Source organism: Ricinus communis, chromosome 8, assembly GCF_019578655.1.
Source record: "Ricinus communis isolate WT05 ecotype wild-type chromosome 8, ASM1957865v1, whole genome shotgun sequence".
Classification (NCBI taxonomy): domain Eukaryota; kingdom Viridiplantae; phylum Streptophyta; class Magnoliopsida; order Malpighiales; family Euphorbiaceae; genus Ricinus; species Ricinus communis.
The window spans coordinates 28,488,455-28,560,543 of NC_063263.1; the positions used below are offsets into that span (position 1 = coordinate 28,488,455).

Consider the following 72,089-nt stretch of genomic DNA (forward strand, 5'->3'; position numbering starts at 1 on the left):
TGAACCCATATGATTCATTAGATTTGAAATCTAGGAACATGAAAGTTATCTGATTCAAAATCCAACAAGCATGCATATTACAAAATCAACTAAATCATGCCAAGAACCATTCCTAAACAGTCTTAGCATTTAAAAAATCCAAACATAGTAGATCATGTTATTCCTAACATGTTTCTAACAATTAAAATAGCAAAACTATAAAAAGAATAAAAAAACAGAAATAATGATGATACAAGTTTTAGAACCCTCAAGTTATCACCATATTGAGCAAATCTTTGAGTTCCAAGAGTAAACTGAGAGTAGATCAACACTTGTTGTAGCTAGATTCTTATTCATCATGTATTTTCTTTTCTTTCCTATTACAGGTTAGTGATACATATACAAATGTACATGAGAGTGTATGATATGCATGCTATGTATGACATATAATGCATTTCTAAAAATCATCCTTTAGTTTGGACAGAGGCATTTTGATACCCATTAGCATCAACACTTTGAGAGTTTAATCGCTTGCTCTTCGGCACATGGCATGGACCATAATGGTCAATGTTGTAATTGGTTCAAATCAAATATCTGAGATTCATGGTGACGACATGAGATGCAGATCTAGAGATAACTCAAGCATGTGAGGACTAAATAATTTTGAGGGCTGTACTGATACTTGTGCAATGAAAAATGGCTTTGCCACGATCTCATATAGATAGCAAAACAAATCTCTTTCTTTTCTTACTTTTACGCCTTAAATTTTACCTAAACCGCCTTTTCAAATTTTCAACTGAGCAGGCTAATGTCTTAACCGCCCTTTCGGGTTTTCAACTTAGTAGACTCTATTTTTGTCTAAGCCACCTTTTTAGATTTTCCACTTAGTATTTTCTTTTGTTTATACTTTTCTTTATTTACTCTTTTTTCTTATTTTCTGTTTTAGCAGATTTGGTTGTTTGAGAAGTGTGAACTGAAACACCCCTAGTCCTTTTTGTTAATGCTTGTAGATGATTCTACTAATTTTTAGGACTTCTCCTGAGACAAGATTAGCTATACTGATTCATTGAGCGTGATGTCATGATTGATGAAGATGAGTGCTACAAATTCTTGGATTTTCCCATAAGAATAAAAATTAAAGAAAAATGATCTTACTTCTATTTAGATCTTATAAATTCTGCTTCTTATTTTATTTTTTCTTTCTCTTAAAGCGATTTAAATCAGACTAAGTGATATTTTTCAATATGAGAATAAAAACCTACATATCTTTAGGCCTAAGGCTTTATATCACATGTATTGGGCAAAGGTTCGAGGTGAATGTCTCTTTTCTGTAGGAGATTTCTATTGTCATTACCATGGGAGGAGTTTTAAGTAAGAATAAAAAGGCTCCCACAAGTAAAAAATATCCTTCCTTTGCTCGTCTCCTCACTCAAGGGTCCATACAATGAAAGAAATTTACTTATCACTTACCAGTGATGGTGAGCTAGTGTCGTAATTCGAAGGTTCAATAGAGCTAAAGAACTACTAACTAATGCCATTTGGAATATAAGGACCAAAGTGCACAATGTATGAAAATGGTGTAGTGATACAAGAATGGACTATTAAATGATAAAATTAAAAATAAATATACACTAAAATCAGCTTTTCTTATCATCAACGGAGTTGCCACTTATTTATATATTCTCATTTTTAATTTTATTGTTTAACGAGTTATTCCCTATAAGCAAAACAATTATAACTTTACAATTTATCACTACAACATTTGAGGTCCACCTAAGTCTAGCCCATTTTAGTTAGGCTTAATTTCCATTTATTTTTTTAGCTTAGTTTTACTATTTAATTATGCATGAAGCCCACCTAGTCTAGCTTAATTACAGATTATGCTTTGATTACCAAGTTTTTAACCTAAGTGGACCATTCATTTACATACCAAGGCCCAATTAGGTCTTCATATTCTAAGTGAGTCCATTAATTGGTTTTACTTAGCATATATAGCTGTATACCTATTTAGGAATTATAGTTGTAATATTTCTCTATTTATTTCCTGTAATTATTCCTATATAGTTAACTTACCTTTCTTGTAATTATTCTTATATAGTTGACTTACCTTTCCTGTAATTATTCCTATATAGTTGACTACCTTAAATAGGTCTAGGTATCTTGTATAAATACCTTGAGATATATGGAATAAACATAAGAGTGTTTTTTAATCAATTGTTATTTTGGTATCAGAGCAAAAGAAAAAAAATTTCGCTGCCTTCTTTTGTTCAAACCCTAACCGTCATCTAACTGCAGTCTTTTTTCCGCTGCCTTCTTTTGTTCAAACCCTAGCCGTCATCTAGCTGCAATGTCTACTAAAACTAACAACAAAGAGATTCCTGATAGTAAGAAACTCTCGACGGTAACCATTCATGAGACCTCTTCTCCAATCCATATTAAATTGGATGGTTCTAATTATCGTGTTTGGTCAAAGATTTTAGAGATACATATTGCTGGCAGGAAGAAGAAGGGTTATATTACTGGAAGAAAGGTTGCATCTACAGAAGATGATCCGGGCTATAATGAATGGGAAGCTGAAGATGCCCTTGTCAAGTCTTGGCTTATTAATTCCATGACTGATAATCTGATGTCGCACTTTGTTCAGTGTGGGACATCTAAAGAAGTTTGGGATGCGGCTAAGAGGAGCTATCTTGATGTTTCTGACTCTTCCCAAGTATATGAACTGATGAAGAGGTCATTTCAATTGCGTCAGGGTGGTCGACCTCTCCCAGAATATTTCAATGAGTTAAATTCAATTTTCATGGAGCTTGATTATCGTAGGCCCAATGACATGACATGTGCTGCTGATATTGAAAAACAAAGGAAGCATATTGCAGAGGATCGCATCTATATGTTTCTTGCAGGTCTTGATCATAGTTTGGATCAAGTTAGCAGTCGTGTTTTGGCTACCTCCCCTTTACCAAGCTTGGAAAAAGCCTACTCTTTAGCTCGTCGTGAAGTGCAAAGACAAGTCACCATGGGAACAGAAAATCATTCTGAGGCTTCAGCTCTAATGATCCAAAAGAGCACCTCTCAGGTGACTCCTTCTGTTCCTGTGAATTCTACTGCTTCCAATTCTCGCTTCTGCACTCATTGCAATAGTACCAGGCATACAATAGATGTTTGTTGGAAGAAGCATGGCTATCCGGAGTGGTATAAACTTAAACAAGCTGAGAAGAAAAATAAGAAATATACTCAGATTGTTGTTCCTGACACTTCTCCACCTTCTGCTTCTCATGTCTCTCAAGTGTCTCCTCAACAAGGTAATTCTAGTCTGACATATGTTTCTACTGCTTCTAACACTTGGGTTATTGATTCAGGGGCTACTGACCATATGACTAGTAATTCTTCTATACTTTCCTCTCTAATGTCTTCACCTGTTAAGTCTGTACAGGTTGCTAATGGGACTTCTATACCAATTACAGGAGTTGGAAATGTCTCAATTTCTCCTACATTCTCAATGTCATCTGTCTTACTTGCCTCTGATCTTTCTAATAATCTTCTTTCCATTAGTAAGATTACTAAAAGTCTTAATTGTTCTGCAATATTTGATTCTACTCATTGTGTCTTTTAGGACAAACGTACGAAGATGACGATTGGCATTGGTAAGGAAAGAGGAGGTCTTTATTACTTAGAGGGGGCTACGGAATTTAAATCTGAACCTAGCCATGGTTCTCAAGTAGAAAGAGAGTCGTTTGATAGAGAGAAGATTCTTTTATGGCATTGTCGTTTGGGGCATCTATCTTTTCCTTATTTAGAGCGTTTATTTCCTAAATTGTTTCACAATGTTGCTATCTCTAGTCTAAGATGTGAACAATGCATTTATGCTAAAAACCATCGTGTTCCTTTCAAAACCAGTTTCAATAAGAGTTCTATTCCTTTTTCATGTGTTTATACTGATGTGTGGGGTCCTTTTTCTACTCCATCTGCCTCAGGCCATAAATACTTTGTGTCTTTTATTGATGACTGCACTAGAGTGAGCTGGGTATATTTGATGAAATCTAAAAGTGATGTTATACAGGTGATTCCTCAATTTTACAAAATGATTGTCACACATTTTCATACTCAGGTCCAAGTTTTTCATTCTGATAATGGTCGTGAGTTTGTAAATCAGTCTCTTACCAATTTCTTCCTAGAACATGGCATCCTACACCAAACAACTTGTGCCTACACACCACAACAAAATGGTGTAGCAGAGCGTAAGAATCGTCATATCCTTGAGGTTGCTCGGGCTTTAAGCTTTACTATGCATGTTCCTAAACGTTTTTGGGCTGAGGCTATCATGACTGCTGTCTTTCTTATTAATCGAATGCCTGCTCGTATCATTAATTTTTAAACCCCTTTAAGGATGTTATCACAATGTCACTCTATTCCTTCTGCTCTAAATATTTGTCCTAAGGTTTTTGGTTGTGTATGTTATGTTCATGTACACTCTATATATAGGGATAAGCTTGATCCACGTGCTCTTAAATGTGTTTTTCTTGGTTACTCTAATTCTCAAAAAGGCTATAAATGTTTTCATCCTCCTACAGGTAAATATTATGTTTCCATGGATGTTCAGTTTTGTGAACAAGTATCTTATTTTTTTGGGGATGTATCTATGATTCCTCTTCAGGGGGAGATTAGTAGTAAGGAAGAGGAACGGTTATGGTTAGAAGAGAAGAAGTTGTGGATGTCGAGTAAGGGGGAGAATTCAGCTATTATGGAGAATAATGAATCTTTAGATAATACTTGTTCTGTTGAGTTTGAGTCTGAATTTAAGGAGAAAAATGATGAAAGACCAGCTAGGTTATACCAAAACGGTTATACAAGAAGAAAGCAGAATGCCACTGTTATGCCTTCTCCTGACTTTAGTGCCCCTCTTGATGATACTACCATGCCATCGGATGACTCTTCTACTATTAATCCTGAGGTATGTGTTCCCTCTCCTACAACTTCAACTTTAGAGAAAGATTCTAGTCCTGTAACATTAGAAAATGCTATTTTGAATCCACAAGTTATGGATCACGATCATGGTAGGAGATATGCCCCTCGTGAACGTAGAGAACCTGATAGGTTGGGTTTTTCCAAGTCATCTTTTAATGTCACTTATCCTATTTCTGATTTTATCTCTTATCATCGTCTGTCTAAGGCTCATCTAGCTTTTGCTCTTCAGTTATCTTCTGTGTCTATTCCTAGTCATTTTTAGGAAGCACTTGGAGATCCTAAGTGGAAGGTTGCTATGGAAAAGGAAATGAAGGCTCTCCAAAAAAATTCTACTTGGGAGATGGTTGAGTTGCCACAGGAAAAGAAGATAGTAGGATGCAAGTGGGTGTTTACAGTGAAATACAGATCAGATGAGACAGTTGAAAGGTACAAGGCTAGACTGGTGGCCAAAGGTTACACTCAAACCTATGGGATTGACTATCAAGAGACTTTTGCTCCTGTGGCTAAGATGAACACCGTTCGAGTCATCCTATCTCTTGCAGCTAATCTAGACTGGCCTTTACGCCAGTTTGATGTAAAAAATGCTTTTCTCCATGGTGATTTGATAGAGGAGGTGTATATGGATCCTCCTCCAGGATTTACACTAGGAGGAGGTAAGGTGTGCAAGCTGAAAAAGGCATTGTATGGGTTGAAACAATCGCCAAGGGCATGGTTTGGCAAGTTGAGCTACTCAATGAAGGAGTATGGTTTTAAGCAAGCTTTGGCAGATCATACTCTGTTTTATAAGAGGGAGCATGATGATATAACCTTGCTTATTGTTTATGTTGATGACATGATTGTTACATGTAGTAATGCTAGTGAGATAGAGAAACTTCAAAGCTACTTGGCCAAGGAGTTTGAGATGAAGGACTTGGGGGTTCTAAAATACTTCTTAGGTGTTGAAGTATCTCGGTCCAAGCAAGGACTTTTTCTCTCCCAACGGAAGTATATTTTAGATCTCTTAGCTGAAACTGGTAATTCTGCTTGTGAACCTGTAAATACTCCTATTGAGGTGAATCATGGTCTATCTATCTATCCTGATCAGGTTCCGACTAATAAGGAGAGATATCAGAGACTAGTGGGAAAGTTGATTTATCTAACTCATACTAGGCCTGATTTATCATATACAGTTAGTGTTGTCAGTCAGTTTATGCACAATCCAAGTGATCGACACATGAATGCAGTGAATCGTATTTTGGCTTATCTGAAGTCCTCTCCAGGTAAAGGTATTATGTTCTCCAAACACGGGCACTTGGATATTATGGGTTATACAGACTCTGACTTTGCTGGCTCTAAATTGGATAAAAAGTCTACTTCAGGCTATGTGTCATTCGTTGGAGGTAATCTGGTGACTTGGAGGAGTAAGAAACAGAATGTAGTGTCATCGGGCTCTTCATCATGCAACCACAGAGCTTGCTTGGTTAAAAATTCTCTTAAAAGAACTCAGGTTTGGTCCAAAGAAACCTATGGTACTTTATTGTGATAACACTGCAGCTATTGAGATAGCTAACAATCCGGTTCAACATGATCGAACTAAGCACATTGAAGTTGACAGGAATTATATCAAGGATAACCTAGATTCTGGTATGATAGAGGTTCCTTACATTAAGAGTGCAGATTTTTAACCCATTTGATGATGTGGCATATTACAATAAATTAAAAATTAAATTCTTTAATATGCAGCATCCACATCATCATTTTGGTGGTTTTTAAACGAAAAACGATAAAAGGAACTTTTGTGATATCGAAATTGAAGTTTAGATGTTTTAGTGTTACAAATTAAAATTTAAAGATTTTGCTGATACTAGTCTCAAAATTTAGGGACAATGAAGATAATTTAGCCTGCCTTATGCTTTATTAACCAATTTTTTATACCAAAAGCTTACATTTTAGTTTATTATATTCAATAGTAAAAGAATAAAGAAGCATGCGCATATGAACAGTGTCGGCCACAATAGTTTCAAATCAAATTTGAGGGGTAAATGAGTAACTTTCCATACCAAGTCCTAAGTGTTTTTTTCTATTTTATCCTACACTCGATGACTAAGTAAAGAAAGGACACTGTTTGCTTGGGCTATTACTGTTGTTTTAAGCACGCATCTAAAGACTATCATGCCCATCTCCTCACATGCTTAAATTGCAAAACTATGCCGTTTAATTGGGTAAAAAGAAAAAAATGTTGTTCTCTCACTTTTCTGGCCACCGCTCTCAAAGGAACCTTAAAACCTCATCTTTCTTTTGCATTTTTCTTTATGTCTCTTCTCTCTCTCTCATTGACATTGGAGCATCATACTAGCGTTCTTCTCTTGTATTTCTCTTTTGAATCCATATATTAAAATTTTCGTATGAATTATAATTATTCAATTTATGAAATACTTTAGCATATGTATTATCTTCTGGAATCTTCATTAATCTTTATTAGTTTACTTATAACAGCTTCTGATAATTGGGCATGGTTAATTGTTTGCATTTTGTTTTGTAGTTCATTGTTACGGTCGTAGAAGTATAGTTGGAAATACCTTAGGGTCTACCGGATAGAAATAATTCTGGTAATCCATGGTAAATTTGCTTGAGCCTTAAATATATAAAATCCATTTTTATTTGACGTGAGGTCTATACCAAGTCAACTCCAAGAGACATGAATGCAAAAAAGGATATTATAAAGCAAAAAGGTTAAATCAACAAGTCTAATAGTTCTTTTTGTATGCATGTTGAAGGTAGCTTGACCTTCTTATTTTGACAATAAAAGGATGGAGGCTCATTGTGGGCGCGGCTTTTTAAGGCCAGCACCAAGCGATATGCGACCACGTTACCGTGTCGAAAGTTTTCTCGTTTGTACTAAGCCTAATTCGAAGTAAGCTGTCTGTGAGAAGCCTTAAGAGATCACGACAACCACGTTGACCATAAATTATCATAGAAGATTAGGAGTCACCACCCGAAAAGATAAATGGGACAATTAAGAGGGCTGAAGGATGGCGGCTCGGTCCTTATGGAGAGCCTAACTTTCCCCCTCTCCAAATTAGAGATTTGGGTTCCAAAGTTAGGTATGTGTTGGAAAGGGGTTTGACACCCCAACATGCCCGGATAGAGAGTATGGCCTCCACTAGACTGTAAGACTAATTTTCCTAATCATCCTAACCTAGCTTGGTTACTACCCATTTTATTATGAGGACATTTTATTATCTTTACTTAGACATGTATAAAGTGAGGGAAAGAAGATAGTAACCTAACATTCATCTACCTAAATGGAAGGCCCATTAGTGCCACTAATCCATGGAGGTACATTGGTACCTTAGATTTTATCTGACATATGAAGGTGACCAAGTAAAATTCAGTTTTAATTTTGCATGTGGGTGCCAAGCTCCTTTTATCTTAGGTTAATTAGATGAGTGTAAGATGGAAGGTAGAAATTCACATTAGTGAAATCTCATTAGCTGATCAATTAATCTAATTTGATTTACCTTTAACATGTGAGGTGAAATCTCAATATACCAAGCTTAAATTCAATCCAAGGACGAGGAAGGAAGAAATTAATGGGATACAAAACAGATTAACAATTATAAAAGGGTGGAGACTAGCATCCTAATTAATATTAATTACACATTTAAGCATATAGACACATAAATATATAATTAACCTTAAATCAAATCTAGACATAGGGAACTCCCATTAGAAAGGATTAAGCCAACTCCAAAGGTCCAAATCTGTAATATGAAGATAAAAAAAATTAGTTTAATACTCAACACAAGTGATTAAAGCAATAAACGATCAAGACAACAACTTTAATGTGTAATATGCCTTCCGAACATGGCAATAAGACAAAACTTATATATAAAACCTAACAACCAAATTATTTCTAAACAAAAGAGAAAATAAATATAACCATTTAGCCTTAAACACATTTCTAATCACGCAAATCATGCGTATAAAACAAGATTAAATTAGATAGTCAACCTAAACAAATTAATATAAGAATTAACCTAAAATATGCTTATAAACTTTAAATCAAACCTAAAACATGTTAAACATTAGGTTTACATGCTTAATAACATTATTGGACATGCAAACATATTGCAAAAGGCCCCAAATATAAAAAATGCTAAAAATGGAAGCTTTGGAGCTTCTATGGACGTACCCTGCGTGGGCTAAGCCACAGTCCACGTAGGCCGAATGAAAGCCCATGTAAGGGCTCACGTAAGCTTCAAAGCTTCTTATTTTTTGATACTTTCTGATGCTAAACACCCCCAAAATCAATTAAATACCAGGAATAAGATCAAAATGAAATCAAATATGACTAGAAGCAAGTTAGACTCCAAATTTTTGACCCTCTGGGTATACATTTTGATGATTTCCAAAGAAAAACTGACTTTGGTTTGGTAAGGAAGACTCATAAAGCTCATAGGCACCAAATGAATACCTCAAAGCCTTCGGACACTGTCAAGTACCTATAAGATAGAAACTTTCAGCACATCAAACGGGTTATTTCTTTGGTCTCTATTGGAGTTGATTTGGTTTGAAAAATGGGTATAAAAGTAGCTTTTTTAATTTTATAAAAAAATAGAAAGATGGAGCTTTGGGTTTTAATTAAATATATAACTTTATATTTGGTAAAAGAAATGTATTAAAAAAAAGATAGTATAAATCTTTAAAAAAAAAAAATCACTCAAACTGAATTAGAAGACATCATAGACCAATTTAAAAATCAGGATCAGAAGTTATCTAAGTAAGACACAACCAAACTAACAGCAAAAGATGAAATTACAGAAGCAGTAATAGTGACTCATCGGTCGTCCAAATTTAGACAATTCTACAACTTTAGCTCTCCGTTGTCCAGGGTAACCTAAATATGAAATAGTAGTGAAAAACTTACAGGTAAATAATAACGAATTGCTAGTAACATTAAATCATGTCATCACACGAATAAGGTCATTGAAATATTTGGATAGAAGTAAATGATTTATTTTACTGGACTAAGCAAACCCTGAAAGATATTAGCATATTACTGTGAATGTTTAGGAATCCTATAGAACACATGGTACAGTAATTTGCCTAAGAGTAATCGAGATCACTATTCTTATATTATGAAGAACGATCACAAGCATCCATGTAATAGTGCAGGAAATTAGGAAAAACTTCAAACCCTTGCTTATTCTCCATGCCAACTTGAACCAAGACAATTCACTAGGAGGATGGTGATTGGTGCAAACATGCATTCGAACTTGAAACCCCGCTTTGTCGCTGCATTGACAGATACATGGTTTATGTGTTTTTGCTTCATTAAAATTTCATACAATTTACCAGATAGTTCAGAGATGTTGAAGAATTACCTGCATAAATAATAAATAATAAGACCATCAACAGCCACCCTTGCCAACTCTAGAAGAGTCCTGTTCAGGTATATAAGTAAACTGTTATCCAATTATTGCAGGTAATGTATATATATATATGAGCAAGAGATTGCTGGAATATAGTAGTTGGACGATGGTTAAGATTATCATTTCTCTTCTTATTAGGATTGTAAGGAACATATAACTATTATATTGATTAGAATCTGTATCCGAATCAAATTGAATCACAAAGAAGATGTAAAACATGATGTGCCAGTTTACTTTTCTTCTTTCAAAAACAAACAAAAATTTCAACTGATGTCTGATTAAGAGTTTACTATGATAGACAATAAGCTGTTGAATTTAGCTATTATGACAACAGGTTGGTTTTTTAGGCAACGCCTATTGATTTTATCAAAATGACATCAAATAACTTGGATAGAGATCATTTTTGTTCCCTGTTGAAATCCCAGTAAGGGGAAAAGCACCTATATGAATGAGCAACCCCTGCAATTTAGGAACGTCACCCTAAAATTAGCATTCCCCGGATACAAAATTGTATGCCTGCCAAATATGCAATAGTTCTATGCTAAACATTTTGAGTAAGTTCATAGCCAAAGTGTTGGCCATGGACTGCCAGGCTTGAATTGAGTTTGACACAACACGCATAAGTTGCACTTCTAGCATTTATTCCATGACAACATAGCTGATTTTTGGCCTAATTTAAAGAAATTTGCTGATTTTCTCTGATAGCCATCATCTGAATTAATATTATTAATTCTGAGAAATTTTTCGTCTCCTTCATAGTTAGAAAAATATAAGCAAAAATTAATATTATATAATCAGTTTAAAAATAAACATCAGAATTAATATTATTAGAATAAAAAATATTTATATATTATAACGATAAGTATTTACTATATTTATATTATATTAAACGTTAATTATATATATTAATTTTTTTGATTTATGAATGATTGATTTGTAGAAAGAAACATTTCGAAACTCTAATATACATTTAGATCCAACCGGCTTCATTATAATTATATTCAATAAATTAATTATTTTATTAATTAATAAATTCTTAATTATTATTTATGGGAATTTAAGAAGTTCATGCATAATTATGTTTTGAAAATGTATGAAATTGACAATAAAATGGTATCTAAATTGTCAACTACTGCCATTGTAAAATAGTATCCGAATTGATAACAATTGTCATTGTTTCTACGTATCCATTATTATTGGAAAAAGGATCAAATACTTATCGAATTTGAACCTCACGGCTAAATAAGTTCAACTTCAATTATTTTAATAAATAAATCCGTAACTTCTATATAAAGGTCACATAGATTTAAATTTTGACTAAACTAATGAAATTGATAGTAACCGTGTTGACGATGGTTTAGAAAAGTCGACAATAGTAGTAAAATAGAGACAACAAATACTAATTTTGATTATTTCAATAAAACAAAAAAAAATGATTTTTAATATAGAAAAGATATAGTTTTCAATATTAAGAATTAATATTTTTTTGAATCTTATTTTATTTGATTAATTTAAATAAAAAGTATGATAGATAGATTTATAATTTTTTTATAATATGGATCTATTTGGCCTTTAAATAAAAATTTTGAATCTATTTATTAAAATAGCTAAAAGTAGACTTATTTAATTTTGAACCGCAAATTTAGAAAGATATTTGACCCTTTATCCCATTATTATTAATCCATTGCCCAGAGGTGGCAAATGGATAGTTATGGATGGATATGGATTGAAGAATAAACAACCTATTTATCCATATAAACCCATTTAAAATTTATATAAGTACCTAGACTTATAATTATATAACCCTTACCCACTCATTAATCCAATTAGTGTTAATTTAATTATTTTTAATAAAAAATTATTTTAAATATAAATATTTTATTATTATTATTATTATTATTATTATTATTATTATAGACCTTAGCTTTTTGTATTATTATTAGTACTCAAATTTGGTAGATTATTTTAATTTCCTTATTCTTATTATTATAAATAAATTTAACTCACACAATTTTTTCTTTTCTTTTTTATTTCTCTCACTTTTGTCTATATAATTTTATTAGCATTACTTTCTCTCTAGTGAAGTTCTTTATATAGCTTCTTGATGTATTTGTTAGCAGATATTACTCCTTGATATTTGGAAGACTATATTCAAAGTTACTTCTATGTCTGTTAATATTCTTACTATATTAGTTATATTATTTAGCTAGTTTGGTTACAACTTAGTTAGTTTAGCTAAATTTGTTACACATCATTTATATAAATTGCTACATTTTGGATCAATAAAATAGTAACTCATCCTTCTAATATTAAGATTTTTTCATGGTATCAGAGCATTAAAGTTTTTCTTCCCCTTCTTTTATTCTTGTCTTTCCTTATTTTCTGCTCATGCCCAACTCATGGTTAACAATCATAATCTAAATACCGCCATACGAAAATAAATGAACCTCATAATACACTTATATCTATCAATGTCGCTGCTCAAGCCCCATTAAAACTCATTATCTAGCCTGAAAATTACAGTTCCACACCTTATTCGTTGGATATGATCTTTTTGGTTATATTGATAGGTCCAAACCATGTCCTCCTATAACAATACAAATTAATGATTAACCAACACCAAATCCAACCTACACTCTTTGGGTTCGTCGGGATCAATTGATCTTGAATGCAATTGTAGCTCCATCTCCTCTACAATTATTCCATTTGTTGCTAATAACAAAACATTATAGCAAGCCTGGACCATCTTAGCCAACACCTACGCAAAACCGTCTCGAGGACGGATTAAGCAAATCAAACACCAGCTCAAACAGATGACTAAAAGATCTGACACTGTGACTGAATTTCTTCAAAAAGCCAAAGCACAAGCTGATCAACTTGCTCTATTGGGATCACCCTACGATGAAGAAGATCTCAGAGATTTAATTTTAGAATGACTTGGGGATGATTATAAAGAGTTACCAGAGCAGTGCAAGCAAGAGACCCTTCCATCTCATTTGAAGAACTACACGAAAAGTTGCTCAATTATGAAGCCACATTGGAAAAATCAAAGCTGGAGACAGCCTTCCCTATCACTGCCAAATTGCAACTCAATCAAATGGTACAGGGAATTGGCGTTCTACCACCCACCCAAACAACAACTCCATGCCTTCCCGCAATATTGGGTTGTCACCAAATAACACCACCAACCGCACTCAAAGCCTTACCTTGGTTACTGTCAATTGTGTCGAATTCAAGGACACACTGCAAAGAGATGCCCATCTTACAAGCTCCAACCTATTTCATCAAATACAAGACCACCATGGCAACCAAAAGCTCACTATGCAGCCACTTCCTCACCAAATCAGAATTGACTTTTAGACAGTGGTGCTTCTCATCATGTCACAGCTGACCTTGAAAATATTAATTTAATTGGGATGATTTAAAATAGAATTTTAATGCTAGATAAAAATAAGAGAGTTATTTTTCTATATCTAATTAGTTTGATTTTCAAAAAATTAATTAAGTAAATTTCTTGAGATATAAATTATGTTTTTGGTCACTTAATCTTCTCCCCATATGAGTATATGAATTAAATTCTATATTTGAAAGTTATGAAAGAGTTGGTAAATAATATTTTTATAAAAAGAATTTATTGGGGAATAGCAAATTTTAATTAGCTAATGGTGTTGATTTTAATTGAAAAATAGTTAGTAAATTAATTAATTAAGTTAATTAAGTGTTAGAATTAAATTGAAAATTAATTTTGGAATAAGGATTAAAAATATAATGGCTTTAATTTTGGATTTTAAATGAAATTTGTATGGTTGGTGTTTTTGTAATTAAATATGTGAGTAAGGGCATTTTGATAATTTTACTTTTAAAAGCAAGGGTAAATAAGTAATTTTATATTTTCAATCATTTTAATTTGGCCCAAATTAAATAGTTAGGGGCTTAATTGAAAAGCTAAAGTAAAGTTGGAGGATTAACCGGAAATTTTGCAGGGCGAAATTGTTAGAAATTAAGAAAGTTGAGAGACTAAATGATGAACAAGCAAAGTTGGAGGACCAACTTGCGATAGAAAAAAGAAAGAAAAGAAAGAGAACGAAGAAGAAGAAGAAGAAGAAGAAGAGAGAGAGAGAGAGAGGAAGCTATGTCAGCTTCAATGGTGGATGGGTGGTGGAGGCTCGTTCGTGTGGCTAGAAGCAACGGCAAGCGATGGAAAATGGCTAGAAATGGCAGTTGTTTCTTGCTGCCGATCGTGGAGTTTCCGGCGACCATTTGTGGCATTATTAGGCTCAAAATGATCAACAACTTCTGGGCTTTCTTTTCCGACCATCGCCACCCTTGAGGCTACCGGAATTGCAAGATCCAGCGAGGTGAAAAGAATAGGGGCGGTTTTAATTTTTTACTTTTTTGGTAAGTTTCAGTGAGCTTTGGCTGATCCGAGGATATATCCGGACTCCCCTCAGCTCAAGCTTTCCAATGGTACCTGTTTCGTGGCGATCAGACTCTATTTGAAAATCGACGGTCGAGATCGTTCATAAATTTCTCTGGATAATTGGGAGTCGGATCGGAAGATCAGATGCTAGGATCATCATCATCACATTGTTTCGAGTTCGTAGGCGCATTCGGATAGTCGATCGGACTCTAGCGGTTGGAGGCGAGTCGATTGAGTGATCAAGCGTCTCGGTAATTCTCTAGACCGTAGATTTTAGAGGTTGTATTGTTGATATAAAATTATGTGTTTATTTATTCTGTTAGGCATTAGAAAATATTATGAGGATTGTTAGTTAAAATAATAATTGTCGGCCCGTTTGCCAATAATCGTGATTTGTGATGGGCGGTAGAGTCGGGAAAAATAATAAAGTCTTGATGACCCGACTCCTGTTAAGTAAATTGTTGAAATATTTAAAGTGTTTTCTGGTAGGTCCTAGATCCATTTTACGGGGGGTAAACGTTTGTATTTAGGGAAGATTCTGCCGAATTTTTGGTAGAATTTACCCGGGTCGAAATTCCTAGATAGTTAATTCTATGAGGCTAGGCCTATGCTTATTTATTAAATATTTTACTTTTTTTTATTGAATTTTTTTCCGTGATTAGATAAATCCGTCAGTTCGGCTCGCTCCACTCGAGGTATCAGAGCAGGGCTAAGAGGTTGTCAGAACTATGAGTTAAAATCATATATCTGTTTATATTTATCATGCTAAGATTTTACGTAATAGTTATGACTAAATGATTTGATATTTTAATTATTTATTTAACTACTATTCATATACATATCATTTTCTGCATCAATATTATTATGAATGCATGTTGACTCGGGATGAGACGGCAGTAGAACATGCCACCTAATGGGTTGCATCAGGACCGCGTGCGCACCGGTATGAATCTGAGACATAGTAAAAGATAAAATTTTAAAAAAGTAAACTTAGGACTTGTCCTAGTCGAGTTTAACTCTCTAGGTTAAGTAGAGTGAGTTTGCCGGAGTAAAGACCCATGGTCGAGCATTGCTCCCTGGGCACCGACTTTATTGGGAATTTAAGTGATCAGACTGGATTAAAGGACCCTGGTCGAGCTTCGCTCTCTAGGCGTCAATTCTATTAGAACGAGAGAGCTGAAAGGCTAAGATTGGTTAGTAATGAGAATTAGGATTCTACTGAGGTACTCCATCCCATAATATGTAAAATTTATTTTATAGAAGCATGACATGATACGCATTTTTGCATGACTTAATATTTTATTTTAATTAAACAAATGAGTTATTGAAGTGTTTGTGTTCATTTTTGGGATATATGATTTTAACTCACTGTCGAGACTGACAGTCTTAATTTCACTATTTTTCAGGTGTCGTTAGATTTTCTGCAGTTATTTTCATCTAGCAGCCCGATTCCTTCATCTTCAGGTTAATGTAACTGATGTTTTATTGGTATGTTGACTTTTAAAATTCTAGAATCTTCGCAGTAAGAATTTTAAATTTATCATTATGTCATTTTATCTAAATTCAGGTCTTGCCTAATTATGCTGGCAGATCGAATTTAATTTGTAGTATCTGATGGCTAAAATTTAATTGTGGAAAAGTGCCAATGGACAGAGTCTGGATTGCATTTGGTTTGAGTTAGAGAATAGTCAGGCTTACTATCGGATTTGGTGGCCTTACGCCTACCCATTCCCTAGTGCCGGTCACGGACCCACAAATCGAGTCGTGACACTCTAATTGCCTTCTTCAGTGTCAAAACCACACCTCCATATGGCATCTTCGGTTAGGCCATCCATCAATGTCAAATTTGAAGCATATGATATTTGTCAATAATTTAAGTGTCTTCTTCTTCCGAAACTAGTACTTATTGTCATTCCTGTCTTTCAAATAAAAGTTGAAAACTTCCTTTTGCAACCTCTACTATCACTTCCACTCATCCTTTGCAGGTTATATATTCTGATGTTTGGACTTCACTAATTTACTCTACTGATGGATATAAATATTATGTGATTTTTGTAGACCATTTCACCAAATACGCTTGGTATTACCCTTTAAAATACAAATCCGAGGTAAAAGAAATTTTTCAACGATATAAAATTATTGTGGAAAAATACTTTGGCCAAACCATCAAAATATTTTACTCTGACAATGGAGGAGAGTTTATTGCATTAAAAAGTTTTCTATCTCAAAATGGAATTGAACATCTCACAACTCCACCACACACACACATGAACACAATGGTTTATTAGAAAGAAAACATCTACACATTGTGCAAATTGGTTTATCTTTGTTAACTCATGCCTCTATTATGTTACAATAGTGGTTGTATGCCTTCTCCACTACTGTGTATTTAATAAATCGTATGAGCAGTCCCACTTTGCAAAATCAATCACCATATGAAAGGATATTAATCCTAGTCCTAATTTTTCTAAACTTAAAATTTTTGGATGTCTATACTACTTGTGGCTTAAACTATATACAACATATAAACTGGATTCTAACTCAAAATCTTGTGTTTTTATTGGTTACTCCACTTCACAAAGTGCATATCTCTGTCTAGATACTCAAAATTCCAAATTCTATACTTCTAGACACGTTAGGTTCATTGAGTCAGTATTCCTATTTAAACACCTTCAACCCGAAGAGTCACGACCTCATTCAAATTCACTCACAACTTGGATACCACCACCGATACAAATATCGATTCCATCTCCAACTTTATCACTCGAAACATCATCTACAGTCCAAACTCCATAGCAATCTCCTACTCTACCACCATCCCAAGCTTCCATGAAACTTGCTACTACTACTCATACTATAGTAACTCGAGCTTGCAATAATATACATAAACCCCTACTCAAAATGAACTGGCTTGCTCAGTTATTTGAATTTAAAGATATTGAACCAAACACCGTCACCCAAGCTTTGAAAGATCCTGACTGGCGCATAGCAATGTCGACTGAATTTGATGCACTTGTTAAAAATGGCACATGGGAGCTTGTTCCATCCAATTCTGCACACAATTTAATGGGTTGTAAGTGGATTTTTTGTATTAAGAGAAAGCCTAATGGTTCTGTAGATAAGTACAAAGCTCGCCTAGTGGCCAAAGGATTCTACCATTGCCCAGGACTTGATTTTTATGATACATTTAGCCCTGTTGTGAAACCAACAACTGTTCAAATTCTACTCAGCTTGGCCGTAAGCAAAGGGTGGACGTTGCGGCAACTTAATATTAATAATGCCTTTCTATAAAGCTCTTTACATTATGATGTATACATAAAGCAATCCTAGGGTTTTATTGACATAGACAAGCCTGATCATGTATGCAAGCTTCGAAAGGCCATTTAAGGACTTAAACAAGCCCCAAGGGCTTGGTATTAAGAATTACGCAATTTTTTACTTAAGTCTGGGTTGGAGAATTTTGTTGCTGATACCTCCCTCTTTATATACTTTGATGGTCATCATGTTTTGTACTTGATTATTTATGTTGACGACATAATTCTCACAGGGGATCATACTCCACTTATAAATGACTTTGTTGATGTTTTAGCGAGGAAATGTTTACTAAAGGATCTTGGGGAGTTATCTTATTTCTTGGGTGTACAAGCTATATTCAATAGCAACGGCCTTATCCTGTCTTAAAGAAGGTACATCATTGAATTACTCAAGAAAACAAAGATGCTTGAGGCAGAAGCCGTTCAGACCTCTCTCTCTCCTACCACTCAGCTCTCCCTTTGCTCCGGTACTCCATTAGCTGACTTTACTGAGTATCGAGCTGTGGTTGGTAGCCTTTAGTATTTACTACTTAGTTAACTCGATATTGCTTTTATTGTCAACCGCTTATCTCAATACATGCATCGGCCCACATCTGATTATTAGATATGTGTTAAAAGGTTGTTACATTACCTTCTTGGCACTATCAATGATGGCTTATAGCTACACAAGTCATCTTTACTTAACCTTCATGCTTTTGCAGATGTAGATTTGGGGGGGGGGGAGGTGGGGTGACCGAGATGATTACTCATCCACTGGTGGCTATATAGTTTATCTCGGTAAGAATCCCATCTCTTGGAAAAGCAATGGACAGCTGGTCGATCATCCACAGAAGCTGAATATCGGTAATGTTGCCAACACCGCTGTTGAACTTAGTCAGATTTATCTCTTTTGATTGAGCTGCATATTCCCATTCTGCATTGTCTAGTGATTTATTATGATAATGTTGGTGCTACTCAACTATGCTCGAATCTTATCTTTCACTCTCGCATAAAGCATGTGGCACTTGACTTCCATTTCATTCGTGAAAAAGTGCAGAGTGGTAAGCTGAGAGTTGCACATGTCTCTTCTTCAGATCAATTAGCTGACACTCTCATAAAGGCTCTGCCTTGGTCTCGCTTTCACCAGCTCAAAAACAAGATTGGAGTGTCTACTCGCCGTCCATCTTGAGGGGGCATGTTAGCATATATTACTCCTTGATACTTGGAAAACTATATTCAAAATTACTTCTATGTTTGTTAATATTCTTGCTATATTAGTTCTATTATTTAGCCAGTTTGGTTACGATAACTCAATTAGTTTAGCTAAATCTATTACACATCATTTGTATAAATTGCTACACTTTGGATCAATAAAATAGTAACTCAACCTTCTAATATCAAGAGTTTTTCAGTATTATCAGTTCAATGCTTTGTGTTTTATGTTATTGCATTAAATTTATCAAAAGGAAATATATGGGACCGAGAAGAGATTTTGTGAAAATCTCTTATCTTTTTTATTTTTATATTTCTTAATTATTTTTATTGTGATATAATTATGTGTCAAGATGTACCCATTTATTTCTATAAATAACAAATATGATAAATTCCATTCCAAAAACTTCATACAAAAAATCTCTATCATATATTCTTTTTTTAGTTATTATTAAATTAAAATTTGGTAAATTTAATTATACTACTTAACTATTCATCTCCTTTATAAATTATAGTATATTACTTTCTCCATTATGAAATAAGTATCGTTTAAAAGAAATTATTTTCTTATTTTAAATTAAATGTTATTTTAAGTAACTAATTAAATATTAGTTACTTCTTTTCTAATTCTATTTTTATTCATTGAGAGAAAGTAACTGACTTTTTTTCTAAGCAACTCTTTTTTATCATCTTGCATGTTTGTCAGTTTCTTATAAAATTGACTTCTCTTTTCTTTTTCTACTAAAGAAACAAGATAAATATTAAATAAATTTAATAATATACTAAATTATATATCTATTAACAAATTTTTAGCATACTTATACAAATTTATTATATATCTAGTAAAATTTGAGCATTCTGATATAAATTTGTTTGTACAAAATTATTTTCACTAAATATTTCAAATTTTAGAATATACCTATCATATATTTAAAAATAATTAAAAAATTAAAGAAACTATGAAATTTATGAAAAAAATAATAACACTAATTATGGTAATCATACCTATTAACATGTTTCACGTATTGGTTCTTACATTTAGTGCATGCGAGCTTGTTATCTATATCAATAGGATGAACTCTAGTCCGCTAAACATTTTAAATTTTAGAACGTAACTATAATATACTTAAAAATAATTAAAACTTAGAAAAAGAAATTATGAAACTTATGAAAAGATAATAACATTAATTATGGTAATCATACATATCAAAAAATTATGCGTCTTGGTTCTTATATTTACTGCATGCGAACATGTTTCAATAAACAAATATATACGGCTTTAATGTAGTTATATGATACTTTACCTATGATATTAAATACTATTAAAAAATAATAATACAAAAAGCATTTTAGTATTAAATACTAATAAAATAAAATGGTATGATTAAGTATTTATAAAAATAAAATGATAGCTAAAAATAATAAAGAAATTAGTGATTGTATATTACCACTAATTTACTATATATTTATTTTTTTATTATTATTTTATGACTATTAAATCTTAAAGCTATTAAAGTAAAATGGTAATATTAAGTACTTATTAATAGTAAAATAATAGTTAAATATAATTACTTTCTTATAATATAACATATTTATAATTAAAATAAGATACTTTAAAGTCAAAATTTAAATTATAAAATTATGAATAATTGTACATTAACACAAGTAAATAAAATGATATTACTAAATGCTTATTAAAATAAAATAGTAACTAAACATAATAAAAAAATTAGTGATTACATAATAACACTAATTTATTATATATCTATTATGAATTTTCTAATTATTTCTTATAACTATTAAATTTTAAAGTTATATAAGTAAAATTATAATATTAAGTGCTATTAAAATAAAATAATAATTAAATAAGATTATTTTTCTTATAATGTAGTTATTTTATAAATAAGATATTTCAAATGAAATATGTATATCATAAACTTATAATAATTGTGCATTAACACAACATATTGCTAATAAGTAATATTAGCATAAATATATTAAATTGGAAATAAAGTAATTAGTTTATAATTTTTTACTTACAAATCTCATAGCTCATTTACTTCAATCATCTTTGGATTAATATGAAGTGTAGATGTATAATTTATAGACAATTATAGGTCATCTATAATATATAAAAATAATAAAAATAAAAATAATATACATATATGCATGTATCCATGGTTGATGTTCTAAATAAAATTTATTTAAAATAAAATTACTTTTATAAAATGAATATCTAACATTAGATAAAGCAACAATTAGTTTTTCTCATTATTTCTAGCTAAATATTCAATCATTGCGCCTTTGTCTTCGGCTAGATTGTCCCGTAAAATTAATTGCAGCTTTTCCAACCTATATTTTTATAAACAATTTTAATCAAGAAAAATAATTAAAATATATTATTAAAATAATTAAAGAGAAAAAAATAAGAAAATAAAGTATGAAAATGAAGAAAATAAATAATTACTTTACAGTTATAATGATCATATTTCTTTTATAACATCCTCTATTTGTAGTGAAAGCAGGTTTGATGTAAACCATAATAGCTAAAAAATCTACATAAAAATATTATTAGAGCATTTAATAGTTTAATTTAAATACTAAACTAAATATATAATTGTATATAGTTTGAAAAACTTACAACATACCAAATAATTTTTGGATGCATGTTTTTCTTTTCGCTTTCCTCCTTAGCACCTTTTCTAATATCACTAAAAGAGCTAAAATTATAAATTAAAAAATATGAAGATATTTTTACTGTATGCTCCGTAACAATTGTGTTAAGATTAAACTTCAATTCAAATTATTTATAAATATTAAAAAATTGAGAATTATTATTTTTTTACAAAACCATTACGAATGACATAAATCTTTCCTATTTGAAAAAAAAATTCAAACTTTTCCAGTGAATTGCCCCATATGATAGCACCTATTTTATTTCTCTGAAAAATTTAATAATTTTTATTAGCAAAATCGTAAAATTAAAACATAAAAATAATACAAAGTAATATATTTAAAAAATCTTTATTTTTTCAATTTATGATTTTTTGAAGTTTTAATTAAGCACATTGAGAACATCATAATTTTGATATTAAATTATTTTTATCCTTCTTGAAGACAATCAATAATAGAATTTTAAACTTTATTTTTCTCCTATTATTACTTGTCATAGTAGCTAAAAAAATAAATGATAAAATAAGAAAATAAGAAAAAAGAAAAATAATAGAAAAAAATAAATACATAAAATCAAGTGAAAGCTCATAATTAGTTTAATTATAGTCAGAAAACAATGTTAGAAGTCTTAGTATTTTCAATTTATGGATAATGTAACAAGTCTTAGTTGATGGAAAGTAATGCAGGTTTTGCTCATAAAATTAGTGTTTGCTCAGCCCTTGAGGTAGAAGTATGGGGAGCTCTAAATGTCCTTATCCTTGCTTGGATGATGGGTTTTAAAAAGATTATTATTTAAAAAGATTTATCAAAAAATTAATTTAATCCCTAAATTTATTATCAAGTATCAAACTCATTCAAAATTAAGTTATTATTAGATTTTAATGAAAATTATTTTTCTCTTAGAATAATATAATCTTATTTTCTAAAAAAAACTAATATTTTTTAAATTGATATAACTCTTTAATATTTTTTATATTATAAATTTTTTAAATGTGTGTAATATTTTAAAATTTTCTGAATTTATATAACCTAAATTCTTATCCACGTTGGAGTTGTAATTCCTTAATTTAATTTAATATAACATAAGTTGAATTTATATATTAGAATTTGATAATTATGATGAAAAATAAAAATAAAATATTTAATTGTTTTTAAAAAATAAGAAAATTAAATTTTCTCGAAAGAAATTATCTTTATCCTTAAGGACTATGCTTTGCCCTCAGGATAGAGAATGAACTTCATCAACTCGGAAATCAATCATGTTTAGTTATAACATTAAGGAGGATACGAGGAGGAAAGTGTATAATATTCTTAGTATCCCATAGTGTCTGTTTCTCATAAAATATTTAGGGATTCCTATAGTGTGGGCAGATTGAAAGTGCAACTGTGTGAGTTCATTGTTCAGAGGGTTACAAGTAAAATCCAAAATTGGAGAAGCATATCTCTAACATATATGGGCAAAGAGGTCCTTACTAAAGTAGTTATCCACACGATACCATCTTATATAAAAATGGTATTTAAGCTTCCACTTGACATCACAAAGGAACTAGACAAGTTAATTGTGAGATTTTGGTGGAGTCAAGATATTGAGAATCGAAAGTGGCATTGGCTAGGTTGGAATAATCTCATAAAACCTAAAGGAGAATGACGTTTAGGTTTTAGGCAGCTGGAACAGTTTAACCGAGCTTTACTAGCAAAGATGGGATGGAGTATCATGAGGAACCCTAAGTCTCTTTGTGCAATAGTGTTGAAAGGCATATATTTCCTTTACTCTGATTTTCTAAATGTTGCTTAAGGGGTTAGTATAGAGTATGCCCTAAAGATAAAGAGTTTTCATATGATTTGTGTTAATTTATACATCACAATTGATGGCATACAATTATACTAAAGGCATTATTGAACTCTAATTGTTACAAGTAGTTAGGTATTATCAAGGAATAATCTAAACCATTATAGATGAACACTATGGAATGTGAATACAAATTTAAGAGAAACTATAAAGAAAAGGATAAGATTCTTAATTACATAGATTCATAAATTTTTCATAGTCGATGTTTGATCAAGAATTAGATATTGATTAAACGCTCGAGACTAGCATATGCGTTATCACTTATAAAGTAAGCAATTTGTCTCATAAGGTTGAGGAATGGAGATTTTGAGATAAGCATATGGGTACTTGTTCCAAGAACAAGTTCATTGAACACGAGCCTATTGAGTAATCCATATGGAATTTACCTCAAGTGTTTATGGACAATACTCTTGTGCAATCATATAAGACATGATCCTTAAACTTGATATAATAATATATTATCTTATATAAGGATTACTATACTTTGATACTATCTTTTATTCTCCCATCTGTGGAGCGCTTAAGGGATAGTCATTAGGTATACTAAGAGTCATATGAAGATAATAAGTTATCAATAAAGAATTTATTACCCAAGGTAATATGTTATGGGACCTTATCCTGATCATTATTAATATGCTTTAACATAGAAATTCTTGGCTAAGGTTGTATAAATGAAGATTATGAAAAGTGTTTCATAGATCTTATTCAAAATATTAAATGCAAAATTATCAAGAACAAATATGATTGGTTCAATTATAGAGTTGACACTTGTATCCATGCTTTATGAATCAATTGGGATAAAAGTATAATGAAAGGATTGCATTATATTAAAAGGTTGATTAAAGCACTTTAATCATTCCTATATATTTGGATGGTCATGATGCATTGCTAGATCTTGATCTATTAATATGGATTAAGTTACATTAGAGAATTAACATTGAATTAAAAGAGTTTAATTCATAATCCATATTCATTGCCAACATGTTAGGAACCTTTTGGACCATACACAAATAGGCTTTAAGTGAGGATTAAAATGAGGATTTAAGCATTGGGCTTAAGCTCATATATAATTGGCCTAATCAAAGGTTAATTAATTAAGAGCTAATGGTCCTTGTATAATGGGCCTATGATGGGTTATTATCCATGGATTAGTTCTTATATTAATTAAAGTCCATTTAGGATAACAAGATCCAACTTAAAGTAAGTTAGGATTTGTACAAATTCTAAACCTTTAAGAACTTTGATTAAAGGCCATATATATAGAAAGAGATGCATATGGGGCAACTAGGGGTGCAAGTAGAAGGATGGTAGCACATCTAAGAAAGAAAAATATTTTCTTGAGAAGTATATCCCCTAGGTGAATTAATCAATAAGATTAATTAATTCATCTCCTTGCTTGGAACCAGCATTCAATCTCCAACATCTATTCTAAATCTCTTAAAAGTGGCTCAGTGAAATCTTTGCTTAGAAGCTTGTGTGGATCATCAAGAGAGGCTAGTCACTTAAGTAGATTTAAAGTTCATCAATCATCCTTGAAGAATCAAGAATCAACAAAGTAAGAAGCACTTCTTGGATTGGCTGAAAACTCTCTTTGTAAGCCTTCTCCATTTTTTGCTTGTTTTGTATGTCATGGCTATCTTAATTAATGAGATCCTTAGTAGGAATTAAGAAAAATTTTAAATTGCTTCCATTGCATCTTTCTTTATATTTTACTATCAATTTCCAAATAGTTAGACCCTCAAAAGTATGGATGAGTTTATTAGAGGGAAGAAATCTATTATAGGAAGGGGTCAGGTGGAATATAAACTCAAGTGTAGGTATTTGGGCCGAAGCTTGGGTCCCATCCCCAAAAGCTTTCAAAATTACATCACTTAGGCCAATAAACCCTCAAGTTCATTGGGTTTCAAACTTGATAGATAAAAGTGGGGGGAGACAGTGGAACTTGAACCTCTTGAAGGAGATGTTTCAAGATGAGGAAATGTGTGCCATACTGAGTATCCCTATAAGTAGAAGAACAAGCCAAAATGTAAGAGTGTGGCATTATGACAAGGTTGGGACATATTCAATGAGATCATGCTATCACCTATTGAAAAACTAAATGGATAAAACAGGGGCCTAAAATGTTGTTTGACTTCAAGTACTCATAGTAATGGTTTTTGAAAGTTGGTGTAGGGACTTAAAGTACCTCCAAATATAAGAACCTATATCTAGTGGTGTATTAATGATTCACCAACGATGAGAGTGAATTTGGCTAGAAGGAAATGTGCTGAGAATGGTGTGTGCCAAAGCTGCTTAGAAAAATATGAGTTAGAGCATTGCTTGTTTTTCTGTGAGAAGGCTAGGAGAGCCTGGTTCCTAAGCCCATTTGGTTAATGCCCTTAAGGGGAAGGTTTTGGCAACTTTAAGATATGGTGGTCAGTAATGTGTATCTAGTTTAGTCAAAAGGAAGAAGCATATCAATTAGCCCTATTAGCGTCTATATATTGGGGTTTGTGGTTTGCAAAGACTAATAGAGTTCTTAATGGTATACTGCCTAGCCCTAAGCTCATTGTGTAGAGAAGTATTGACTCTTCAATACTGTTTAAGGCCATAAAAAATCCGGAGTGGGAGTTGGTGCCCCCCTTCTAGAGGTATTCTAAAGATGAATTCTACCACATCTTATAGGAGAAGTCGAGAGGAGGTGCAAATTGCGTTTGTTTGTAGAGATGGCAAAGGTCACTTACTTCATGCAGCAGCAAAAAAGATACCACTGTAAGTCTATTTTGGTGGCCGAGGCCTTGCCGATTAGGGAGGCAACTAGATTCTCAATGAATCATAATCTAAGAAATGTAGTTTTTGAATCTAACTCCTTGATGGTTATAGGAAGTTATGCTAATCACAATAAGGAAACTCATTGGGAGATGATTGTAATTGTGGGTGAGATCCATGAGCTCATAGAATGGAGATGTGGTTTTAATTTTAGTTATTTTTGTGTATAAACAAATAGAGTGGCAGATTGGTATTCGAAGAGTGATTTTGCTATCAATAGGAGGATATTTTTGTACAATTCCTCCTAATCTCATATCTATGCTTATGTATGATGTATTTCATTCCACTTCTTTAGTGAATTAATCAATATTCTTGGTAAAAAAAAAGACACGCGTAGAGATGTTATAAAAATATCATCCGTCCGTTCATAGACAATTTATTTTTCTTTTAAGTCGGATTATCCTAAAATTAAATTTTCAAGAAGAGACCTTTTTTGTTTAAAAATTCAAGAGGAGAACCAATTTTATGTTACAATTTTCCAATTGTTAAAATATTATACCTATTTATTTATTGTTATTCAAAATTATTTTAAGAGACAAAGAGTATTTATTTCAGAAAACATAGATTATTTATTCAGTTCTTACCATTATATTGTTTGTTAGTGAGAATATAACACGGAAAGGGAGATAAAAATAAGTAATTTTCATTATAGGTGTTTGGATTCATCAAAGAGTACTCTAAAATTAAAGTAAGACACTCCATATGTAAGAATCGCTCATGTTCCTCCCTTTAAAGAATGAGAAGTCCATTTTATAAAAATCAAGTCATTAGAGTACATGTTTAGACATCTGAATCTTGATCATTTAGTTCCGCTAACATTTTAACTTTTAATTTAACCTAATAAATATTTGAGTTATATTTTTGTTACCTCTTAATTACTTTTAATTTTTTATTTAACTTAATATACACTTAAATTTAATTTCTGATAATATCGAAATACTTATAAGCAGTAAACAAATATATTGAATGAAGTCACATATTAAAGAGTATTTAAGTGTCGTAAAATATTTAGATATCTATTAAATTATATGAAGATTTAAAATATTAAAATAACCAAACAGATAAAATTTAAATATCTAAATACGTGTTTAGCCAATCAATTACAAATATTTAAACAAGTAAATTAATAATTTATCATTTAAATAAACATAATTTTTATTTATTTATTAAATATAATAATTGAAACTAATTATTAATATTTAATTATGATTAAGTATTATTACTACTGTTAACAATAAATAAATTCAATTTTTGTTTTATATAAAAAAAATTACATTTAAAATATAATTACTTTTATTTCTTTTTTTTTATTTTTATTTTTATTATTTTAAATTTAAACCGTACATTTTAAAATAAATTATACTTTTAAAATAAATATAAACAAATGGATATTCGCATATTATTACCTACGGCGTATTAAATTTCGATTAAATTAATTTAGCATTTTTATTTCAATTCCTCCTAAAAGTTTTTTTTAGTTCCTTAACTTTGTTATCTCCTCCTTGAGAGCAATGAGAGGATGAAGACACATCAATTTTATGTACATCTGTATTTAATAGAAAATAATTTATATAGGATTATTTTATATTTAATATTATACTGTCCATTTAAAATTAATGGATCACAATTCTCTACCAATTTAATAACACACGTACATATCTAAATGTCTTTTTATGTTCCACTTGTTTGCTAAATAGTCTGCAGACGGTGCAAGCATTAACCACGTAACTGTCCATGTGTTAGTCGCCTTGTACTTTACGTGACATCTGTTACAGTCTCAAACACCTGTTATAAAAGGAGGACTCCAAAGGCGGTGAAAACCATAAACAAAGCAGGAAGGAAGAAAGGGTACAAGAATAAGCAAAAATGGCAGACACAAGAGGTGGCAGTATTGCCTGTAATGACCGCTGTGGATGCCCTGTTCCTTGCCCTGGTGGTACAGCATGCAGGTGGCAACTATGAATTACACACATCTTCACGCTCTTTCGTGTTTAATGCTCTTGTTTATCATTTCTATAGCTATTTTCTAAAAGCAGAGTATGTATGAAATATGGTTCAGGTGCAGAATAAGCCAAGCGGCAGGTGGGGCGGGAGATGCACACAGCAAATGCTCTTGCGGAGAGCACTGCGGATGCAACCCATGCACATGCCCAAAGGGTTTGGAGACAGTAGGAGTTGGCAGGGCTAGTTGCAAGTGCGGCCCTGGTTGCACCTGCGCTACGTGTGCCTCTTAGGTTGCCCTCCTAGCTCCTGCGTGCCGCTTAAGCAGCCTTCCAGGTTGCCTTTACATTGGCCCAGCTCTGGCCTAGGCCAATGAAACACTGTATATATTTGCTTACCTATAGGACTACATAGGATGATGTTCTATAGTCTCTTGCTAGCAAATCAATAAAACTGGGCTTGTAAGGTGAGTGTCTAAATCAGCCTTTAAATTTACTTGCCTCTTTTCTGTTTTAATTTTTAAAATTTTGTTAACTAGCAATAAATTCATTATATATTACCTATTGATACTAATTTCTATATTATATATAAATATAATAACTATTAAAGCATCTATTGACAATAAAGCCGATCGTAGAAAAATTGATAAGACAAGTGATGGATTTTAAAGAAAAAAGAAAAAAGTTAATGTGATTTAAAAAAAAGTTTTAAAAAAATTAATATATGACTTAAAAAAAAATTAAACGATTTGGATACGTTTTTATTAAAATAAAAATTTCTCGTTTCTTTTCTTTTAAGATTGTTTTTGGATAAAAATTTTAAAATATATTATAAATTATATTGATTTTTAGATTTTTATAATTAATAAACAAAATAATTACTGAAAGTAAGTATTAATAAATAAAAAATTTAGATTAAAATGGATAAAAGTAACCAAAAAAATAAATAAATTATAAATAATAATTAAACTTAAATTATAATTTTAGAATATAGCAAAAATTAAGTAAAATTAACTAGTCAATTAAAATAATAATAAAAAAGAGGACATACAAAATTTGGAATTTAAAAATTTATTATTATTATAATTTATAGTTAAAAAAAGAAAAATTTACTTTCTATTAATATTTAGTGGTTTTCTTTAAGTAGTTTTCTGTGCAAGTTGTAATTAGACTATTCTTTTGTTTCGGTTTATATATATATATTATTGTCTTTATGAATTTTAAGAAGCTAGTATATTTGGTGATTAATAATTTTTAATTCATTAAATTTATTAATTATAGGAGAATATATTGTATTTATAAACAAATAATTAAATTAATATTTTAATAAGCGAAGTAATAATTAAAATTTGTATTTATTCAAAATGCTTAAAGTACATTTAAAATCTAGACTCTAATTTTTATTTTATTTTTGTAAATGTTGATGATTCAGAAAGTGTTCTCTTTTTTTTTTTTCTATCTAAACTTGATTTTAGTCCATTAAATATTTTACAAGTTTAGTTCAAAAGCTAGGCCGTAAATTCAGAACTAATAAAGTTAAGATTCAAGTTCTTAGCTCGTTCCTCCCATTTTGATACGTGATGTGAGCTCATTTTGCATGTTTTTAGCTCGTTCCTCCCATTTTGATACGTGATGTGAGCTCATTTTGCATGTTTTAGCTCATTTGATTTGAGTTTTTAATTTATAATTTTTACATTTTGTTTAGTTAAAAATTATAAAATTTATAGATTTGTTTGAAGAAATTTATTTAAAAATTGTAAAATTTATAAAATTTATTTTTGTGTTAAAGTTTGTGTACTTTTGAATAAATTTGATAGCTCATTTTAATTAATTAATTATATAACACATATTTAATTAGTCATGCAGGAAGTAAGAATAAATATTTAATTAATTATGTAACAAATATTTAATTAATTATGTAACAAGCAAGATCATACAATTATGATTATAAAGAGAAAAGACTTAAAAATTATTCGTTTAACAAAAATGGAGGCCATAGAGGCAATCGGTTATTCAAGTCCAACCTCCATTGATTGGCTCAATGCAGAGCCGATGGGATGGGCTCAACACAGAGCTAATTGGTTCAGCATTGAGTCGATTGGCTCTAGGGTTTCAAGTCGGTTTTTATCAATTCGTCAGTATATTTTTATATTTCCAAAGCCAGATAGTAAAATTAATTAGAATTTGAAATAAAATAAAATAAATAACTAGAATTTGAAATAAAACAAAATAAATAACTAATTGAAAATAACAATAATTAGTTCAACGGTTGAAAAACTCTAAACCAACGTTTATTGGAAAAAGCAACTCCAAAGATTTGAAACCAAAAGCGGTTAAGAAAAATCTAAAATTGAAACCAAAAAAGCGATTAAGAAAAACCTAAAATTGAAAGTACAATAATCAAACAAATGGCAAATCAATCATGTAATGATATGAAACACATTAAATTACTTAATTATAATAGAAAGATCGCTAAACAATTAATCATATGACGATGTTTCTAATTAGATTCAAAATTTTCATTGGCAAAATATCATATTTTAAAATTTTAGAGTTCTTATTATCAAATTTAAAATTCAATAATCATGCATATTTATAAAAATTCTAACCTAATCATATATCGATCATAAATTATAATCCTAATAATGTTTCTAAAAGCAAATAACAAAAGATATAAAAAATGAACGAATGACCCAATTTCTGGGATGATGATGGATGCATGATTGAAGGAACCTCAGGTTTTCTAGGATGATGATGGATGCATGATTGAAGGAACCCTCAGGTTGTCATTATAGTTCATGGATTTGCGAGTCTCAGGTGATGAGGATGTAATTAAGTCAAAAACCGGGTAGGAATTTAATGCTAGATCTGGTGCAGAGAAATCTCATGTTAATTTAGAAATAAGTTTCCAAATATAGGTTCTTTCTTTAGTGTCTTATTTCCTAAAACTGTTATTTCTTAGTGGTTTGAATCTTTTACTGTCAACTAAAAACGATAATGTTTTTCTTTCTTCTCTCTGGTTTTTTTCTTTGTGTTTTTTTCAGTGTCTCTTATGTATCAATCTCATTTATTGCCAAGTCTTAGCTGTAAATTGTTGCCCTAAACCCGAATCACTTTTCTCTATTTATAGAGGTAGGGTTTCAAGGGAAACCCTAAATGAGACAATAGTTTTTAGGAAGATATCGATAAATATTTTTTATTTTTTAAATTTAAATAATTATCAATAAAAATGATGATTATCGTTAAGAAAATCTTCTAGAATATGTATCTAGACTTGAAAACATCGTACAAAGATAATGTCAGAATGCAAAAGACCCATATGTATAGGAGTTTTAAAAATTGCAATTAGGTCCTTAAACTTATGAAAATTATTATTTTGACCCTCAAATTTAATCTTTTTAACAATTAGGTTCAAATTAATTTTAAAAAGATAATTCCAGTTGGATTAACCTAAACTCTAGCCTTAGATTCACCTATCCTTTATTTTCCAAGATCCGAGAAGGCAGTAACTTTCATCATAGGATTTTTTATCTTTCTCTCGATATATAGATCCGAAAAAAGGATGCTGACAGCTGCTCCCAATTCGTCGAAATTTATGAGCATGCAATGCGTTAAATAGATTGAGACAAATTATAGGCATCAAGGATATAATAAACGGATATGTGAGCTGTAGAAGCTACGCCTCGTAAACTTAAAATTCTATCGCTTATTCGATGTGGGGGCTACGCCCGCTTGGGTTGAGGACTTTGCTTACTTATATTGAGGACTTCGCCTGTTTGGGCTGAGGACTTCGACTTTTGGGTTGAGACTTCGCCTGCTTCGGTTGAGGACTTCGCCTGCTTAGGTTAAAGACTTTGCCTGCTTCGATTGAGGACTTCGGCCGCTTGTATGTTTGAGGACTTTGCCTACTTGTGTGTTTGAGGACTTCACCTAGTTTAATTGAGGACTTTGCCCATTTTGATTAAAGGATTACGCATGTTTGATTTAGGAATGACGCCCATTGATTATGGGAAGCACTCCCATCTGATTTGGGTGCCACGCCCGATATTTAGGAACCATGCCCATTGATTTGGGAACCATGCCCGTATGATTTGGGAGGCACGCCTGATGATTTAGGGACCACGCCCGTTGATTTGGGAACCACATCCGCTGATTTTGGGAGCATGCCTACTGATTTGGGAACCACGCTCGTTGATTTTGTACTTGCAAAGACTTTCCTTTGACTTCTTGATTACTTTTTGCTTTGGGATACAAATATGTTGTAATTTTTACTTCAGGTTGTGAATTAGCATGTACTTTACTCTCTCAAATAACTTCCGCTTTGGGATATTAATTGATGATCTTCCACTGATTGTATTCTATTCTAGGATGATGATTATTTCGCTTCGGGATATAAATTGATGATCTTTAACTTTGAAAAGTAAGCTTGATAATATTCGCTTGAGGAAGTAAATTGATAAACTTTTTCTTCGAGAACTAAACTGATGCATCTCCGCTCTGGAAGGTAAACTTGAGTGTAGTTTGAGTGCTTTTTTTCTTTTTGAACTTCTTATTTTCCTATTACAGGTTAGTGATATATACACAAGTATACATATAGATCTCATCAACTAAAAGTAGTGAAGATATGTGATATTCATGTTATATATGACATGAAATGCATTTCTGAAAATCATCCTTTAGTTTGGACAGCGGTTATCTGACACTCATTAGTAACAGATTGACGCTTTGACTTATAGGTTGTCTACTCTTCTGTCACAGGGCATGGAGCCAAATGGTTGATAGAAAATGATGAAGACGATGATGCATATCAAAAATTTGAAAGTCATGGTGACAATAGGAAGTGCGGATCTAGAGATAACTCAAGCATGCAAGGACTAAATTATTTTGCCTTGTGGTTGTACTAACATTTGTGCAATGACAATTGGCTTCGTGACAATCTCATGCAGATAGCAATCAAATCTCTTTTCTTTTCTTACTTTTACGCCATAACTTTTGTCTAAGCCGCCCTTTCAGGTTTTCAACTTAGTAGACTTTTGTCTTAACTTTTGCCCGAGCTGCCCTTTCGGGTTTTCAGCTTACTAGACTCTATTTCTACCTAAGCCGTCCTTTTTTTGGATTTTCAACTTAGCGTATTCTTTTCTTTATATTTTTCTTTATTTTCTCATTTTCTCTTTTTACAGTCTTGGTTACTCAAGAAGCTCCAACTAGTGGTAGTTCTAAGAGACATTACCAAGTATGAGCTAGAGCATTTGCAGACTCGCGTCACTATCAAGCAAAGAGCTGATTTCACTGGTGAGGATTAAGTTGACTGGATGAAGAGCTTGCCAGACACCCTTATCCAATGGATTTTCCCTTGGTGGAAGATTTGACATATCACTCTTCGAATATACGTGGCATGTGTTCTTTTGTCAAGACTTTGAGAGTCTACTTTCTATACCCAATCCAGGCTCTCAAGTCAATAGCTTATTCTAGAATATCCACCTAACTTCGAAGGTTTCCCATGGAGGCAAGATCGATAAGTTGTGGCTTGATGAGTGAGTGTGATGTCATGATTGATGAAGTGCTATAAATTCTCAAATTTTTCCACGAGAAATACAAGAACATAAGTCAAAGAAAAAATGATCTTGCTTCTATTTAGATCTCATAGATTATGCTTTTTATTTTACTTTTTTTCTTCTAGTAATATGCAAGCAATGAAAGTTAATGTGCAAATTTGGCAAAAATTTCAATCAAATTTTGTTCATTTAATCTGCGCACAAATGGGTATATTTTTTATTTCACATAATACTGCTATTGTTATCCCAATTTCTAGCACTCTCTTGGTTCCTGATCCCATTTTCTAACATGTCATACAAAGAGTTTAGCATTGAACATCCTTATCATCCACTATCGGAATCATAAACTTAACTAAATAAGTATGTACAAACAAAACAGACATAAATATAAATAATAAAAAAATGGCTAAATTAATAAATAGAAAATTTCACTCTAGTTTTCAAACATTCCCCGGCAACGGCGCCAAAAACTTGATGGTTGCTATTTGTGTTAGCTACAATCTAAAGCAGTGTACCTATCGATGCAGTCTAGCACTAATGGCGAGTATCAAAGTTGTATTCCTCGGAAAAGTGAAAGCCCAGAGTTACTCATTTGTTCTTTGTTATATTAACCTAAAATGAATGATGAATAATTTCTAAACTAACTAGTAGCTACAAGCTAAGTTCTAAGGGAGATGCAGGAGTAATTGATAAATAAAATAACCAAGACAAGAAAGCAAACCCAAAGGGAACCTAAACTAGTTGGCAATCAAACAAAAGATAAAGGATTGGTGAGTCTAATTATGCTACTCGTGGATGAATTCTTAACCGCATTCGGTTTCTTTATGAGATAACGAATTCCTAAACCTAATAACCTAAAGTTGGAATCTCTTTCTAACAATTGATTCTTAAATTAGCATTAAGCTTTAATCTGCCTCTATTAAGCTTTTTTAATTCTTAATCCGGCTAGTTAATTATCCTTATCTCTAAGCGATTATTAACCAGTTCTTGTTATTCAAAATTTCAATTGCCAAATGGACTTCTCAATTACACAAAGCAATCTAAACACACAATTCACAACGTCTCATGAATAATGCATTATCTTATTAATACTGAAGGCAAGAAGAATAAAAAACTAACCCAAACAATCCAACAATATAATACTAAGCCAACATAGTAAAGAAATCCCAATGGATTTAATCAATCTAGTTAATCATGTTCATTATCAAAATCCATAAGAATTCAATTACAACAATGAGTAAAGGTAGAGAAAACCCGATTACACCCTTGGATGAGAGTAAACAGCCCAAATTCCTCTTGCTTGAATTAAATTGATTCTTGTTCCTCTTGCTCAAATTGAAAACCAATCAACAAACCTTGCCCAATCTTCAATCTTTGAAGGGAATCCGATTGAAACCTTGATCCAAGTCTCCATTTCCCTTGGTTCCAGCTCAGAAAACCCTTAGAGAGAGAAATATTAGGGTTTGGAACGTTCTCCCCCCACTCTCTCTTTCTTTCCTCTCTTCTTTCTTTTAATTAATTCCCCATGTCGCCTGCCAACACGGCCGTATTGACTCCCGTGTTCCCAACACAGGCTGGTGTTTATGCCCGTGTTACTCTTTGTGGTCGTGCTCCCTAAAAACTTCTTTTTCTTTGATGTTTGATGCACCCAACACGGCCGTGTTGGTGCCCGTGTTGGGAACACGGCCAGTGTTGAAATTAACACGGCCATGTTCAGCTTCCTCATGCGCATACTTAGCTTGTTTCGGCAGTTTTGACGTCCAATTATGCTTCAATTCTTCTCTTTATCATTCTTTGACTTCTTTTGGACCTAATGCACACAAATAGACGCATAGGGTGAGTGTTGGGACCAATTCACATCCAAATGTCCATAAAATTCATCTTAAAAACTCTATTTAGATGTGTGTATTTTACGCACATCAAATAACCCCACACTTATTGCTTGTCCTCAAGCAATCAAAAGTAAAATAAGAAAAAAAAACCACTAAGGAACAACACTTAAACTGTGGGACAAACTAGAGAGCTCTTGCACATATCCTTAACAAGCATAAGTCAAGCAAAATGAAACGAAGCAATCAATTCAATCATCACAACCAAGATGCTATTGATTCACAAAATACTATCTCAACAAAATTATTCAGAACCAACTCCTCACAAGATTCACTCTAAGTCACTTAAAGTGTTTAAAGGATAGTGTTAATCACTCAATGCATCAAATACTGCCTTACTTACTATATGCTTGCTCTTAAATCCTACTCCTACCACTTATGGAGAGTCAACAACCATGTCAAGAGGTCTTTATAAGGGTGTAATGGGGATTAGGTAAGGGTAGGTAAATTTGGTCAGAGTTGAACCTATGGTGTTCTGCAATGAAATACATGACTTGCACACAAGTCACAATAATCACAAGGGGTAAATAATGGATAGTAGTGTAAGGTGGGAAATAGGAATCAAGTCAAAATGTAAACTCCGAAAAGCAATTAAACAATTAGCTTACTTACTTCCTTTCTTTTCATCACCCTACCCTCTTATTCTTCTTATTATTTACTTTTTTTTTTCTTCTTTTTTTTCATAAGGGAAGAACATTCACATAATAGAGTGAATTTCTTTTGGATTGAAAAAAGCTGCTATAAGATTCCACACTATTCCTAAGATAAAAATTTCCAATAAAAACAATTCATATGCAAAATCATACCCCAAAGCAGAATAAAACTAAGTGGCAATGAAATATGATAGAAAATGGTGAAAGAGGGGGTTATCTACAGAATCAATAAATGAATGAAGGCTATTTGGCTAGAATGAAAAACCTAAGTGCCTCTATCATACCAAAGTGTTAAACTCTCCTTGTGGCCCTCATAAGCATTACCGAGCAAGTTCTAAAAGTAAAGATAGTAATTGGCACTCTCAACAAGAAATAAATACAACCATATAAAGCGTATGCTTACAATTTAGGCTCAATTTCTCACAAGTGTGCTTTTGAGTAGGTTCCAAACAAAAATCATCAAAACAGGATTAAATAAACCAAAGCAACTTAGTGCAAAACTCAAACTAATTATCTTACATTCTTCCGCAAAACTCAACATTATCGGTTTTACCCGATCACATGGACATAAACAGGATTTCAAAAGCAAGTCAACAGTAAGAGCATCGAAACAAAGTGAAAAATTTTCAAAATTTTACAAAAAATTGCACAAAGAATAAACAAATAACTGAGATAGGATAAATATCACCCACCCCACACTTGAAGGACACATTGTCCCCAGTGTACAAAATACAAGAAATAAAAAAGGAAAAAGAACTAACACTGACCTGACTATAGCTCCGGAGTGAAAAGAGGCCCATCAGCAGGTATATCAGGGAGTTGGCTAGTCTGTGGTAGAGGAGTGGCTGCAAATAATAAAATAAAGACTTAAAATTGAAACTGAAACAAAAATTAAATAAAATATGAAAACTAAAACTAATAAAATATTTCAAAACAAAAGGTTAAAATATTAGAGATTAAAGATAAAAATTGGGGTGCCTCCCAAAGGCGCTTCTTTTTGATGTGATGAGTCTTCTTAGCTGGACTCATGGTGAAAAGCAAACGGGCGTGATCGACGACCATCCATTCTTCTTCCAAGCAAATGGCTTCAAGTATCCGCTTAGAGGGATAATCGTCAATTTCCTCTTCCAGAATATCAAGCAAGCTGCCAGTATGATGGGCAAAACTCGATCCTCGTATAATTGCACATAGTCATGATGCTCTAGGGGCTCTTCCAATTTGAAAGCTAAAGTTTCACCAATTGGAAGGATCGACGGTTGGGCAATTTCTTCAGGAACATCGATGGTTTTCTCTAGTCCTTGGCTTGGTTCACTTGCTAGAAGAAACTCGAGCTCCTGCAAGACTTCTTCATTGGATAACTCGTGCTCATCTTCCATCATCGAAGGGACTTGTGGAAAATCCACCAAAAATTCCTCTAACTGCAACTCATCATCATCAACTGTACATTCTTGTTGGTAGTCTTTCAGAGGGATCATGTTTGCCTCTTCCTTTTCTAGTTCTATCTCCATGTTCAAAGAGTCGTCCTGCACAGAAGCATCATCGTCAAACATAATAGATAACCTCGAAAAATTCTCACATGAAAGCAAAGTGACGGCGCTCAAGTGTTCCTCAAATTCAGTAGCATTTAATGGACTTCCCAATTGCTCTTCAGCTAGAACTTGAAGATTAAGCCTACTTGATGCTCTATGTTCTTAATCGAGGCTTGTTGATCTTCAAATATCCTCTTTGTTTGTTGGAATCTATCCTCAAGACTTGCAATAAACCTCATCATCAGCTCCTCTGACACTAACTCTTCACCTTGAGTTGATGGTGCAAGATTAGGCTGCTGAAATTCTGGTGGTTCTTAGCCATCTAAGCTCCATCCAAAGGGTGAATGAGTGCTCAACTCTTGATTGTAGGTGCTTCCATATGAGTCATTTGGCCAACTTTCCATATAATTCACCTGTTCATAGTTATAAGAACAATGAGCAACATCACTATACAATGGACAATCATTACTCAAATGTAAACCACAACAAAATTCATAAAAGACTTGAGATGAAAGGATAGGAGTGGAGAGTTGATCGGTAGCCCTGCAAAATGATTCCACTCGAGGTTCTAAAGATGCACGGGTATCCCAATTTTTAGCACTCTCTTGGTTCCTTATCCCATTTTCCAACGTGTCATACAAAGAGTTTAGCATTGAACCTCCTTATCATCCACTATCGGAATCATAAACTTAACTAAATAAGTATGTACAAACAAAACCGAAATAAATATAAATAAAAAAATGGCTAAATTAACAAATAGCAAATTTCACTCTAGTTTTCAAACATTCCCTGGCAACGGCGCCAAAAACTTGATGGTTGCTATTTGTGTTAGCTACAATCTAAGGCAGTGTACCTATCGATGCAGTCTAGCACTAATGGCGAGTATGAAGGTCATATTCCTCGGGAAAATGAAAGCCCAGAGTTACTCCTTTGTTCTTTGTTATATTAACCTAAAATGAATGATGAATAATTTCTAAACTAACTAGTAGCTACAAGCTAAGTTCTAAGGGAGATGCATGAATAATTGATAAATAAAATAACCAAGACAAGAAAGCAAACCCAAATGGAACCTAAACTAGTTGGCAATCAAACAAAAGATAAAGGATTGGTGAGTCTAATTGTGCTACCCGTGGATAAATTCTTAACCGAATTTGGTTTCTCTCTCGAGATAACCGAATTCCTAAACCTAATAACCTAAAGTTGGAATCTCTTCCTAACGATTGATTCTTAAATTAGCATTAAGCTTTAGTCCGCCTCTATTAAGCTTTGTTAATTCTTAATCCAGCTAGTTAATTATCCTTATCTCTAAGCAATTATTAACCAGTTCTTGCTATTCAAAATTCCAATTGCCAAATGGACTTCTCAATCACACAAAGCAATCTAAACACACAATTCACAACGTCTCATGAATAATGCATTATCTTATTAATACTGAAGGCAAGAAGAATACAAAACTAACCCAAACAATCCAACAATATAATACTAAGCCAACATAGTAAAGAAATCCCAATGGATTTAATCAAACTAGCTAATCATATTCATTATCAAAATCCACAAGAATTCAATTACAACAATGAGTAAAGGTAGAGAAAACCCGATTACACCCTTGGATGAGAGTAAAATTTGAATTCCTCTTGCTCGAATTGAATCGATTCTTGTTCCTCTTGCTCAAATTGAAAACCAATCAACGAACCTCGCCTAATCTTCAATCTTTGAAGGGAATCCGATTGAAATCTTGATCCAAGTCTCCTTTTCCCTTGGTTCCAGCTTAGAAAATCCTTTGAGAGAGAAATATTAAGGTTTGGGATGTTCTCCCCCCGCTCTCTCTTTTTTTCCTCTTTTCTTTCGTTTAATTAATTCCCCATGTCGCCGCCAACACAACCGTGTTGATTCCTGTGTTTCCAACACAGGCTGGTGTTTATGCCCGTGTCACTCTCTGTGGCCGTGCTTCCTAAAAACTTCTTTTAATTTGATGTTTGATGCACCCAACACGGCCGTGTTGGTGCCCGTGTTGGGAACACGGCCAGTGTTGAAATCAACACGGCCATGTTCAGCTTCCTCATGCGCATACTTAGCTTGTTTCGGTAGCTTTGACGTCCAATTATGCTTCAATTCTTCCCCTTATCATTCTTTGACTTCTTTTGGACCTAATGCGCACAAATATATGTATAGGGTGAGTGTTGGGACCAATTCACATCCAAATGTCCATAAAATCACTTAAAAACCCTATTTAGATGTGTGTATTTTACGCACATCAATGCATATCAGAAATTTGAAAGTCATGGTGACAATAGGAACTGCAGATCTAGAGATAACTCAAGCATGCAAGGACTAAATTATTTTACCTTGTGGTTGTACTAATATTTGTGCAATGACAGTTGGTTTCGTGACAATCTCATGCAGATAGCAATCGAATCTCTTTTCTTTTCTTACTTTTACGCCATAACTTTTATCTAAGCCGCCCTTTCAGGTTTTCAACTTAGTAGACTTTTGTCTTAACTTTTGCCTGAGCTGCCCTTTCGGGTTTTCAACTTCGTAGACTCTATTTCTACCTAAGCCGCCCTTTTTTTGGATTTACTTAGCGTATTATTTTCTTTATATTTTTCTTTATTTTCTCATTTTCTCTTTTTACAGTCTTGGTTACTCGAGAAGCTCCAACTAGTGGTAGTTCTAAGAGACATTACCAAGTATGAGCTAGAGCATTTGCAGACTCGCGTCACTATCAAGCAAGGAGGTGATTTCACTGGTGAGGACTAAGTTGACTGGATGAAGAGCCTGCCAGACACCCTTATCCAATGGATTTGCCCTTGGTGGAAGATTTGACATATCACTCTTCGAATATACATGGCATGTGTTCTTTTGTCAAGACTTTGAGAGTCTACTTTCTATACCCAATCCAGGCTCTCAAGTCAATAGCTTATTCTAGAATATCCACCTAACTTTGAAGGTTTCCCATGGAGGCAAGATCGATAAGTTGTGGCTTGATGAGTGAGTGTGATGTCATGACTGATGAAGTGCTATAAATTCTCGAATTTTCCTACGAGAAATACAAGAACAAAAGTCAAAGAAAAAATGATCTTGCTTCTATTTAGATCTCATAGATTATGCTTTTTATTTTACTTTTTTTCTTCTAGTAGTATGCAAGCAATGAAAGTTGATGTGCAAATTTGGCGAAAATTCTAATCAAATTTTTTTCATTTAATCTACGCACAAATGGGTATATTTTTTATTTCACATAATACTGCTATCGTTATCAACTAGTCCTTTCAGATTTTTTAGTCGAATATTTTTTCTCTCATATTTTATTTTCTTAACTTTTTGCCTGACTAGCCTATATAGGTTCTCTAGTCAACAGGATCTATCTTTTTTTCTTCTTCAAGAGATAGTATCTTAAACTTGTGAACTTATTGCTTTCGAGATTTGAGTTCCTTCAGGCATCTTAAAGCTTAATCTTTTTCTTGTCTCTTTTTATTTTTTTTATATGGAAGTTTCTAACTCGATCTAAATTTCTTTTTGGAGTCAATTGTGATAGCGTCTTGCACTTTTCAAGGTTAGAGCAATAATCTTTAATCTCTTTCTAATCTTCGAAGGTCCCTATTTGAAGGTTGTTATGTGATGAGGGATGAATTTGGCCTTTTTGCTCGCCCCTAGTATGTTGAATAATTTTATTACTTTGAGTTCAATCGTGGTATCAGATACTATCTTTTTTTTTCTATTCTCCTACTTTTTCTCTCTTCAAAAGTTATATTATGTGTAGTAGAAATATACCTAGGATTGTCATTTATGCCCAAATTAAATAAATCAATTCAAATAGAATTAATATCAAACATGCTTATGTAATAATCATTGTAATGCAGAATACCATTAAAATAAACATCAAATAAGCAAAAAAATCAAATATTTTATTGACCTTAACTAAAAGCAAAATCATTATTCTAAATTGACATATGAATCTTACGAAGCTTCATCATCTTCAGATGGTAGGTCTTCAATTTCTCTAGTTTGATATTTTTCTATGTACCATCCGATTTTAGAATTTTCAACTTCCTCTATTTGTAAGCCATCATCATACAAGCCTATAAAGGTCTTGGGATTCATCATTTGCAACTTTTCCACCCAAGATGGGAGAACATTTCAGACTAAAATTGCTTTGCTTCTCCATCTAATCAAGAAGTCGGAAAAAGACTTATTGGGTTTTTGTTTTGTTGATTTCAAATCTCTTATAAGGACATCTAGGTGAGAATTGTAGTCATATTACGCATAAAAGCATCGCAGAGCTTTTTTCTAATCAGACTTGATGGACCTTTCCAACCCATGGTACCAGTTCACAGCTAGATCTTCTAATGATAATAAAAACAACTTGATGAGCTCTTCCTAATTCACACTTCTCAGATCATCAATGACGGCATTCTTGAGGATCTCCACATCTTGCTCATTAGCTCTTTCGTTGGCAATCACAGATGTAGCTTCAATCTCACTAGTGGAAGTTTGATGTCTAGTCTTTTCAAGGAGCTCTAGTACGGTCCAAATTCTCGATGAGATAGGTATTCTCTATAGCCTTTTGCTATCTTGCCTCTTCCAACCCAAAGGAGTATCTATATGGCTAAAGAAAATGAAGGGTTAGTGTTATACATGTGATGCATGAGATGCATGATGCACGTGATATGCATAAAGACATAGAGAAAGGGTTGGCACACACAAAGCCATTATATAAAGCATCCTTCTAATCTTATTTCTCCTGCACACGGTTCATGGTGAGTTTTTCCTCCCTAAGATATTGGGTCTGGGCTTTCTATCAATAGGGGATAGTAGGCCCGACGCGCATGCCATAAACTCTCAAAGCAAATTTAAAAACAAATAAGGCAATGTTTTTTAATATAAATATAAAGCTTGTGTATTTTCGCTTAGGGCTTGATTACATATGTTCTTAGGCCAAGGTTTTCCGATATATGGGCTAAAGTACTTATAAGGATAGGCATATCAGATAGTAAGCAACAGGATTCCTAAGGGAGATTGCTACAGTCATTACCGTGAGCTGAGTCTTAGGTAAGGTTAAAAAGGTACCATAATTAAAAAGTGTTCTTCCTTAGCTAGGCTCCAACTCAAGGTTCCATGCAACGAAGAAAATTCACTCATTATTTGTGAGTGATGGTTAGCTAGTGTTATAATTTTAAGGTTTAAATGGAACCAAAGAACCACTAACCGACACCATCAGAGCTATTGGGACCAAAAAAATGTAACCATGAAAATGATGCAAGAATCACTTGTTAAATGATAACATTAGAGACAAACATACACTGGAATCAACTTCTCTTATCCCTATTGGGGTCGCCACTACAGGCGATGATTTCGGTCACGCACCTAATTGCCTCTAGTTACTATAGCACTGCAAGGCTTTTCAACTTAATCGAGAACACACTAACTAGTCACAAAGACTAGCGCGAAGATGGAGTCACCACTTGGGGTAATTCTCCAAGACACTTTTACTAATTTGAATAGTGTATTAGATTCCATAAGAAAGCTTCGCCATATTTAAAGATGGATCTAGAAACCAACTTCGTTATTTGTGTATTTTAATCTTTAATTTTATTATTTAACAAACTATTCTCTATAAATGCGATAATTTATATTTACAATTATTCATTAAAACATATGAGATCCTCTTAAATCTAGCCCATTTTATCTAGCCTAACCCAAAATTAATTTATTAACCTATCTTATTAACTAATTACGTAGAAGGCTTTTCCTAGTCTAGCCTAGTTACAAGTTATACTTTAATTCCAGTTTTACATCTAGATGAACTACTTTTTATGTTGAGGCCCAATTATGTATTCTTAAATCTATATGACCCATTTAATCCATTTAAAAACATGGCAAAGCTTGCTAGGTCTAAATTGGTTTTAGATTTAGCCCAATTATCATTTGATTAACCTAATGTATTCCAATTTTCATATTGGATCCAATATTAGGGCCTAGAGTCTATGAATCTCATTTTAATTAGCAATCACATCTCATCTATTTTGCATATATCAAGCATAAATCAAAAATAAAAAGTGTAGAAAATTAAATTTAGTTATTACAATCTTTCCTACAATTAAAAGAATGAAAAAAAACACCTAAATATTAAGTACAGTACATAAAATTACTAAAAATACATAAAAACCCGAAAATCATATCAAAATCAAAATTGTGCACAACCGATCCGTTTAGGGATTAGAGTCGATCGGCTCTAGGTCTTTGATGGTCTATCTGCAAATTTCCTCAGTTTTTTCACGTCGTAGAGCTAATTTTTACATCCACAGAGGATAAAAATTCGATTAAAACATGTAAAATTAAATAAAAAACATAAAAAATGGAATCTAACGAGGAAAACCTAAAAAACATGTAAACCTTAAAAATCAAAACTGGCAATACGCAAATACAATAATTTCAGGCAGATTCCTAATTTCAAATATACAACCCTAAAATTCAATTCAGTTGTACAAAATACGAATTAATTATGTTTCTCTAATCATTAAACTAATCAGATTCCAAATCCAAGAAAATCACATTATCATATTCAAAATCCTATATCTTCCTATTATTAGATTCAAAATCCAATAAATAAAATCAACAACATATTAAATAAAGAAATCCTAATGTAATAATGTTATTCATTCAAAAATAAACCTAATCATGTTTCTAGATTCATAAAGGAACATAAAAAAACCAATAGGGAAAAGGGATGTTGATAATATGGATGTAGGGGAATCCTTAGGTTCTCACCATTGGTTGTTGTTCTATAAGTCTGAGGTGACGAGGAAGCAGTTGAATCGAAGATAGGTTAAGAATATAGTGCAGCTTGAGATTTAGAAAAATTACTATCATTCTAAGAAAACAGTTTCCTAATATCATTTCTTTCTTAGTGACTTACTAGAAGAACTCTCTGTATATAGCGGCTAAATAATGAATGTAAATGAATGCCTAATAATTAAAGAATGCAGCTAATCCTAAACCTAAGGTGTCATATTCTATTTACGGTAGTAGATTTGGGATGAGGGAAAACCAACGATAAGACTCTAAGAGACGTTTTTGTCAATGAATACAAGCCTTACTCTGAGGAGCTCGAATCTATTATAATAGTTGGGACTGAGGTATCGGGATTTGAGATATTCAAGAATTTGATCATCGACAAGATGGTTGAGCTAAGCATCAAGGAGGTTCGCGAGAAGGTCACTACCAAGGTAGAAGAGCTGAAGCTGGAAGAGTTCATCTACCTACGTGAAAAGCTAAGTTAGTAGAAGCTAGCTGCTTTATTAAAGGAGCATATCATTGATGTATTTTATGATGATGTAATAACATCAGATCTTTATAAGGACGATGTTTATTTTGCTTCAAATATCAATAATATAACTCTAATTTTGCTTACTTATATGATATTTTTCCTGATGGTAGTGTGCATTTTAATAATTATGACATGTGCATATCTAATATTAATTCCATTCAAATTGATTTATTTAATCTAGGCACGGATGAAAAACCAAGGAACTTTTCAATAGCTCATGATATAACTCTTGAGGAGAGTAGAGAATTGGAAATAATAATAGAAAAAAGAAAAAATCAGTATTTTCTTGGTCTTATGACGACATGCTAGGATTAGACAGGGAAATAGCGGATCACCACATCTTGACATCCATACATTAAGCCAATCAAGTAGAAGATGAGAAGATTAAGGCTGGAATGGGCAAAGAAGATTCGAGATGAGGTTGCTAAGTAGGTGAAGGCTAATTTTCTCGACATGGTTAATTATCTTAAGTGGTTGGCGAATATTATCCCAGTCCTGAAGAAGGACGGAAGGCTAGAATATGTGTGGATTATTGTGACCTAAATAATGCATGTTCTAAGGACGATTTTCCCATTCCTCACATAAATGTGATAGTCGATAGTGTTGCTTCAAGTGTGATGTACTCCTTCACTGATGAGTTCTCCAAGTATAATCAGATCATGATGGCAATAGTAGACAAGCTAAAGATGACGTTCATTACTAAATGGGGGAACGTACTGCTATAAGGTTATGCCTTTTGGACTAAAGAATATGAGAGCAACTTATCAAAGAGCAGCCACTACCTTATTTCACGACATGATGCATAAGGAGGTGGAGGTGCATGTAGATGATATGGTAGTAAAGTCTGAAACAAGGAAAAGGCACTTTCAGGCTTTAGATAAGTTTATAAGACGAGTAAAAAGGTATAATCTGAGGGTTAACCCGAAAAAGAACGTATTCAGAGTAACGTCAATGAAGCTGCTAGGGCATATAGTGGGATAGTGGGAATAAAGATAAATCCAAACAAGGTAAATACTATTCAGGAGATGCCATCGATGACGACAGAGAAAGAGGTCAGAGGATTTCTAGGACAACTGTAATACATTAACAGGTTCATTTTGAAGCTCACAATGGTTTGTGATCCTATCTTCAAATTTTTGAGGAAACATCAACCTATTCTGTGGGATGAGCACTATCAAGAAGCTTCTAACAAAATTAAAGAGTATCTTATGAAGTCACTGGTATTAATGCCGCTAAAGGATGGTAAGCCATTGATTCTATACTTGACCTTAGAAGAGAAAGCCATAGGGGCAATGATAGTTCAATGTAGGCCTAATAATATAAAGCATGCAGTTTATTATCTCAGTAAGAAATTTCTATCTTATAAGTTAAAGTATAATCTCGTGGAGAAGATGTGTTTGGCTATGATATGGGCTACGAGAAAATTGAGACACTATTTCTAGTCTTATAGGGTACAAGCAATTTCAACATTGAACATTAGACTCACTGAAGTATTTATTTGAAGCTCTGTCTCTTACAATGAAGCTGGCTAGATGATTAATGCTCCTAACAAAGTTCGACATCAAGTACATCACTAAGAAAGTAGTCAAGGGTAGGCTATAGAGGAATCCTTGGCTGAAAATGCAATAAAGGGAGACGACCATAAGGATATGGAGTTTCCTAATGAAAATCTAGAGGCGATCAAGATTCAAAAATGGAAAGCAGTGTACCTATCGATGCAGTCTAGCACTAATGGCGAGTATCAAGGTCGTATTCCTCGGGAAAGCGAAAGCCCAGAGTTACTCCTTTGTTCTTTGTTATATTAACCCAAAATGGATGATGAATAAATTCTAAACTAACTATTAACTACGAGCTAAGTTCTAAGGGAGATGCAGGAGTAATTGATAAGTGAAATAATCAAGACAAGAAGACAAACCCAAAGGGAATCTAAACTAGTTGGCATCCGAACAAAAGATTAAGGATCAGTGAGTCTAATTATGCTACCCGTGGATTTATTCTTAATCAATTCGGTTTCTCTCTCGAGATAACCGAATTCCTAAACCTAATAACCTAAAGTTGGAATCTCTTCCTAACGATTGATTCTTAAATTAGCATTAAGCTTTAATCCGCCTCTATTAAGCTTTGTTAATTCTTAATCCGACTAGTTAATTATCCTTATCTCTAAGCGATTATTAACCAGTTCTTGTTATTCAAAGTTCCAATTGCCAGACGGATTTCTCAATCTCATAAAGCAATCTAAACATCACAATTCACAACGTCTCATGAATAATGCATAATCTTATTAATACTGAAAACAAGAAGAATACAAAACCAACTCAAACAATCCAACAATATAATATCAAGCCAACATAGTAAAGAAATTCCAATGGATTAAATCAGTCTAGCTAAACATATTCATGTTTAAAACAATCTAGGAAATCAATTACAATGAAAGAATAATGAAAATAAAACATGTACACCCTTTTCTCTCGAATTGGATGAGCGGTACTCCAAATCCGGATCTACACTTTGATTAATCTCCTAAACTGCCTCTTGAATTGCTCCACTACTGTTTTGCACTCGGAATCTTACGATTCCGGATTCTTACTCACCGCAACTCTCTCTCGACTCGATTGTGCGAAACCGAACCGACCACTAGGGGCTCAATGTCACTCTTTCTCCCCTCTCTCTCACTTAAGAAAAACTCATTTTTCTTATATATTTAACTCAAGACGGCCACTGCCGAAGTCCGGCCGTCGTGGATCTCACCAAGTAGGGTTTCACCACGGCCGTGTTCCTCCCCGTGTTGGCCACCACGGGCCGTGTTTCTACCCGTGTTGGCCACCACGGGCCGTGCTGAAGGCCGTGGTGGCTACGGAAACCGTGCCCAAAGTGCCAATTTCAAGAATCAAAGCCAATGGTTTAGCACGACCAGAGTCCAGGCCGTGCTCAATGTATGCATTGCGGGCTCTTGTCCGATCTTGATGAATTATCGTCCGTTTCCGCACGTATTGATCTATAATTGCTTAAACAACGATTATGGTCCTATAAATGTTCCTGAAATGCAAAAGAACATAAAACACGGGTGATCTGGGAATAAAAGCACAATAATTGCTAAGAACATACGCAATAATATGCAAGCAAATATGTGTAAAACTATGCTCATCAATGGTTAAAAGATTAGACTTTAAAGTGATAAGCAACATGGCAGAATACGAAGCATGTTTATTTAAATCAGAAGCATTCATGGTAGCATGAGTGAAGCAACTAATGGACTTCATGCTAGTAATTTAATAAGCCATCGAAGAATGGGATGTCAAAGAAGAAAGGTTAAATCCATATTGGTTTGTAACTTCTCCAAGTGTTTATTTATATACTTACAACGAGTTGAGAACCATATGGCATATACATTGGCCACCCTTTTATCTATGTAGGATAACCCTTTGCAGCTTCACATGAAGCCATTATTGATTGTAAAGTCAAGTGCTCCTTATTATCAGGAAGTCTGGATAATTCAAGTTCAGATAGGACTAGAAAAGAAACTTTGGTTTTACGATTTGGAAAGAGATTTATAGAGCATGAGGAATATTTGGAGGAAGCGACTGTTAAAGAAAGATATACACTACAGATCTAAGTGAGAAACTACATCAGCCATGAAGGTGTATTGTATAGAAGGATGATTTCGGGTGTCCAGCTTTGATGAGTTACTAAGTAGAAGCGCAAGTTATAATGGAAGAGATGCACAAAGGTGCATGCGGACCTCACATAAATGATATAGTGTTAACCAAAAAATTATGTGTCAAGGTTATTATTGGTTAACAATAAAAAAAGAAATTATATAACTTTAGTAAGAAATGCCGCGAGTGTCAGCTCTATAGTGACTTGAGTCACGCACCCCCAACCGAACTTCACAACCTGACATCTCTGTAGCCTTTTGCAGCTTGGGGAATTGATATCATCAGCTTATAATAAGCACCAATGTGCTTATCTCAGAATCTCTATTCCTTAACCTTGTGAGGCAGATTGCATATTTCATAAGTAAGTATTAACACATTATGATAGTCTCAAGCGTTTGATCAATATCCAACAATCAATATTTAATTCTTGATCAAATATTGACTATGAACAATGGGAACGTATATGTATTAAGAACCTCATATTTATAAACTCACTTTATAATTTCTCTTACATTTATATTTACATTCTAGGGTGTTCATCTCCAACGGTTCGGATCATTCTTATACCACGATTGCTCATACTATTAAAGAGTTGAATAATATCTTTGGTGTAATTGTATGCCATCAATATGATGTATAAATTAACATAGATCATCTAAAAACTCATTGTCTTTAGGGCATACTCTAACAGTATAATGATGCAAGAATAGACTATTAAATGATAAAATTGAAAATAAGTATATACTATACTCAACTTCTCTTATCCCTAGTGGAGTTGCCATTGTGGGTGGTGGTTTCATGTGCGCACCTAAGTGTCTCTAGCGACTACAACATTGCAAGGCTTTTTAACCTAATTGAAAACATGCTAACTAGTCATAAACACTAGTACATAGAAAGGGAGTCGCCACCCGAGTAATTCTCCGAGGCCCTTTTACTAATTGAGTGGTATACTAGATTCCATAAGGAAGCTTTGCCACGTCCAGAGATGGATCCGGAAGCCAACTTCCTTATTTTTGTATCCCTATTCTCAAGTTTATTATTTAATGGTCTATTCCCTATAAATAAAATATGCATATTTTCTACACATCAGCACTATAGCATGTGAGGTCCATCTAAGTCTAGCCAATTTTAGTTAAGCGTAATTCTCATTTATGTTGTTAGCCTAAGTTAACTATTCAATTATGTACGAAGCCCACTAGTCTACCCTAATTACAAGTTATGCTTTATTACCAAGTTTTTATTCTAGGTGAACTACTATTTGTATGCTAAGGCCTAATTTAGTTATCTTATTCTAAGTGAGTTTATCAATTAATTAAACATGGCAAAGCCTGCTGAGTTAATTGGATTTTAACTTTAGCCCAATTTACCAATGTATTAACTTAATGGACTACAAATTACATGTCAAAGGCCATTTGGAGAAGGAGTAGCCACATGATAAGATTGGGACATGTTTTGGGAGTAAGGATGATGAATTTATATTTCTTGTGGAGAGCCTAAGTTTTTCCCTCCCTAAAATCATAGATTCTAGGTTTGGAAAATTAGGTACAAATAGAAAAGGTTTATGAAAGCATCCTTATCTACTTAGGCTATGATGCCTAACCTCCACTAGAGTAGACAAGCCTTTGTCTAACCTAATAATATTGTTTTAGTCTTTTTATTCTATATACATTTATTCATCAACCCTCTTTTATCTTATTAGCATGTGAGATGAGCAAATAAAAGATTAACCTAGATGGGGGCACTTGAGTACCTTAGCTATTTTCTAGAGAGGGAAGCACGTTGGTGTCTTTACTAGTCCTAGCCAAGAGGCACTTTGGTACCTTAGGTTTTATCTTCTCATGCCAAAGTGCTCACAACACTTTGCAATTTTATTAATCGTATTCTAAGTGTCGGGTTCATTTTCACCTTAGCATTTGGGATGAGCACATAATGAAGCGCGGGAGCTTACTTTGGTAAGCTTTTAACTCATTTTTTTATATATAGGGATGTGGGGTGATAAAAATAATTACTAATACCAGTTGTTACCTTTTTATTTCATTGGGGTGAGTTCCTAAGCATAAAGTAAACATGCATAGAATGAGGTGAGGAAAATAGAAACCACAACAAGATTAAGGAAGATTAGAGATAAATCAGGGGGCGTAAACAAACAATGGCCTTAAAGACCTTAATACAAATTAATATACGCTAAAAATAATTCTTCCTAGGGGAGCATGCTCAATCTTTTAGGGGGATGTCTCTAAAAATACTTATCCTACATTTCCAAGATTAGCATTTAAGACAATCCAAAGAAGAATATGATGAACATATAACAAATGATACACAAAAATAATGCGATTAAATAAACAATATATAATAAAAAATAAATAGAATATAAAATTTAAATGAGATAGAGATTAAATAAAATAGGGCATTTGAAATAAAATTAAAGAAATATTTTCTAGTCTCATCACAGGGGTGACCTCGTGTGGGTAGAAGGTGACCTCACGGGGGTACAATCCTCTTAGGGCACATATAAGGAAAACGATATTGTTTGAAGATGTATAACTTTATGTTGGAGAAATGGGACTGTACCCACTCGGGTACAAGTTCCACTTGCACGAGGACAGTTCCCCAATTGCAGATAGAAAAAGAACAATGTTGTTTTCACCTGAACACACTATCTGGGTTCGTGTAGCTTCTGGACATGCATGAACAGAAGGTGACCTCGTACAAAGATTAAGTGTCCAAAACTTAGAACGACCAAACAATGCCTTTTCAAGTCAAAACGACATCATTTAAGGCTAGGGCTCCGTAGCCTTACGCGCGGAAAGGTAACCTCACACGGGTTTAGTGGCTCAAGTCCTAGTGACCTAGAAACGACACTGTTTATCCCAAGACAAAACATGAAAGTGCTAAAAATGACATGGTCAGGGGATCAGAGGCTGACCTCACATGAATATAGGTTAAAATCACGTAAGGTCAACGAGCCAGAAGCAGTATAATACAATTTCATAAAAAAAGCAAAAATTTGAAATTAAACATAATAAGCAAATAAATAGGCATGAATAAAATAAAAGAAAATGCAGCAGGCGTGGAAAATATAAGGAAGATGAAATGAAGAGTACTTTTAGGTCCTCAAGTGGCTACCTTTTTTTTTTCTTTTTGAATGAAATTCAAATGGGTTTCTTTTAAAGAAGGAGAAAAGAAAGAAAGAAAAACTTTAAAATTTAGAAAGATTGCTAAAAAAGAAATGGAAAAAGGGTTCTTTGTTTATTCTTTTCTCTCCTTTTTCGAAGTATTTTCAATAAATGACAAAATTAAATTTGTCTCTCTCCACAATTAATGAAATCACCAATCCCTGACTTGGTGGAGTGGATGAAGTATTTATAGAAAGTCATCAAAAGGTGATTTCTGCACAAACTAAATATGTGAAGGGTCAAAACACGCCTTATCTTGACCTCATGCGAGGCAAGGTTGAACGCCCGTGAACTCGATTTAGGCCCGCGTGAGTCTAGAAGTAGTGACCCATATCGCCAAGACTGGTTTCTAGCCGCGCAGAGTCTTGGTGGACTCACATGTGGTCAATATACACCCGTGCAAGGTCAAGTTAGATCTGCTCAAGCTTAACCTTTAGACAGTAGTCTTTTGACTCTTTTTTTTTTTTTTTTACTTTTTGAACGATCCTTCTAAATTTTAAGGATTAGAATATAATTTTTCTTTCGTTTTTTAACCAATTAAACTTTTCCATCATCGAGTTTTATATAACTCTAAATTCTGAATTTCTATGATAACACATGCATCTGAATTTTTTATAAAAAAAGTTAAAATATATTGCCATATGCATACATGAATATGAAAAAAAAACATTAAGTTTAAAACTTGATTTGCATTTGGAATTTAATATGTTAATGGAATAAAAACCATACTTTTCAATCAATTTATATTATTCATTAACCATCAATTTTTAGCCATAAATTATTAATAGAAAATAAATTAAGCAAGACTTGAAAAATAATTAAATTTAGTTACCTAAAAATTTAATAAAATATGTATTTCATATATTTTTTACTTTATTTTTTAACTCATTATGACACTAGTTTTATATTTTGAAATTAAATATGAAAATAAATTATCTAAAATTTTTGCTTCTTCCTGTTTAAGATCATACATTAATGACAAATGATTTCACTATATTTATTGATGTTGATGTTTATATTTTTTTTTCTAAGAATTTTTGGACATGCTAAGCTTTTGAGTAATAATATATGGTATTTAAATAATTATTTATCTTGTAAATTGAATAATAATTAATAATAAAAAAAACTTAACGATGTGATGATAAGAGATATTTAGTGCTAAAATTGCATTAGAAAATAATTTTAGAAAAATATTTAATCAAATTATTAAATTTAATATAAATACTTTAGTTGATGTGAAAGATTATCCAAAGAAATGTTGGATACCATTTTATGAATCTTATTTTAATTAAAATAATTATGAATTTTTATTATTGTTAATTTTCTAGTAAAATTAGTAAAGGAAAAGAATTGATTCGATGGGATTTTGACTGGGGTGAATTGAGAAAGAAAGGTTGGTTGATGCTTTTTTTTTTCTTAGTAAGTTTTGAATAAAATGAAAAAACTAGTGAAGGTTTCTTTTTTAACCAAGTACAGGTTAAACATTTATAGTTTTACAGTAATTAAATGAATATAGGTAAAATTTTTAAATTTAATTTGAATTAAAAAAATATTAATAGATTTGCTCGTATTTTTATTTTTATTTAATAATTAATATATTTAGTCTATTATTGTCAATAATATTATTATAAAATATGTGTGCCAATCAATAGTTTTTTAAGTGTTTTTTATTAATTAAAATTTTTTTGTCATCTATTCTTTTATATCTAATAGAGTTAATTTTTTTATATTAAAATAAATAATAATAAATTTTATAAATAATGTAATTGAATTTAGTTATTTTTTATAATTAAATTTATTAAATATTTTTTAATTTGAAAAAGTTAGAAAGACAAGTGACTAACAAACACTATTTTCTTTTTATTTATTATTATTTATTTTTCAAAATTTACAAGCAACCAATACTAGCCAATCATTGGTCAGGTCAAACTACATTAAAACCGCGTCTGTCCTATTCTATTCAACTGACACGTCGGACTCCTGCAAGTTCACTAAAGACAAAAAAGAGTATAATCCGACCAACCTCCATCACGTGTAAGCAAGCACGTGCGACTATCACGTGCAAATTCTTCTAAAACATAGCATAACATAATAATAATAATAATAAATAATATTAAAAATAAAAATAAAAATAAAAATAAGACCCTGTTTGTTAGTTAGTTAGAGAGAGAGAAAAAGAAAGAAAAAGAGAGAGAAAAAGAAATGGGTAAGATAATGGAGAAGAGGAAGAAGAAGAAGAAAGGTAGACCTTCTCTTTTAGATCTTCAAAAACGCACTCTCAAAGAACAACAGCAGCGGCAGCAGCAGCAGCAAAGTCAAAATCCAAACATTTCTAAATCAAAAAATTCAACCCTTAATTCTTCGCATAATTACAAGTCTGCCACTCAATCTCTCCGTCGTTCCACTCGCCGTAATCCAACTTCTTCGAAAGAGGAAGAAGAAGGGCGAGACGAAGACGACGAAGAAGAAGAAGAAGAAGAAGAAGACGATGCCGTTGAATTATTGATTAATGGGAAGAAGCGGCGAGAGAAGAAGCTTAAGCTGGTGCTTAAATTGCCTTCCACTTCTTCTTCTCCTCCTCCTCCTCAAAATTCGCAAGCTGATTCCGACTCTAATGGGTCCCAGGAGGACAAGAAAACGATGTCGCTCAACAGAAAGAGGAAAATTAATGCGATCGGTGATGGATCTATCAGAGAAAAGGTACACTCTTTTTAGGGTTTTTATTTTCAAATTTGGGTTCTTTGGATTTTTAGAAAAGCGCGAATATTTTAATTTTTTTGTAAAATTTAAGGTGAGGTTTTTAAGTGTTTTTTTATTTTTCTGATTAAGGAAGTCTTTGAATTGCGGGCCAATTGTAAGAATTTCAGTATAAGTGGGTTTGACGTGGTCATCAATTCCTTTCTTTCTTTCCCTGCTTTTTTTTTTTTTCCTGGCAAAACAATTTGTCGTTTTTTTTCTCTTTTTCTTTTTGAATTAAATAGCAGTGGAATTTAATCTGTCTCTTATGAGTTGAAATAATTATACTTATTAATTCCTCGACTGTCAGATATTTGTAATAAAAAGTGTAAATTTGTCTTTTCTTTGCTTCTTATTATTCCTCCAGATTCTTTTCTTTCTTTGGTTTTCTTATTGTTATTATGTGTTATTTAGAGACTTGAACTGAATTCTAGTATATCTGCTAGTGCTTAATGGTAAAAGAAATTATTTGTTTTTATTGGTTCTTATGAATAATTTTTCAGGGAGATAATAGGACTGTTTCAGGTGCAAACCCCACAAATACAGTACAAGGTTCGTTATTAGTTGATAATCTCGCATGCCCGTTTGCTGATAAGGTCCAAATTTGTCCACTTTTTTGTTTTTTTATGTTGGTTTTTTTTTTTTTTCACCAATTTGCAGATTTGGGACCCTCAACGCCTTTACCTGATGAAAAGCTATTACTGTTCATCCTCGAAAGGCTTCAAAAGTGTGCCTTTTACCCTGGTTCTTTTCTGTTTGTGATTCCTTTAATGTTGCTTTTTCTTTTTGGTGAAGTGATATTTCTTTTGGGACAAACTTATTTGCAGGAAGGATACGTATGGTGTATTCTCTGAACCAGTAGACCCTGACGAGGTTTGTTTCAGATCTTATTTTAATTTTGGCTTCTTAAAGTTCACTTTTTCTCATTGATGATATCTTACTTATCCAGCTTCCAGATTACCATGAAGTTATTGAACATCCCATGGATTTTGGGACTGTTAGGAAGAAGCTCGCTGGTGGGGTTTATGCAAACTTGGAACAATTTGAGGTTCGTATTAGAGCTTGTTATTGTTGTTGTTATTATCATTATTATTATTATTATTATTATTACTATTGTTATTATTATTATTATATCTTAGCTGAGCATTCCCTACTTTTTTTCATTAGTTAGTTGTTTTAGATGCTGCTATAATCATGTCCTTGTATTAAAAATGTTGATGTGTGATCTTTCGTAAGAGTTGAATGGATACTAGATCACAATTATCCTGAAGCCAAGTGTCCCGCTCACTTCCAGTTATCGAGTAGTATCATGCACCCTATTCTTGATCATAGTTTATCTCTGTGATCCATGTTGCTGTGTCGAGTCTTCTCCCTCTCTATTTATTTGGATGTGATTCTAATATGATTTGGTTTTGAGAATATACCAAATGGGCCTTTACTAATTGTTTCCTTATAATAATGGAAATATTACTTTTGCGTGGTTAAATAACAAGAGGTCTGGTTGCTGCCATCTACTGTAGATTTTACACAGTATCATATTCAGAAATTCCATCTTACCACTGTGTAACTTGACGCGACATTGATTGCGTGCTATGCCCTAACAATTTTGATCATATTTGCTGATTTTCCATTTGCATACTCTGTTTATACCATGAATTTCCACTCCTTTACATGATATTCAGTGAAAGTTCATGTGGAAAGAGATGATTTGGATAATTATCCTTGTTGGCTGACTTTGATCTGATTGCACTGATCCTGTCTAGAATCTTTTCTTGTTCCATTGTAAACATTTAATCACTTTATTTCTGTCCTTACAGTAATTAAAAATACATCCAACGCTTATAATTAGCCAATTCTTTGAAATAGTTATTCAATAACTAATTGTGTTTACAGGCCATTAGTTTGGTGGCCAAGGAATTGAGTTTTAGTAATTGCCACAGAAAATTAATGTCCTGACGGAATCGTTATTCTGCTTGGTATTGAAGTAATATTTCTTGACATATTCTTCCTTCCCATCTTATTTGAAAAGTAATTAAAAATGCACTTAGAAGATACATTAAGCAAATTTCCCAAATTCCCAATCTAATGGTGCACTGAAGTGATTTACTTTTTTGATTGATCTGTGAGACACAAATTGAAGTTTTGCCCTTTCGTATTGCAGAAAGATGTATTCTTGATATGTTCAAATGCAATGCAGTACAATGCCCCAGATACCATATATTTTAGACAGGTAATTTCATCTTTCAGACCCTGAATTTCACATTGCTCAATCTTATAGAAATGTTTTCTGAATTTTCTTCTGCTATTGTCACTTGTCAGGCAAGATCTATACAAGAGCTGGCGAAAAAGAATTTTGAAAATTTAAGGCAAGATAGTGATGATAATGAACCAGAACCAGAACCTACGGTAGTGAGGAGAGGTAGACCACCAACCAAGAATTTAAAAAAACCAGTGGGCAGGCCTTCATTGGACCGCGCTGGTTCAGAATATTCCTTGGATGCAGCAACTCTTGCTACTGGGGGAGAGAGCACCATCTGGTCCAATAATGATCATAGAAAGGGACCTCTTGTTTCAGACAAGTCTGGCTTCACAGATTCATTAGGACGATCTCACGGTCCTCGCAGTGATGCTAACTGGTTGACTGACAACAAATTTGAGAGGAATGAAGAAGCTACAGGTTTGAAACTTTAACATTAATTTTTTTTTTTCCCAATTCCTCATCCATTGTCCATATGATCTGAGTAAAGGACCTTATGTTTCAGACAAGAGATGGCTTGAGTCCTTTTCGCTTCTATTACAGGTTCTGTGCTAAAGGGTAATTCGATTAAATATGGGAAAAGACAATTTGGACTTGATGAGAACAGGCGTAACACATACAAGCAGTTATCAGCTGGACGGGAGCCATCTGTATTGATTACTTTTGATTCAGAGAGAAAGCAGCTAATGGCTGTATGTATTATTCATATCTTCAATTTATTTTTTGTTTTGAGAGAAAGATGAAGCTTCTCATTACCATGCATGTGTCCCATACTAGGTGGTGGATCAATAGTAGTCAAATGAAATACAAAAGCAAAATATAACTTAGTTGAATAACAGGGTTCTTATTACCTTTGGTGTTTGAGTCATACAGATTAAAAATTTGCTTGTTGAATTTCATATTGAACTGTCTAGGACTCCCTAGCATGTGCTGCGCTATACATCTGGGGCCAATTTATATGGCTGCATCCTAACTGGTCCTTGTATTGGTTGTTTGATTGATTGATGCTGCTGTCATATGAATCAGGTAGGGCTTCTGTCAGAGCATGGTTATGCAAGGAGCTTAGCTCGATTTGCTGCAAATGTTGGCGCAGTTGCTTGGAAAATTGCTTCAACAAGGATAGAGAGGTCTTTACCGCCTGGAATTAAATTTGGCCCTGGATGGGTCAGCGAAAATGACATCTCACCACAGAGGGCATTTGTTCTTTCTTCACCCCCTCCAGGTCTTCCATTACTATTGCAGCCTCTCTCTCTTCCTGTAAATACTGCTGCCACAACTTCCATTGCTGAATCAAGAGAAAACCTGTCACAAAAACCTGAAAATAACATGATAGAGGACGAGAAGCAGTTGGCTTCTGAGGGACACATAAGCAATGCCCTTTCTCCATCTGCCTCTTCATCTACATCCCCTGTGGCAGCTGGTAAACCTGAATCTTGCGCAGAAAGAGGAGAAGCAGTTGAGAGATTGAATTCACATGATGGTGCGACATTGCTGAACTGCAGTGCTAGTATGATCAGGCCAAACCCTCCTTTACAGATTAATTCAGTGCATCGCGGCATGAACAGGTTTAATGGTACTTATGGGTTTGACCTTCCAGCCGAGATGGGAAAACTAGTTGGCACTTCAATGCCCGCTGGATTTAACTTTCAGTCACCTCAGATGATTGACAAAATCTTGAAATCTAATACTAACTTTGTCCACCCTGCAACAGCAAACAGCCTGAACTCAGAAGGTCCAAAGCTTTCAGAGCATTCCAGTGCAATAAATCCAACTGGTGCACTGCCTAACCCTGGAAATGATATGGAGGTTCCAAGATATGAGCTTGAACCTCGACCATCTTGGCAAGGATCGTTACATCTGCCAAAATCAGATGCAGGGTTATCACCACAACAGAAATCAGATTCAGTTCCACCTGACCTGAATGTCAGATTTCAGTCTCCAGGTTCTCCTAGTTCTAACCGTGTTGATTCAGCGCAACCGGATTTAGCATTGCAGCTCTGAGTACAACTGAATTATTATTATTATGGAAAATGTGCATTTTAGCCCTTAAGGTTTAGGCCGATGAGCGAATTGGCCCTCTAATCTATTTTTTGAAACAAATAACTGAAAAAAATTATATTTTTGTGTCATCTTGACACTCAATTAGACAGAAAAATAAACTGCTTTAACTGTAGATGATGTGGCAATTATCTTAACCTTTTATTAGGAGTAGAATCCACCGTAAGTGCCGCATCAATTAAATATTTCTTCCTCTTCTTCCTCCTCTCTCTCCAATGCCAACAACATTGGAAGAAACTTGTATATTTTCTGTGTTTGAGTGGATTGGTTGAACTATTTTTAACCTTTCTAGTCTTTTTTCTTGTCATCACTTTTAGTTATTGTATTGAATATCTTTTATTTTTAATATTTATCTAACATTAGGTAGTCTTTTAAAGGCTGTTCTCTTTAACACTTCGGAATAAAAATAATTATATGATCTTAGATCTCTAACTTACATTTTTTATCAGTTTTGATACTCTCTTCTATTTTCTTTTATTCTCATAACAACAAAATCAAGAACAAATTATCCCTTATATCTGTATGACTACACAGTCTTTAAATTCTTATTTTATTTTGTATTCAATCTTCATTAAAGAAGAGAAAAAGCAAAGCAAAGCAAATTGATGGGTTTATTTGATTTTGATAAGTGGATTATAGAAGAATAAACCCAACAATCTCATCAATCACCAACAATCACTCTACTTTTGTTTGCTCTATTGATGTCTCAAATTTAGTATTTGCAAATATATGAGTTAAATTACAGTATAGACAAGCTCACCACGAAATCGATAAAACATGTATATAAAGAATAATTATTACACAAAAATATTAAAAACAAATCTAAATATTCTAAGCCAATGTTTTAAAAATAGTTTGATGTTTATAAAAGAAATTAAACAAACTATAAAATAAATATGCAAATGGAATGATTAATGTAAATTATATGATAAAATAATATTTGGTCTAGCCAATATTTAGTAATCTCTTTATTTTTCTTTAAGTTCAGATCTAATAAATGAGATGATGATGTGTCTTTTCTCTAAGTCACTCAAACTAATAATACCACATAAATGTCTTATACCAACATAGATTAAAGTAAATATGGTGTCTCTAATACATTTAACATAAAACTTTTCATAACAAATATTATTATTAAATTGATATTATGTTCAACCAACAATAATAAATGATACTAATAAAGAAACGAAGGTAAAAAAATCATTAATTAAATATATAAAAATCATAAATAAAAATCTAAACTAAACACTTATAGAAATTAACTTGACATATTTAATCCAACGATCATTGTGATTAATAGAAAGACATAAAATAAACAGAAAAATAAAGCTCCCTCAAAATTTAGAAATTCTTTAAGGTGTGAAGATGATTGATCTGTCCACTTCTTGAAAGCTTCTTAGATCTCCAAAGAGTAATTAACAAACTAAAGCTAATTGTTTATGGAAGATGAATTGTAGAGAGTTACAACAGAGAGAAGAATAATAGACAGGTGCAGACTAAACACTCTCCTTTTGTTTAACTGATGTCCACTGCTTGTAGAGATTCCTTTTGCAGAGTTCTTCTCTAAGCACAACACCTCTATAATTATCTTCTTAACTATCATAAATAAAATAAATTACTTAAAAGTAGTTATTCATAATTACATAATAAATAATTAATTTTCTCTTATGGGCCTTCATATATTCGGTTAGGCTTGTGAAGTTAGTAGTCCATATATCTTTATTTTGAGTCTCAACAACGACATTACATTTAAGCCCATTTATGTATATTTTTAGCTCATATTTTCTTTTTTTGGCTATTAATACATGAAATTATACAAAAAGCTAAAGTGAGGTAATACGCACATATTTCCATATATTACGTATACAAAACAATACCAATAAATTATTAAAACACCTTAAATAAATATACATAATATGTACCTATCAAATACCCTCACACCTAAATCTTTACTTGTCCTCAAGTAAATAGCAACTTAAGAATTAACCTTTGCAAAAATAATAAAGAACATTCATACTCAACTTAAAGATATCACTTAAAAGAATCTCACTAATGTAGAAATTATGTCAATCCAAGAAGACTTGAATCATAAGAATTTTCTTAAAAGATGTAAACTCAATCATAGTTAGTCAAAAGATTTAAGCATCCATTATCTACACACGTTTCATAACAAATAACCTAATTCATTATCAAAGGATACAATCTAAATCATCATAACCTTTATTCAAAAAGGTAAACCTTCATTAACAAACAAGAGATCAATAGACACATTTTTTATTTTCTTTCATGCTCTTTCTTTTCTTTCTTTATACTTATACCCCTTAGATTTTCATCTAGATACTTGGGGATTATTTTCTTTCTTGAGATGTCGAGTCTTTTTATGCAAATATAAACACAGATAATGAATACATCTAGTTACTCAGCAAGACATACATCAAGATTCTTTGTATACTTATAATTTTAATTGTCTTTTTATGCGAAAATTAACATTGGTCATGAAGATCCCCAGTTACTAAGCAACTAAAATTAACAGAGTAGAATTATAAAACTTAGAGCTTTAACTTGCGCATATCATATCTCACAAACTTAGGCAAGTATATTTAATAATAAAAAAATAATAATCTAAATCATACACTTCTAATTATACCCATTTCAAACTTACCAAACTACTTATCATGTCCATATGTAAAAGATGAACACTTGATTATTTAAGTGCAAATAACTCATGAGTTTACGTTTATACATGTTCAAAAATCAATTAAAGAACTTAAGAGTCAACATAATAACATTCTTTCATTGATTCTTTATATAGAATAATAATAAAAAGATGAGTAGAAAAATTAAAAATTTTGCAAAAATTAATCAAAAGTTACTAAATACATGGCATATCTAAATAAAATAAAAGAATTATTCTAATTATCCTTCCCCACACTTATTTTTGACATTGCCCTCAATGTCATAAGCATATATGAATAATCAAGCAAAGGAGAAAGAAATAAAATGCTTTCTTGATAATTTGGAATATCTCTTGTTTGCCATATTTATTCGAGTAATCATCATTCCATAGTCACCTTAAAAAAACTTAAAGAACCATCATTGATAAGAAACACATTAGTTAAAATAAAATACTGAAATTAAAACATAATCATAAAGTTATGATTATAAAACAAAAGCATAAATAAAATCCTAAATGGCTAGAAACCATAGAAATTCTAAGGTAGCTAGAAGCAAAAAGATAAATTCCTAAGGTAACTAGATATCTAAATCCTAAAAACAAAAAAGATAAAAATCCTAATACAAAAATTAACATCAATGATGAGATGTGGATGATGATTGTGATGGAGCATTAAAATCAACTGATTCGAAATAGCAATCGAGCTTATATGCTTGTCGGTGTTGACTCTACTCCATATTAATCAAGCGAGAGTCAAATGCGTCAAGCCTTTGGTTAAAGTTGGTGCTCATTATTTTTAATTGGTTCAATACTGGGTACCAACCTTTATTATCCATTCTTGCCCTCTTCTTTCTTCATTATCCGGTTCCTCTTCCCTTTCCTATCCTGGTGACTTTTTCCTAGCCACACTAGTACTACCTCCCCTATTTGATCATGACTTAAAAGAGATAGGTCCATCACGACAATTAAGTGAATTAGCTCTCACCAAAGCATTAACATCAAAATTCCCTATAGATGGTAGTTCTTCAAATGCTGGAATGTTTCGAGTCAAAGGCACAAAGATGAATAGCTAAACACATAATGATATTGTCCTAAACCAATACAATTTCTAGGTCTAGCCGGTGTCTTCAATAAGCTTTGCATAATGAAATATGTTGAGGAAATAGATTTATGGTTGTTTAAGCACCATAAGAAATTTAGCTCTTGTTTTGTCACTTTATTTGTCTCTTTCCTACTAAATATGCTTCCACACATAAACTTTGAAATAAGAAAATAACAATGATCATTAAAGATATTATTTGGCATATTATTAACATCATGTTTATCTAGATACATGAGTTTTTTCCAAAACTTGCCAATTTCAAACTAATGATGTTACTCACAAATACCTCTATTTTTCAACCTAAAAGCTTGCACAAAAGTATCACAAGTAATAGTGTAATTATATCCAGATAATCTAACTTTAATCTCCCTGTCATTAGAAGGATCATTTTGTAGAGTTGTGAAAACTCTACATTCAATTCACTATATGATAGTAGTGCTCTAAAAGAAAAATCCTTCCAACCTAATTCATCTAAACGAATCATCATTCTCTCAAAAATATTTAACTTAATAAGTGTAAGGAGATCTAAGAACTTATATGGAACTTACTCTCTTGCGGCAAGGCTTAAAAATCTATTATCCTCCTCATGTGTGTAAATGTCAAAGGAGGCTCTGTAGGTTACCATTAAGCTTGGTTCTTCTTCATTGGTGCTTGAGGCTACCTCCTTACTTTTGTCTTTTCTTGTTCTTGTCTTTGAGGCCTTTTTTTTTCTTTTTGAGATGTATAGAAGGTTTAATATCAATTATGAATGAAAAACTTTTGAGAAGATGAGAGAAAAGTGTAGATTTGTGAAGAGAGAAAAAGTAAAACGATGAGAGAGAAAGCTTGAGTTTTGTGTTAATGGAGGAGAGCAATGTGAGAGAAAAAGAGATGTATTTATAAGAGAGGGTTAGAGTTTAGAGATTTAGTATTTTAGTTAAAATAAATGACTTATTTAATCAATTATTGTGTATTAAAATAATTTTCTTCTCTTTTTTTGTAGATATACCTAGAAATTTATTTAATAAATAAATAATTAATTAAGTTAAAAAATTGAATTTCTGGCCTGCATCAGCATCACCTGCGCCTAGCGGCTCCTCGTGATGCAGCTGCTGCTGCCTTGCTCGCTGGTCCCTTTGCGCCTTGTTGCTCATCCTACTATTGAAGTTATGTGCCTCGTGGTTGCATCGTCCGTTTTTTTTCATTTTACGCCTGCCTAGCTCGCGGGAGCTGCTGCGCCTTGTGCTTGTGTATCGAGTGGCCCGCGCCTCACGGAGGACACATGCCTTCTTGCTTACTACGTTTGGCTTGCTCGCGGAGGCTTCCGTGGCTTACGACTCCTACTGCTGGCTGTTGTTGCTCTCCTACGGGCCCGTGATGCTTTTGCCGCGCCTCTACTACAGAACTTTTTATATTTATAGCTTTAGTGCTTTTGGGAAGATTTGTCATGTACTTCCCTCTTTTGACCATGTCTCTTTTTGTTGGTGCAAAAGGGGGAGAAGTAGTCCATATTTAGCTAATCATTAATGAAATATTTATTTATATGAATATTACGTTTTATGTGATGTTTATCAATTATGAATGAATGCTCTTATTGTGATTTATATTATGGTTTCCATGATTTAAATAAGTTGATTAAACTCATGAAAGATCATAAGCATAAACTCCTTTTGATAGGGAGAGAAATCAATTTCAAAATATTTGTTTGTCACCATAAAAAAGAGCAGAATATTGAATCTTGAGGGTTATTAATCCTATTTTTATGTTTACAAACAATTAAGAATGACTAATTTTATGTTTGAGTGTTAATGTACAAGAATAGAAAATTAGTTCTCTTAAGCCAGGGCAGACGTAAGCTTGTGAATTTTTATTCACGGCCATGAAACTTCAATTTCCCAACCATGAAGAATTTTCACCTTAAACAGCAAAAAAAATAATAGTATTCACGACATCCTTTCTAACCACAAAAATGAGAATTCACTGCCATAATTAAATGTTCATGCCCGTGAAAATGATCTTCTTCCTATGGGGAGAGTTGCCAAGCTGTGAACGCGAATTCCCAGTCATGAACAAGTATTCCCAGCCGTGAAGGAGATCTTCCTAGTCATGAAGAAGATGTTCACGCTCGTGAATGATGGCAACTCTCTAAATCTTTAAGGAATCACATAAGAGCTCACAGCTAAAGTTTCCAAGCTGTGAAACCTGAGTTGCCAGTCATGAAAGAAATCTTCACTGACGTGAAGAATTATTCACGGCCATGATGGGTTCTAGCTTTTCAAATATGCTTTTTACGTTGATAATTCACCATCGTAAAGAATTATTCATGCCCATGAAGCTACATTTATAAAAGTTGTTAAAACCACTATTTTTGTATTTAATGATGGTGCAACGTCTCTATTTCACTTAGAAGTATTTAAACATCATTTCTAAGTGTTCTAGGTTAAGCAAGAGCATTTATTTTGAGCCCCATTGTGCATTTACTCTCAACAACTTCAAATCTTCATCTTTTTTCATTTTGTATCAAAAGATCAAGTTTGGGATTGAATATTTGGTGTAGTTGGATATTTAATCCTTATATTCAAAGCTTAAAAAGTGAGATTGAGTGTTTGGATAAGGGATTAAAAGTCCTTTATAACTAAGATTGAAAATCTTAGATTGGGTTAGAGTGTGACTCTAGGAAAACACTTGGGTTATAATGTGAACCCTTGAGAATATACTCGGGTTTGTTCTCAGCCTTTTAAGAGAATACAAATAGAGTTAGGTTTATAATTCTATTTGATAGTGGAAATCTCAAAAGAATTCTTGAGGAGTGGATGTAGGCAAGAGTTGGCCGAACCACTATGATTTCTTGGTGTTGTGAGTTGTGCTTTATTTTCCATCTTTGGTTTATATTATTTTTGATTTTTGATTTCAACCAATTCACTCCCCTCTTAGTTGCCACTAGAATTATACATTTGCATCTACATTTCTAGAATCAGTAGCTAGCTCTCGAGTCCTCTTGAACCTTACAAATCCAAGAGAAGTGGTAATCTAAAGATCGATCGAAGTTTTGAAGTTGTCGTTAGTGGTCAGATCGCCTTCAAAGTCAAGGTTGCGCTTTATATCTTGACGGGGCATTCAGGAAACAAATTGTCACAATTTTCCAAATTTTTGCCCATAAAGCCAACCGACTCTGCATATAGCCAAATCGGCTTTACACAAAGCCAATTAGCTTAGCATAGAGCCAAATTGCTATTTTTTGTGATTCAACGTTGTTTTATGCGTATTTTAACTTTAAAACACCCAAAAATAAGAAAAAAAGTTTCTAAAAAATTTTTGTGATAATCATTGAGATTTTTTAAAAGATTTTTATTGGATATTATTGACCGATAAAAGAAAATGTTTTTCTTTTAAAATCAAAAACTGAAGTTTATTATTCTATTCTTTAGGATTTCCAAACCCTAGCTCTATATAAGAATCGTTATGCCCTAGTTCTAGGGTCATCAATATTCATTGATTAATAGTAATAATCATTAAGAACTAGCAACATGCTTTCAGCAAATAGAGACTTTTGAGAAAAAAATCCTATGTCTTAAACATAGAGTTTTTTTAGAAGTCACTAAGAAAGAACCTTAGATTATGAAACCCTTTTCTTAGAATGAAAGTAATGTTTTTCAATCTCAAGTAGAATTAGATTATTAGTCAATCTTTAATTCAATTGCTTTCTCGGCTCTTGAGACTCATAAAACAACCACATATAGTGACAACTTTAGAGTTTTCCTACATCTACATCATCAACATCCCTTTTTCTAACTAGTTTCTTTATATTGATTTATGAATCTAGAAACATGATTAAATTTATTTATTGGATGTATAACATGATTCATTTCTCTTAAATTAATATGCTGTTGATTTTATTGGGTTTTGAATATGATAATAGGAACGTGTAGGCCTTTGAATTTGATAATGTGGTTTTATTGGATTTTGAATCTAATTAGTTAAATGATTAGGAAAATATAATTAATTTGTGTTTAATTGAATTAGATTTCTAGTGTTATATGATTAAAATTTAGAATCTACCTTACAATATTATATTTACCTACTGCCAGTTTTGATTTCTAGAGTTTGCATGTTTTTAAGTTTTCATCATTAGATTCTATATTTTTTTTATTTAATTTTACATGTTTTAATCGAATCTTTTATCCTATGTGCATGTAAAATTGGCTCATGGGTGTGAAAACTGAAAGAAAATCATAGACAGACCATTCGAAGCTTTAGAGCCAATTTCGCTCTATGTTGAGCCGATCGACTCTATACCCTAGACCGATCGCCTCTACAATTTTTTAGCCTAATTTTTGAGTTTTTAATGTATCTCTAGTGATTTTATGTATTTTACTTAGTTTCTAGGTGTTTTTCTTTCGTTATTTAGTTGTAGGAAAGGTTGTAATAGCTAGATTTAATTTTTTTCTATACTTTTATTTTTGTTTTATGCTTCATATATACCAAATAACTATAAGCGTGATTGCCTAATTAATATTGGACACACTCTATACCCTAAAATTGGACCTAATATGAAAGTAGTAGCCTATTAGGATAACCATATGGTAATTGGGCTAAATTTAAAATCAATATAGACCTAGTGGGCTTTGTCATGCTTTAAATAAATAAATTAGATCATATTAGATTTAAAATCACATAATTAAACCTTTGCATAAAAGTAGTCCATTTAGGCTTAAAGGCTGGAATCAAAGAATAACTTGTAATTGGACTAGACTAGGTAAAGCCTTGTACATAATTAATTAGTAGAAATAAAATAAAATCAAACATTAATTGCGCTTAAATAAAATAGTTTAGATTTAAGAGGACCTCACATGCTATAATGAATGGTTGTAAATATAAACTGTTGTATTTATTAGGAAATAACTTGTTAAATAATAAAATTAAAGACTAAGATACACAAATAAGAAAGTTGGCTTCCGAATCCATCTTTGGATGTGGCTAAGCTTCCTTATGGAATCTAGTACGCTAGTCAAATTAGTAAAAATGTCCCGGAGAATTATCCGGTTAGCGACTCCATCTCCGCCCTAGTCTCTATTACTAGTTAATATTTTTCTAATTAAGTTGGAAAGCCTTACAATACCGTAGTTGCTAGAGACACTTGGATGCACACTCAAAATCGCCACTCACAACATGAATTATAAATAGAAAATATAAAAATAATACATAAAATAGATTATAAAATTTATTAGCTATTGAGCTTATTTTAGATATATAAATAAATTTTCATTATTATTACTAACTTAGATGTCCTGACTTCACTGCAGTAATATCAAATTGCTTATGTTTTAGTGTACTAAATATTCTATGTTAGTGTCATATTGACTATTATTCAGTATCATAATATGCTATGGTGTTTTGATATTCTTTAATATTTTCTTATATATCTTATAATATGACATGCTTTTATTGTCTTTTGATAAAAAAGTAAAAAAATTTTGTATAAATCCCTATTTATTTATCATTTAATTTTTACACTAGAATAAACGTATTTTTTAAATTTTATTGTTAAAAAGTCGTTAGAAAAATATTAAGATCATCTTAATTTTTATTAAATAAGTATTTAATTATTAAATAGGTATTAAATAAGTATTGAATTTTATTATTAGAAAATTATTTAGCATGAACTATGGGTAAAGAAATATAGAATAATACATAAAATAGAATAGAAAAATTATAAGCCATTAAGCTTATTTTAGGTATTATAATATATATTTTTTTATTATTAGTAACTTCGGTGTTCTGACTTAACTTCAGTAGTTTCAGATTGCAACTATTTCAATGTCTTAGATATTCTATATGTGTATCAACTTATATGCTTTAATATTTTAGTATTTCTTTAGTAATATCTTATAAATTCTATTATATGACATACTTTTATTGAGTTTTATAAAAAAATAAAAAAAATACATAAATCGATATTCTTTAATAATGTCTTGTAAATCTTATTATCAACAATATAAAATTAAATTTAAATATAATCAGTGCATCCTAAAATTTTTCTTATTATTTTATTATGGTTAATTATATTTATTCTTTTTTAAATAATCATTATAAAACTTTCAAATACTTGTTTATAATTTATTTTAGAAATAGTTATTTTTACTATTAAAGTAAATTTTTTATACTTATTTTACATTAGTTTGCTTAAATCTTTTGACAAACAGATACACATGTTTGTTGTCCCTTGGAACTAAGAATGAGGGACTGAATTGCTAATCTCAAAATCACGATAAGTAGGTAAAGTAGAGAAAGTCAAAAATCTCAAGACAATAATAAGGAAATAAGAGGAGAGTAAGGATTAGAGAAATCGACACAAAGGATTTATAGTGTGATTTGGAAACAATCCTTCCTATGTTCACTCCTCAAGATCATACTTGAGTATTCCACTATAATCAATCTTGATTGTAAATCTTGCTCACTCAACAACTTGTTATTTTCACAGGCTAATATTAAACCTCTTCCCTTAATGAATCAATCTTTCACTAGGTGCTTTAACCCTTATATTTTAATGAAAACTCAACAACTAATTCCTTGTGCTTTTAAGACCGAGCCTTACACAACAACCTTTTTTTTAGTTCAATAAAGGAATTCAACTTATTCCATTATCAAGAAAAGAACTAGGTGTAGAAAGTTGAGTAGTAAATTTCCAAGACTTTGGGTATAAAATAAATCATATACTTATTTTCTATGTCTTTTTTAGGGGTATATATACTCACACCAACCCCTAAAAAATATTACAAATAGCCTATAACTCATTAATTGTAAATCTTGATGATTTGGAAAAAAAATAACTTTTGCCTGAAAAGTGCCATTGTGAATCTTAATATAGTTGTTGGGACTCTAATGGCTATAAACATGTGACACTGCTTTAGCAACTGCCTATGTAACGATCACTAACTTAACATTAATTGTGAATACTGCCTTTACACTCTGAAGATGCCTCGTAGAGGTCCTGTCCTCGCTCAGAATCACTCTCGCATTGCGGCTCATGTAATCTTCTGCCATATTTTACATTTCTCTTTAGTTTTAAGTGCCCTTGTACTCTAGAGGCGCCCTCACACTTCTGATACAAAAGACTCTTTGACTGTCAAGTGTGCTGATGTGGTTGGGGGTCTTCTAAGGAGTCTTTACACATAGATAGTCAGCTTGACCAAATGGAAAGCTCCCTTACGCTTCTCAGGCGCCCTTGCATTTTATAGGTTTTTCCCAAACTATCCTTAAGAAGCTTGAGACACTTTTGTCCAATCCTTGTCCTCTTAAAGCACTATCACATAAATACTCAAACAACTAATTAGAAACTCTCAATTTGGGTAAAGATCAAAGTAGAAATCAATTGAACCTTAGGTCAACAATCTTTCACTTTTTGATTTTAACTACCAAATTGATTGTAAAGATATAATTGAGTGAGTGTAAGTGCAATTGAATGAATAATAGACAAGTTCAAGATTAAAGATAAGCATTCCCATTAATATAAGTAGGTTTCAAGATAAGGACATAAAATGTCAACAGAAACTAAAACATGTCTTTAAGAGAGTTATATACTTGGATGATTTTCTTCCTTTTAATATGATATTAAATTTATGATACTTATTGGAAATTTATTTTATGACTCTCCCTTTTTATTTTTGAATTTAACCATTAAACTATCTCTTGCTCTTTTTTCTAATGACTTTGGCACTCCCCATTTATGATTTTTTTTTATTATCCTTATAAACATCTCGCCCCCTTTGGCAAAATTAGAAGAAATAAAAAGGATAAGATAAGACATGACACTGAACATAAAGAATTACATAAATAAGTAAAGAAAAAAAAAATACATGAAAAAAAGATGTGTGATCAAGACATGGATCTATGATGAAAAGAAAAAAAGAAATTTTTTTAAGAAATTAGTCATCTTCTTCTTCTTCTTCCACCATAGGAGCCTTGCTTTTTGGGTGACTACTAGAGCTAACATGAGTAGTAGGTGCTCTCTCCACTTTCTCTTCCTCTTTCTCTTTCTAATCCTCAATATGACATGAGAGAGCTTATGAAAATTTTGAATTTTTATAAGATCCGCATGCAAATAATGAAGATAGTTCAAAGTTTATTTCATTTCTTTTAGGACATTTTCTCTAAAAGAAAGAGAAGCTTGACCCTCAAAGGTTGAAGGAGTAGATTCACTAGGGATTTTATGATCCCTTTTCCTCTTTTTCCTATCATCCATATATTTTTCAATCAATAGAAAGAATTCTCCATCAATTTCCATTTAGGGCTCAACTGAATAGCCCTAGCATGTTTAAAGAAAGGAAGACCTAATGAAATTGGAGCAATAGGAGTTAGGTAGGTTTTGTTGGGAGGGGTGAGGTGTCTGGCAATCTTTGTGATATGAGGAAAAACAAGAATAACACATTTTTGGATGTCGCTAAGATGGAATAGAAGATCAAGCAATAATTTGGATATGACAATCCTCTTACCATGGATCATTGTGTATAAGAGCAATAGGTCCTTTTGAGGAACTTTATCAATGCCATTGTCTCTTGCATGAATTTTATCCTATACACTACCCAATGGGAAAGGGAGTTTTAGGTCTTTTTAAAGAGTCTTTGGTATGGGTGTCTTTGATAGAAATCCATCTCTAAAATTAAGAAGGAGAGAGGGGCATTTCAATAATGTTTTCAATAATATGTATATGCCTTCTCTTTTTTAACCTAAAGATGGATGAGAATTGAGCCCTTGAGAGAGTTTGTTTTTTTCAAACACCCTAAACTCTATTCCATAAAACTCATCACCATCCCCTTGCTTGTTGATCTCCAATGAAGAAACAAATTCTTCGGTGAGGTTTTCATACCCTTAATCTAAGGCTTGAGGTAGAGGAAAGGCTTTAAACCAACATTTTCTAGAAGAGAGTTCACCTCTTAATCAATGCCAAC

The 72,089-nt window shown here is 32.5% G+C and overlaps 2 protein-coding genes and 1 long non-coding RNA gene across 3 annotated transcripts; all 3 read left to right on the forward strand.

Annotated features, from left to right (window-relative positions):
- The first annotated feature begins 28,424 nt into the window (after positions 1-28,424).
- On the forward strand, positions 28,425-29,049 carry LOC8276667 (metallothionein-like protein 4B). Its single transcript, XM_002520881.4, has 2 exons — positions 28,425-28,562; positions 28,673-29,049. The coding sequence occupies exons 1-2, from the start codon at positions 28,480-28,482 to the stop codon at positions 28,845-28,847; spliced, it is 258 nt and encodes an 85-aa protein (XP_002520927.1). The 5' UTR covers positions 28,425-28,479; the 3' UTR covers positions 28,848-29,049.
- Positions 29,050-29,591: 542 nt separating this feature from the next.
- On the forward strand, positions 29,592-34,338 carry LOC125370795. Its single transcript, XR_007216869.1, has 2 exons — positions 29,592-33,057; positions 33,312-34,338. It is a non-coding gene; the product is annotated as an uncharacterized LOC125370795 (long non-coding RNA).
- Positions 34,339-54,323: 19,985 nt separating this feature from the next.
- Positions 54,324-59,669, forward strand: LOC8276669 (bromodomain-containing protein 9). The gene is made up of 9 exons (XM_002520883.4): positions 54,324-55,035; positions 55,575-55,623; positions 55,732-55,798; positions 55,899-55,944; positions 56,021-56,119; positions 57,233-57,301; positions 57,391-57,748; positions 57,872-58,020; positions 58,355-59,669. The coding sequence occupies exons 1-9, from the start codon at positions 54,538-54,540 to the stop codon at positions 59,327-59,329; spliced, it is 2,310 nt and encodes a 769-aa protein (XP_002520929.2). The 5' UTR covers positions 54,324-54,537; the 3' UTR covers positions 59,330-59,669.
- The last annotated feature ends 12,420 nt before the right edge of the window (positions 59,670-72,089 follow it).

Bases quoted from the DNA above. Each gene is read 5' to 3' on its own strand.
- LOC8276667 (XM_002520881.4), top strand. From the start codon at position 28,480: ATGGCAGACACAAGAGGTGGCAGTATTGCCTGTAATGACCGCTGTGGA. The intron at 28,563-28,672 runs GTGGCAACTATG...AATATGGTTCAG, and splicing joins CCTGGTGGTACAGCATGCAG to GTGCAGAATAAGCCAAGCGG.
- LOC8276669 (XM_002520883.4), top strand. From the start codon at position 54,538: ATGGGTAAGATAATGGAGAAGAGGAAGAAGAAGAAGAAAGGTAGACCT. The intron at 56,120-57,232 runs GTTCGTATTAGA...TTCGTATTGCAG, and splicing joins CAAACTTGGAACAATTTGAG to AAAGATGTATTCTTGATATG. The intron at 58,021-58,354 runs GTATGTATTATT...CATATGAATCAG, and splicing joins AGAGAAAGCAGCTAATGGCT to GTAGGGCTTCTGTCAGAGCA.